The 72,089-nt window shown below is 41.4% G+C and overlaps 1 pseudogene; it reads right to left on the reverse strand.

Moving 5' to 3' along the window:
• Positions 1 to 17,096: 17,096 nt before the first annotated feature.
• LOC140476359 (potassium channel, subfamily K, member 16-like) lies at positions 17,097 to 41,756 on the reverse strand (annotated as a pseudogene).
• Between the last annotated feature and the right edge of the window lie 30,333 nt (positions 41,757 to 72,089).

Consider the following 72,089-nt stretch of genomic DNA (forward strand, 5'->3'; position numbering starts at 1 on the left):
ATCTCTTTGATTGTCAAGAGGGGCATTCAAGAGATGCCTGCTCTGAAGTTACACCTGGGAGGTCCAAGGTCTTAAAAAAGGACTCCACCTTTGCCAATCTGTCCTCACAGCCCTCCGACCGGTACAACCCAGAGTAGAACTTCCTAAATACTGCATAAATCTTTTTGGGATCACAGGTAATAGTACCAGCACACTCTCTAATGGATGTGCTAGATTGGGGGGGGCACTCTTCTTGCTGGTCAAGTATACCAAATACCTACCCAGTTTATCACCATACTTGAATAACCTCTATTTTGCAAAGGAAGTCTCTCTCTTTGCTGTCTTGGTGAGCGCAGAGTTCAGAGCAGCCCTGAGGGCTATAATCCACTGAACTTAATTACAGACGGTCTGTCAAAATATGCCACCTTGGCTGCTTTCAGCTGAGCCTCGAGCATATACTGCTGCTCTCCCTTCCGCACTGCCGAGTAAGAAATAATCAAACCCCTTGCATAGGCCTTGGCAGTCTCGTAGAGCACCGATGGATTACTGGCCGTACCTGAATTAATGTCCCAAAAAAATGTAGATTCCTGTGAAAAATACTCAATGAATTTGCTATCCTTCAGGAAGAAAGGATCAATGTGCCAGTGCCATGAGCCTGTCCCATCGCCACCGGTCTTAACTTCCGTGTACACTGCCGCATGATCAGAAATGGCTATGATCCCAATTCTGCAGGACAGCACCGAATTCAAAAAGGCCGATGGGGCAAAAGACAAGTCAATCATAGCATAGCACTTATGTGGGTTAGAGAAAAAGGTGAAGTCCCTACGATCAGGGTGAAGTCATCTCCACACATCCACCAACCCCAGCTCCCTGTTCAGGTCTACCAGCTGCCTGGATTGCAGGGAAATATCTGTGAAACCCCGAGGCATCCTATCCACCTCAGGGTCCATACATTCGTAAAACTCTCCCCCTATAATTGTATGATATGCCCCAAGGACCATCAGCCTGGAGAGCGCATCCATTAAACATTTGAGGGGGTGTGCAGGGGGGCCATATACATTCAAGATCCCATAGTCCTTTCCATGTATTAGATTACTTACTTACTTATTTACAGTGTGGAAACAGGCCCTTTGGCCCAACAAGTCCACACCGACCCGCTGAAGCGCAACCCACCCAGATCCATTCCCCTACATTTACCTCTTCACCTAACACTACGGGCAATTTAGTTTGGCCAATTCACCTAACCTGCACATCTTTGGACTGTGGGAGGAAATGGAGCACCCGGAGGAAACTCATGCAGACACGGGGAAAATGTGCAAACTCTATACAGTCATTCGCCTGAGGCAGGAATTGAACCCGGGTCTCTGGCACTGTGAGGCAGCAGTGCTAACGACTTTATTAAAACTTTAAGGATCAGAAATTGCCTGTGTTTATTCTCAATTTGGTCTGGCAACTGAAATGGAAGTTTCTTCTGAGCGAGTATAGCTACTCCTCTACTTTTCAAATTAAAGGATGAGAAAAACATTCGCTGAACCCTCCCTGCTGTGACTGTAAGTGCTCCCTATCGGTTAGATGTGTTTCTTGCAGCAAGGCTACATTGACCCTTTCCTTTCTAAGGCTTGAAAGTGTCTTTTTTCTCCTAATCAGTGAGTGACTCCCCTTAACATTCCAGGCGCACCATTTAAATGAACGATTAGCCATAGCTGTCTGAAACTGCCCGTGACCCCCCAGGAGGAAGAACACCACTCATAGCACCCCAAGTGAAAGCAACAAACTGTTCGTATAAACTTGAAAATGCAACTACAAAAACTACCAAATCAAAATTTATAAGAATTACTTCTACAACGAACCAATACATAACACAAATGAGAGGAGACTTTCCCCCTTGCCCATAGGAGATACTCATACTACCCACTAAACCCCTCCATGGCTCCTTCTAGCTGAAGCCGCTCCCCAAACCCAAACAAAACAAAGTTTAAAAAAAGTTACATGCGTCTTACAACAAGAAAATTAAAAGTGGGCATTCAACCCATCCCGTCCATACTTTGACCCCAGGCAATCCTGGTACAAAAAAGTGCCCCCCCTCCACCACCCCACCCCACCCCCCCCCCCCCCCCCCACCCTGACCCCCATCCCATACTAAGAGAGAGAAACAAAAAGGAAATTATAGAAAAACAAAGGATAATGGGAGGGGAGGAAGAAGACAGAAGAGAAAGAGAGAAAAAGGGACCCTCCCATATTAAAAAAAACCAAACCAGGTAACCAGGCAAACTACAGAGGAAACAAAGTGAACACTATTGTCCATATTAGCCAAGCCAGCCAGTCTATTTTAATTTTGATTTGGAGGTGCCAGTGTTGGACTGGGGTGTGCAAAGTTAAAAATCACACAACACTAGGTTATAGTCCAACAGGTTTAATTGGAAGTACTAGCTTTTGGAGCGCTACTCCTTCATCAGGTGATTTTGGAGAATAAGATTGTAAGACACAGAATTTATAGCAAAAGTTTCCAATGTGATGTAACTGAAATTATATATTGAAAAATACCCAGATTGTTTGTTAAGTCTCTCATCTTTTAGAAAGACCCTGTCGGCATCAATTCTTTCATATGTAAATCGCAAAACTATTTTTAAAAGTTACATTCTCAAGTGCACTTTAACAGTTGGTGTCATGTCGACCCAGATAAGATTTGGCGATGCCGGTGTTGGACTGGGGTGTACAAAGTTAAAAATCACACAACACCAGGTTATAGTCCAACAGGTTTAATTGGAAGCACACTAGCTTTCGGAGCGACGCTCCTTCATCAGGTGATTGTGGAGGGCTCGATTGTAACACAGAATTTATTGCAAAAATTTGCAGTGTGATGAAACTGAAATTATACATTGAAAAATTGATTGTCTGTTAAGCCTTTCATCTGTTAGAACACAGTGATAGTTTCACTTCTTTCATGTGTAAATCACAAAACCCTTTTTTTTTAAAGTTGCATTCTCAGGTTAGCTGTTAACAATGGTGATAGCTAGACAATATGTTGAAGGTGTTAGCTCCCTGTGTTCTCTGTCTATGCCACGATGTTTAGATTGATTCTAATCTAAAAAGTGAGATAACAGAGTTTTACATAAATTCATGCAGTTTTTGAGCTCAGAGTTCTACATGAATGTATGCAGTTTTGAGCAAAGTGCAATGTAACTCTGCAAGTACAAATTCACCCCACAAATACCTTATCTGACAACCCAGATAAGGTATTGAAGGTGTTAACTCCCTGTGAGGCTGTCTCTGCCACAATGGTCAGACTGATTCTAATCTAAAAAACGGATTTACAAAATCTTACATGGATTCATGCAGTTTTTGAGTAAAGTAAAATGTAATTCTGCAAGTACAAATTCACTACCCAAACTTATATGTGTATGTGTGCGTATGTGTGTCTGTGTGTATGTGTGCGTGTGTGTGTGTGTGTGTGTGTGTGTGTGTGTGTGTATATGTGTGTGTGTGTGTGTGAGTGTAGTGCAGTGGGGTCACCTGTAGTGTGACATGAACCCACGGTCCCAGTTGAGGCCATCCCCATGGGTAATGAACTTGGCTATCAGCCTCTGCTCGGCAACTTTTCGTCCTGAAGTCTGCCTTGGAGGACGGTCACCTGAAGGTCTGAGGTTGAATGCCCCAGACCGCTGAAGTGTTCTCTGACTGGGAGGGAATACTCCTGTCAGTTGATTGTTCTGCGGTGTCCATTCACCCATTTGGTCTCGCCAATGTACCATGCCTCAGGGCATCCTTGCCTGCAGCGTATGAGATAGACAATGTTGGTTGAGTCGCATGAGTACCTGCCACTTATGTGGTGGGAGGTGTCTCCACATGTAATGGTATCGGTGTTGACACTCTAACATGTCTTGCAGTGTCTACCATGACAAGCTTGTATGGTATTGTCCTGATCAGGACAATGATCTATTTGAGATTTGAGATTTGCTATGAACAATGATCTATTTGAGATTTGGTGGTTGTTTAAAGGCGAGCAGTGGAGGTGTGGGCAAGGTCTTGGTGAGGTGCTCATCCTCATTGAGAATGTGTTGCAGGCTGCAAAGAACATGGCATAGTTTTGCGGCTCCTGGGAAGTACTGGACAACGAAGAGTACCCTGTCGGTTGCAGCTCGTGTCTGTCTCCTGAGGAGGTCAGTACGGAGACTTAGCAAACAATCCAGGTGTTTGTTGCACTTGAGAATGTAACTTTTAAAAAAAGTTTTGCAATTTACCTATGAAAGAACTGATGCCAACATGCTCATTCTAAAAGATGAGAGATTTAACAAACAATCCAGGTCTTTTTCAATATATAATTTCAGTTATTGAAACGTTTGCTATAAATTCTGTGTCTTACAATCTTATTCTCCAAAGTCACCTGATGAAGGAGCAGTGCTCCGAAAGCTTGTGCTTCCAAATAAATCTGTTGGACTATCACCTAGTGTTGTGTGATTTTTAACTTCGTCTATTTTAAGGTGTCCAGGAAGTCCTTTGCCTTTTCCGGTGAGTCAAAATTAACACAGAGCCTCCGTGGCTAAAACGTAATATTGCTGGATATCTTAGAAGTACTGAATATTCAAATCCCTCAGCTTCCTTTTTCACCTCGTCAAAGGCCTTCCTTTGGTGGATCATGGCCGCAGAAAAGTCTTAGAAAAACACAATCTGTGATCGCTTGTATATCAGAGCCTGTGGATCCTTCCCCAGTGCACTAGATGCTTCCAGCATCATTTGTTTATCTCTATAATGCTAGAGTCGCACTACGAATGGGTGGGGGTGCTGGTCCGATCTGAACCTGCCCGCTGTGACCCGGTGGGCCCGCTTGACCCACACCCAGCCTGCCTCGACTTCCAGCTTCAAAACCTGCGGGAACCATTGCTCCAAGAAGCTGACGAGCTGGCCTTCTTCTTCCCGTTACAGCAGCCCTACCAGGCGGACGTTCTTCCAACTGCCTCGATTTTCAAGGTTGTTGACCTGCTCTACGAAGGCCCGTACCTGCTGTTCCAGAGCCTAGACTTAATCTACCAAGGATTCTGCTAGGGCCCGCTGCTCCAGCTCCACGACGTGCTGCCCGAGCCACTGGATTTCCTGGTCGTGCTTCTACAGCATGACCAAGATTGGTTCCAGTCAGGTCCGGGTCTCTTCCATCGCTGAATCAATCGTCTCTCGGAGTTTCACGAACTCCGAGACCAAGCTGTGCTCCACAGGTAAGTCCCCTGGGGCATTCATGAAGGCCAATGCCGCAGCCGTGGGCGTATTCGTTACTGCAGGGGCGGGCCCAGCTGGTTGCGATCCTTATGGTTCTTTTTCCTTAATCATTTTCCTTACTCACTTGAACTGACAATACAGCAATTCTGGGGATCAAAAACAACTGATATTTCCACAATGGATAAGAAAGGGAGGGTGAATGCACCACTTTGTCTGGGCTTTGGTGCAGAGCTCCAAAGGGCAGACCTACTGGATCGACGCCATCTTGGATCTCCCCATTCTTTTTTTAGCAAATTGTAAGTTTTGGGGCATTAATAGAGGAAGTGCAATATATAGATCTTTTGAATTTTAAGGCTTTGAATCTGAAAGATAATAGATTGAATATTAGATACATTTAACCCAGTTTTCAAAACTGTATGTTGACCACTTGAGGGCGCACTTGGATTTCAATATTTCTCTCTATCTTCACAAACCTCTTTATAGAGTCATTGAGTTATACAGCAGAGAAACAGCCTCTTGGTTCAACTTGTCTGCACTGACCAGATATCCTGAACTTATCTAGTCCCCATTCACCAGCATTTGATCGATATCCTCTAAACTTTTCCTATTCATCGACCATCAGTGACCTTTCAAATATTGTAATTGTCCTCACCTTCACCACTTCCTCTGGCAGCTCGTTCCACACACGCAATACCCTCTGCATGAAGATGTTACTCCTTTTAAATCTTTCCCTTGTCACTTAAGTTAATGCCCTCTAGTTTTGGACTCACCTACCCTGGGTGAAAAAAAAACTTTGCTATTGACCCTATCCATGCCCCTTATGATTTTATAAAACTCTATAAGGCCACTCCTCAGCCTCCAATGCTCTAGGGGAAAAAAAAGCCCCAACCTATTCAGCCTCTCCCTAAAGCTCCAAATCTCCTACTCTGGCAATATCCTTTTAAATCTTTTCTGAACCCTTTCAAGTTTAACAACATCTTTCCTTTAGCAGGAATTTCCAAATCTACAAGCATTTCATTTGTTCTTTCACTATTTGCCTGTAACAATAAAATTTAAGGTCACTGGCATGACTAATAATTATGTTCACTTATTAAACTTCAAATAAATATACAACTATATGCTCATTATACTTGAAGTACTTATGGACACTGACTATCCAGGTTCAGATGTAAACAATGGTGATTTGGGCAAAACTGTCAGACTTGTGGAATAGCAATCCAACCCCTGACCACCTTCCCAATTTCCCAAGGCCTTATGCCAACCAAGCACCTCATAAAACATGACCTGTCCTTAAATTTTGACTAATTGGGACTTCCAGGTGGCAGCTCAAACATTTATGGTGAAGTAAACAGATGCATCTTTTGAATTTGTGTCCCCTCTCCCATCAGAAAGTTTTAATCCATTTAGACCTTTCTGTTCGCTAATATCTGATGGGTTTCGTGATTTTTCTATGTATATTACTACATTTATTAGTCTGCATAATATATACCTCTGCGAATGGCGTTAAGGTTTACTATCAATAATTTATCATTTGTAATTTATTTACAAGACTATAAAATCACCGACTTACTAATGTGGTCTGGGCTCTGTGCTTTCTGATAACATTGTACATATAAGTCACAAACTACGCTGACTCCTAGCCACAGAGAACGACTGAAGGTGAGGCCAGTATCTTTACGCCAGAACATCACATGTTATGAGATCACGTTGTTGTCTTAAAGGTATAGCCCTATTTGATCTAGAATCCATGTCATAACATACAATCAATCTCCCTTTCTCTTTAAATAAGAAATTCCTTTTCTGATAACATGCATGCATATAGATATAGAAGGTGGAACGTTATAGGGGTCTGAAAGATGTGTGCTATGGCAGGAGATGTAGCAGGATCATGCAAGAAGTTCAGTGAGGCTTATCTTGATATCAATTTGCTACATCTTTTAACTAGGTTCTAGGCACCAAGGTGAGATTCTTGCTTGGGATCAGTAAGTTATTTATTAAGGGGGATTATTACTGGTTATTGACTTTACCAACCACATGTCTCACCTCAGTCATATGCAGCTACCCATTCTACCATCCACTGAGAGCAAACTAAACCCAGTGAATCGCTGCCTGCAAATAGCTTCCATGTTGCTTAGGATGCAACAGATTCTCAAAGTATGATCCATGGGCACCGGCTGCATGGCACAACACTTTCACTAACATTGACATCTTTTAATTGCCAACCCCTCAAGAACCTTGTTGTATCTCTCTGCAGCATGATGCTTGGGAAGCATAGACTTACATTGCAGCTCGAACCAGCAACTAGCATTAAAAAGCTGCTGGAAAGGATACACATGGGGACAGGCACTCAGCTCACGGACTGGACCAGGGATCTCAGGGCTGCTTGCTTACTGCCTTAGTGCTTGCTCATTTGGCACCTACCTGCATTTTCACAGCAGCCGTGCCTTGGCTTGCCGTCACACAACCAGGGAGCTTGCTTTTTTGGTTAACAGTCCTCAGTCAAGGGAGTGGACATACAAACATAGAAAATAAGAACAGGAGTGAGCCATTCAGCCCTTTGAGTCTGCTTCAGCAATCAATATGATCAGGGTTGATCATTCTGCTCAGTACCCTGTTCCGGCTTTTGACCCGATCCTTTGATCCCTTTAGCTCTAAGAGTTATATCTAACTCTTCCCTGAAACCTTTCAACATTTTGGCTTCAACTGCTTTCTGTGGCAGAGAATTCCATAGGATCACCACTGTCTGAGTGAAGACATTTCTCTTCATCTTCAACCTAAATAGCCTACACCATTTCATTAGACTGTGACCCCTAGTTCTGGACTCCTCAGTCATCAGGAACATCCTTCCTGTATTTACCCTGTCTGGTCCCATTAGAATTTTATAGATTTCTATTGAACCTCCATCTCATTATTCGAAACCTGAGTGAATATCATCCTAACCGATCAGTCACTCTTCATATGTCTGTTCTGCCATTCCAAGAATCTGTCTTGTAAAGCTTTGTTGCACTCCTTTCATAGCCAGAACATCCTTCCTCAGATTAGGAGACCAAAACAGCACACAATACTTCTGGAGTGGTCTCAGTAAGGATCCATACAATTGCAGCAAGACATCCTTACTCCTGTACCCAAATCCTTTTGCTCTGAAGGCCAACATACCTTTTGCTTTCATGCTACATCTGCATGTTTACTTTTACAGACTGGTTCACAAGGACATCTAGGACTCATTGCACCTCTCCCTTTCTGAACCTACGTATCTACCTATATTATGTATTCAGATAATAATCTGCCTGAATGCTTTTGCTGTCAACATGGATGACCTCACATTTGTCACATTGTACTGCATCTGTCATGGTTTTACACACTTACTCAGCTTGTCCAAATCACACAGAAACAGCTCTGCATCCTCCTCACTGTTCACCCTTCCACTCAGCTCTGCGGTGTCTGCAAACATAGCAATATTACATTTAATTCCCTTATCTAAAACATTAACATAGATTGTGAATAGCTGGGGTCTGAACACTGATCCCTGTCGTACCTCATTGCTCACTGGCTGCCAGTCAGAAAATGGCCCGTTTATTCCTACATTTTCTTTTCTTGTCGACCAGCCAGTTCTCTATCCACATCATCACATTTCCCCAATCTCATGCACATTAATTTTACATACAAATCTTATATGGGACATCAATGAATGCCTTCTGAAAGTCCAAATAAATCACATCCACTCTCTCCCCCTTATCATTCAGAGTCATAGAGCCATAGAGATGTACAGCATGGAAACAGACCCTTCGGTCCAACCTGTCCATGCATACCAGATATCCCAACCCAATCTAGTCCCACCTGCCAGCACCTGGCCCATATCCCTCCAAACCCTTCCTATTCATATACCCATCCAAATGCCTCTTAAATGTTGCAATTGTACCAGCCTCCACCACTTCCTCTGGCAGCTCATTCCATACATGTACCACCCTCTGCATGAAAAAGTTGCCACTTAGGTCTCTTTTATATCTTTCCCCTCTCACCCTAAACCTATGCCCTCTAGTTCTGGACTCCCCGACCCCAGGGAAAAGACTTTGCCTATTTATTCTATCCATGCCCCTCAAAATTTTGTAAACCTTTATAAGGTCACCCCTCAGCCTCCGACGCTCCAGGAAAAATAGCCTCAGCCTGTTATCCTTGAAAAATTCCAAACAATTTGTTGAGCGTCATTTCCATTCTGCATGCTGACTTTGTCCAATCCTGTCACCGTTTTGCAAGTGCTTTGCTATTAACTCTTTTTTAATGGACTCTAGTATTTTCCCTATTACAGATATCAGGCAAACTGGTCTATAATTTCCTGTTTTCATTCTACCTCATTTATTAAATAGAGGGGTTACATTAGTTACTATCAAATCCACGGAGACTATTCCAGAGTCTATAGAATCATGAAAGATGACCATCAATGCATGCTGTACTTCCTCAAGTACTTTGGGATGTAGATTACAGGCTCTGGGATTTGTTGGCCTTTAATCCCATCAATTTTCCCAACACCCTTTCCCGACTGATACTGATTTCTCGCACTTCCTCTGTCTCATGGGACCATGTGTTCTCCAACATTTTTTTGGACATTATTTGTGTTCTTCTTTGTCAAGATGGAACCAAAATATATCTTTAGTTAGTCTACCATTTCTTTGTTCCACACTTTAACTTCCATTTCTGATTATGAAGGACCTAAATTTGTCTTCATTAACCATTTCTTTTCCTTTTCACGTACCTATAGAAGCTTTCAGAATCAGTTGGATCTAACACTATCCCTAATTTCCCTTACTATCTCTGGCCGGGCCACCTTTCCTGTTTGTTTTTGTGTCAGACAAGAAATGAACAATTGCTGCAATTCCTCAATATGCTCTTTAAACATTTGCTATTACCTATTCATTATCATACCTTTAAGGAATATTCCCCAATCTATCATAGCCAACTTGTACCTCTTACCATTATCATCTCTTCTATACAAATTCCGAATCTTCTCATACGTACTGTAGGAATTCCTCCTCTATCAGATTGTTACGGATTTGATTTGTCCAATTGATATGCAGATTAAAGTTCCCTATAATTACAGCTGTACTTTTATTCCATCTATCCCTAATTTCTTGTTTAATGTACTCCCCAATGTTACCATGAAAGCTGGGGGAGTCTATATACAATCCCCACAATTGGTTTCTGCCCCTTAGTGTTTCTAATCTTCATTGTAGGTATTAACCTAAAATTTACTATAGCCAAAAGTGTCATGGTGTCAGGGGAGAAAGGTATGGTCAGGAACACCCTGACTTCAAGGGGGAAGACAATGAATAATCACACCTTCCAATCCTGTCACTGTTCTGCAGGTGCTTTGCTATTAACTCTTTTTTTTAATGACTCTACTATTTTCCCTATTACAGACACTCGGTCAACTGGTCTATAATTTCCGGTTTTCTTATATGTCAGGGTCTAGACTGGGAGGTGTGTGGGCAAAGTTGGGCAGGTGGGTTAGGTGAGGACCTAAGGAGGTGGAAAGCTTAGATTTTTCACAAGAACGGTGATCAGGAAGGGCATTTGGATGTTCAGAGTCTGACTGACATGTTACAGCTAAGGCTAATAACCACTGCTCAACATACATTCACCGTCATCTTCCAATATGTTGGAAATCAAAACAATGCAATTTGAAGGATAATGGCTGTGACAATGGGGCAAGTGTCTCAACATGTGCGAGAGGGAGCTGCAAGACCCACTGATGTAACACCCTTTATTTTTCTTCATTTTTGTAACAGGATAAAGGTGTCGCTGGCTAGGCAGCATTTATTGCGCATCCCAGAGGGCAGTTGAGAGTCAACAACTTGTAGGCCAGACTCAGTAAGGATGGCAGAATTCCTTCCCTAAAGGACATTAGTGAACCAGATGAGTTTTCTTGATGATTGGCAATGGATTTATAGTGGAGAAAGTGAGGACTGCAGATGCTGGAGATCAGAGCTGAAAATGTGTTGCTGGAAAAGCGCAGCAGGTCAGGCAGCATCAAAGGAACAGGAGAATCGATGTTTCGGGCATGAGCCCTTCTTCAGGAATGAGGAAAGTGTGTCCAGCAGGCTAAGATAAAAGGTAGGGAGGAGGGACTTGGGGGAGGGGCATTAGAAATGCGATAGGTGGAAGGAGGTCAAGGTGAGGGTGATAGCCAGAGTGGGGGTGGGGGCAGAGAGGTCAGGAAGAAGATTGCAGGTTAGGAAGGCGGTGCTGAGTTCGAGGGATTTGACTGAGACAAGGTAGGGGGAGGGGAAATGAGGAAACTGGAGAAATCTGAGTTCATCCCTTGTGGTTGGAGGGTTCCTAGGTGGAAGATGAGGCATTCTTCCTCCAACCGTCGTGTTGCCATGGTCTGGCGATGGAGGAGTCCAAGGACTTGCATGTCCTTGGTGGAGTGGGAGGGGGAGTTGAAGTGTTGAGCCACAGGGTGGTTGGGTTGGTTGGTCCGGATGTCCCCTTCCCCTGCAACCGCAAGAAATGCAAAATTTGCGCCCACACCTCCCCCCTTACTTCCCTCCAAGGCCCAAAGGGATCCTTCCATATTCGCCACAAATTCACCTGCACCTCCACACACATCATTTATTGCATCCACTGCACCCGATGTGGCCTCCTCTATATTGGGGAGACAGGCCGCTTACTTGCGGAACGTTTCAGAGAACACCTCTGGGACACCCGGACCAACCAACCCAACCACCCCGTGGCTCAACACTTCAACTCCCACTATACAGGTCAAAGACCCTTTGACTCTAAATGTGCTGAACACCTCCCTGCCACACATATGACTGACTATTTCATTCAATACCTCCAGGAATAATTGGTAATGGAGTTGTGAGAGACCCCTTGGGGATGAGTGACTATAAGATGAAGAGTGAGATGGTTGATTTTGTGCCAAAGGTCCTGAATCTTAATAGGGGAATCTCTGATGATATGAGGTGAGATTGGCTATGATGGATTAGGAAATGTTACTGAATGTAATGACTGTAGACAGGCAATAGGAAACATTCAAAGGATGAATGGTGTACAAAAATTGGCACAAAAGTACAAAAAGAACAGTGGCCAAACAGTGCTTTACAAGAAAAGTTAGAAATCTTATTAGTTGCAAAAAAAGAGGGTTATGAATTGACAAGTTGAAAACAATACACCTGAGGATTGGGAACATTTTAGATGTCAGCAAAGGAGGACCAAGGGATTGATTATGAAGAAATAAATAGAGTATGAGAATAAGTTTGCTAGGAAATTAAGAAATTATTGTAAAAGTTTCTATAGATTTACAAAGATAAAAAGATTGGTGAAAACTAATATAGGCCCCTTACAGTTAGAAACAGAGAATTTATAATTGTATAATAACAAAGAAATCACTGAGAAACTAAATTTATAGTTGTCCTCTGTCTTCAGAAGGGACGACATAAATAACACACCAGAAATATGGGGAATAGAGGTTTTAGTGAGAGGGAGGAGCTGAAGCAAATCAGTATCAGTAGTGAAATGGTGTTGGAGAAATTGATGAGATTGAAGGCTAACAGATTCCAAGGGCCGAATATTCTGCATCCCAGAGTACTTTAGGAACAGGCCCAAGAAATAATGGATGCATCAAAATTCTTTAGACTTTGGAACAGTTCCTATAGATTGGTGGGTAGCTCATGTAATTCTGATATTCTAAAAGGAAGGTAGAGAAAAAATAGGGAATTATAGACCAGTAAATCTGACATTGGCATTGGAGAATATGCTAGACTCCATTATCAAGGATTATGTAGCAGAAAACTTAACATTGTGCATTTACAAAAGGATAATCATGCTTGGTAAATCGGCTGGAATTCTTTGCAGATGTCACCAGTAGAGTTGATATGGGGAGCTGGTGGACGTGGTTAATTTGGAATTTCAGAAGACTTTGAACAAAGTACCACATAAGAGATTAATGTATAAAATTAAAGCGCATGGGATTAGGGGTAGTGTATTGAGATGGATAGATAATTGGTTAGCAGACAGGAATCAAAGGGTAAGAATAAATGGGTCATTTTCTGGACCCCAGCTATTCACAGTATATGTTAATGATTTAAATAATGGAACTGAATATAACATCTTCAAATTCACAGATGACACAAATTTGGGTGGAAAGATGAGTTGCGAGGACGATGGAGAGATGTTGCAGTTTGATTTGCAGGCTGAATGAGTAAACAAATACATAGTAGATGCTACACATTGTGGATAAATATAAGGTTACCTACTTTAGTAGAAAAATAGGAAGGCAGAACAGCAATAAATTGAGATGGGGTACGTTCAATAAGAACATTTGCACCAGTTGCAAAAGAAGGCAAAGTGAATGTTGGTCTTCATAGCAAAAGGATTTGAGTATAGGAACAATGATGTCTTGTCCTGAGTGTGCAGGACATTGTTGAGGCCACACCTGGAATACTGTGCACAGTTTTGATCTCCTTATCTGAGGAAGGAAATTTTTGCAATAGATTTACTAGATTGATTCCTGGGGATGACATATGAGAAGTGGTTGAGTCGGTTGGGATTGTATCATTGCAGTTTAAAAAATGAGGGGTTATCTCTTAGAAACCTGTACAATTCTAACATGACCAGGACCAGGAAGGATATTCCTGATGGCGGTGAGGAGTGGGGTAGGTGGGGGGGGCATCCAAAACAAGGGGTCACTAATAAGGATAAGGAGTAAACCTTTTAAGATTGAGATTATAACAAGTGGTAAATTGTTTCCCTCCTTCATAAGGTCAGAAGTGAGGATATTCTTTGATTTACACAGTTTTCATGACTCCTCAAATACTGAAACATCTGTGCAAGACCTCAATAAAACCCATGTTTGGACTGACAAAGGGCTGGCAACAGTCATACTACACAATTGCCAGGCAACGAGAATCTCCAATCAGAGAGAAACTAAACATCACCTCCTGGCATTCAATGGCATTGTCATCACTGAATCCCTCACTATCAACATCCTGGGGCTTACCATTCACCAGAAATGAATTGAACTAGATATAAAAATACTGTGGCAACAACAGCAGGTCAGAAGCTAGGAATGTTGCAGTGAGTAATTGCCTAACTCCCACCCTCTACAAGACACAAGTCAGGAGTATGTTAGAATGCTCCACCCTTACCTGGATAACTACAGCTCCACCAACATATAAGAAGCTTGACACCATCAATGACGGTGGCACAGTGGTTAGCACTGCTGCCTCACAGCGCCTGAGACCCGGGTTCAATTCCCGCCTCAGGCGACTGACTGTGTGGAGTTTGCACGTTCTCCCCGTGTCTGCGTGGGTTTCCTCCGGGTGCTCCGGTTTCCTCCCACAGTCCAAAGATGTGCAGGCCAGGTGAATTGGCCATGCTAAATTGCCCATAGTGTTAGGTAAGGGGTAAATGTAGATGTAGGGGTATGGGTGGGTTACGCTTCGGCGGGGCGGTGTGGACTTGTTGGGCCGAAGGGCCTGTTTCCACACTGTAAGTAATCTAATCTAATCTAATCTAAAAATCAATGACAAAACATGATTAACACAACATCCAATCCCTCCACCATCGATGCTTAGTAGCAGCAGTGTGTACCATCTACAAAGTGCACCATTAATATTCACCAAGAATCCTTAGTCAGTACCTTCCAAACTGAGGTCCACTACAATCTAGAAGGACAAAGCTGGTAGATACATGTGAGCGTCACCACCTGTAAGTTCCCTCCAAACCACTCACAGTTCCAGTGTCAGCGGCATGGCTCCAGAACATGGCTGGCTCAGGTACCTGATGGCAGAGGTGATGGTGTTCCACCTGCGGCATGTGCAATGACTCAGGGCACCTGATTGTTCACAGACTGAGGGATGGACTTTGTGGCTTTGTTTTTTTGGCAGTGAGGACTCATGGTGGAGGTGGGGGAGTAATCTGGACATTTCATTTACATTCAACTGTTTTATTTCTGCTTCTGTTATTAATCCTGTCTTTTGTACACTAAGATGGCGGCGGAGAATGGCAACTTTGTACACTTTTCACAGTATCCTTGTACTCGAGTACATGTGACAATAAAATCTAAATATATCACTGTTCCTTTACTGTCATTAATTCACATCATGGAACTGCCTAACTGCATTGTGGGTCTACCTACACCAAATTGACTGCAGCAATAGTAGAAGGGAGTTCACCAGCACCTTCTCAAGAGCAACTAGGGATGGGCAATAAATGCTGACCCAGTTGCGATGCACATATCCCATGAATGAATAAAACATCTTCTTTAAAAAATAAAATCAGCTGGTTATGAATCTTTGGAACTCTCTGACTGAGGAAACAGGTGCTCAGTTGCTGAATATATTCAAGGCTGAGATTCTGGGCCAGAAAGTGGAGTTCTCAGAGGTTTCAGCCATGACTACCTCTCTAGTTTCTTACCTTCTTATGATAATCCTTATGTTGCTGACTTAAGTGGGGTTTATATCTTGGCTGCTGCCAAAATTATGGGTATTCACTGGCATAATGGTTTATACTTTGTCACAAACCAATTGTACATTAATGGAATGGTAGGTCATCTTTGTGATTCCGATATTGCTCAACAATGACATATACAGCCCACAGAGCCAGATGTGAAAAGTCAATGCCTCATTGTACTATTAGGATTCCCACAAAGCTGACAAATTCACAAGTCTGCTCATCCTGATCCACTCTGCTTTGTTGTATTTGTCTCACTATATATTTGAGGCCTCCATTAACTTCCTGATACACTGATCAATATTGCTTGGAATGATCCAGCCACATTGAATGTGGACATAACCCGCATGCTTAACATCTAATAAAAGCACTGTCCTTGCCTTGATGTGAGGCTGCAGTTTCTGTTGAAGGAGTTGGTATACTTCTGTGATCACCCTGATGTTGAATCATAGTCACCTCAAGCCTCACTCCAGAATGTGTGGAGGGGAAAGAGTACTCTGAAAATCTGTGGAGATAGGGCTGTCGTTGGAAAGTATTCCTTTTCTCTCCCTCATGGTCTCAGTTCCATTTATCAGTCATGTTGCAGATCCTGCAAAGACAGCCCTATACTCCACAGACTTGATGTGCAGACATGATCAAATCCTGTGCTTCCCCCCCCACTACTCCCCCGCCACCCATGAACGATTGCAGTGACTCACTGAAAACGTTCAAAAACATACCATTAAATTTCCAAAAATCTTGTCATAGAAGATGTCAAAAGCATGTTATCATAGTATGTTATCATAGCAGCAGTGGTTGGCAGGAGGAGATAGATTCATTGGTACATCCAAGGTTGGATTTCGTTTTGTTGTACATAATTAACTTGACAACACTGACTGTCTGGGCTTACATGCCCACTTGGGAAATAGTTCGCAACTTACATAAAAGTGTTTTCCAGCACGATGAGGAAAGGAACTGCTTTCCAGGATGGGACATCAGAGCACCTTGAAAGCAGAGTGTAGAAAACATGTAGATAAGGTGATAGGAAAAGTGTATGAGGCTTTTATGAATGAAATTTGAGAGAACGTTTTGAGGAAAAAGGGATTAAAAGTATCTGAAGGCCTACTTTTAGGCCTGAATAGGGTATAGGACATAGAGCACTTGTCTCAGTCCGGGAGTGAGGCATAACCAGCTTTAAATTGGCTTCGGACCTCATTAATATTGTTTGTGAAAGCAGTTGCTGCTCATCTCTACAGGTTGTCTACCCATTTTAAGAAGATAATTTCTGATCTGTAAGGGTGTGGTTGGGGGGAAGCAACTTTGGAACAATTGTGGAATCAGGGAACACTCTCATCAATTGGAGGATAATTCTGCATTGCATAATATAAACGAAACTGATAATTAATAACAGTAAAAAATTAATCGAGTTGTCTTTTTTATCTTTGTAAAAGTTTATTTATATAAAAAGCCAATGTAATAATTCACTGTAAATGAAAATTATAACAGCATATTGTAATGGTGTATGAATCTCTACAATAATACATGAACAATATATTGACTCAATGACCATCTTATTGTAACATGAAATGAATCACATGTAAACAAACAAATAATTATTGCATTATCGTCCATTTCATGGCTTTCAATTAGCAAACAGTTGGTTCTGCTATAACACATGCTTCTTCAATGCGTTTTTGGAAATTAGACTGTTATTTGTAGAACATGAACTTTCCTTACCGTTATTGGCTTTAACGTGATTCCAGCCCCATAAGTTTGGATGGCACGGCAACGATGCGATTTTCTTATAATGCGAGATTGTACGGGAATGGAACGAAGGTGTTACATCAGAACCGACTGTAATTCAAAAAGTTCGTTCTGAAGGTATGGCACAGTTGCCTCATAATTGCAATGTGAACTCTGTAAATCTGCACATGTGGCTTTATGCTTAATGAATGGAAATTCACCTGCGATATACTTTAAAGAGACTTAAATATGATTTTACATTTCTTTAAGATCTGTTTCCAGCCAGTGCTGTCAGAAACCTCAGCATATCAAATGTATTTGTAAACCTCCCTATACCTTCCAAAAAAAAAGGAAAAACCTGAAGATACTATTTAACACTATGCTTTTATGTGGATAGATTTGAAGTCACTAAGGTTACTTTGCTGGTTAGTAAATTTTTATGAAATAAATTTCTGTGCAGCCATAAAGAGCAAGTGTGTTCCCCGATTTCACAACAGTTCTGAACATTATCTTCTCTATCCCTGAACCCACAAACTGAAATTTACGTTCTTAAAATGGTGGGCAGCATGTCCAAATAACACGTCCAAATATTAATGAGGCTTGAACATAGTTTAAAGCTCATTTTTCACTCCCTGATTTGAAAATAGTACCATTTCAGGCTCAGAAGGAGGCAGAAAGAAATGTCCAACCCACTGAATTTATGATGAGTCCCTCTAGGCCTCATAGAATTAGTCATAATCTTGTTCCTGATATGTTGTTGGGGCAGAAGATATATTGATGTCTGAGGAAATGATAACTGGACAAGGTTCTATATTAGGAAGGCAATTCATTTACCACCAGTCAGTGAACGCAAATTTTTATCCCAGTGTTGCTTTAAATGTTGCTCAGCAATGTTGATCAGTGACTTTGGATATCTTCTACTCAGGAATACATGGCCTTCTAGATTTTGGAATAATTGGATGAATATTGATTTGTGATATTTCTTGGTCTGTATTCTTCACATTCAAAGATTCTGGCTCAGGCCATTGTTTGACAAAAATCTGAAGCTGTTGTTTTCAATTCAACTTGTAATGATTCTTCCTGTTCGTAAGATTTCTGGACCTCTTTCTGCACACCTGTCTCTGAATCCGACAGTATGGAAACATCCTCTGAACTAGAATTTGCATTTGCATTATATCTAAAGATCATTTTTGCCTTTGCTTCTTTTTTTTTATTCCTAACTTGTGCAATTTTCTTCTCAGTGTCCTCCATGAAGGTGGTCAGTAAGTTAAACAGAAGTGCCAACCATGCCATGCCGAAGAGGATCCAGATTGCCATCACGGCCCGGTAAAATTTTCTGTACTTTATATGAGGGTTGACACCTGTTGGCATAGATATACTGGTTTACCTCAGAAATTCAAAGAAAAACTAAGTTCTGTAAATCAGAGAAAAGAAAGAAACAGAAAATATAACAAAATGCTGCAGATGTGTTGGAGAAGATGTTTGTATCAGCCAGTAGTGCCTTGGTCACCTGTTATAATCCCCGTCAAATGTTCAGCTCTATTCACTTCAAAACACCAGAGGGATGTATAACAGCTGGCTGATGCAATGCAGCCATTTAGCCCTGCTGCACAGCACAAATTCCTAAAGAGAAATGACAGGTCAATATCTCTGTTTGAAGAGCATTAGTCCAAACCTGAGCTTTAATGAAATACCATCACAGGAAACTTCATTCTGTCTTTAGCCTATTGGAAATCTGACAGACCTTCTGTATTTTTCCAACATTTTAAGATGATACTTGAATCAATTAAATGTGGCAAAAAATACTCTACGTGTGCAAAATGATTGTATCTTCAAACATTGAAATTTAGGGCTGAAATACATTCCCAGCAAAAGCATTTTTGCAAGGTCAATCAATTTCGTTACAAACACAGTAGAAGGTGATAACTTTCAAGACAGGCTCAGAAAAATTCTAATCTATGAGGAGAAGTATCCAGCCTCAGAATTTGTATTTCACATTCACCAATTAGATACTGAACAGTTTCCCTATACAATGCCAGGGATTAGGTTAATGTCAAAAAGCTTATATTGCTGCAGACTACAGATAACCTAAAAAATTTGCTTTAAACGAGAGAACAATGAAAGCAATTTTGTGATATTAGCTGGGAAAGCTGTAATAGCAGGTTAGATTTTGAAGAATACTTGTTGTTAACAAAGGAACTTTACATTTTTCTTATGATATGAAACATAAATGATATAACACTTTTAGCATATAGAACATAGAACAATCCAGCACAGGAACAGGCCCTTCAGCCCACGATGTCTAAGCCTACCACAATGCCATTTGAAACTAATCCCATCGGCTTGTACCTTATCATTATTCCTCTATACTCTGCCTGCTCATGTGTCTGTCTAAATGCTTCTTAAACTTTGCTGTTTAATCTGCTTCTACCACCTCCATCGGCAGTGCATTCCAAGCACCTTACCACCCTCTGTGTAAAAGACTTACCTTGCACATCTCTTTTAAACTGCTCCCCCTCTCACCTTAAACCTATGTCCCCTAGTATTTAACAGTTCCACCCCTGGAAAAAGATTCTGACTATCCACCCTACTCGTGCCTTTCATAATTTTATATCTATCAGGTTGCCCCTCAGCCTCCGATGCTTTAGTGAAAACAAAGTTTGTCCAAACTCTCCTTATAGCTAATACAGTCCAATCCAGGCAACATCCTGGCAAATGTCTTCTGCTCCCTCTCCAAAGCTTTCACATCCAGAAGTGCACACAATACTTCAAATGTGGCCTAACTAAAGTTTTATACAACTGCAACATGACTTGCCAACTTTTACACTCAATGCCAATGAAAGCAAGCATGCTGTATGCCTTCTTTACTGCCTTACCCACTTCGGGATTGCCACTTTCAGGGAGCTGTGAGACTTGGACCCCAGGATCCTTCTGTATATCAATGCTCCTGAGGATCCTACCATTTCCTGAATACTTTCCTCCTATTTTGTAGAGTAATATTTTAGCGCCATGCAAGTGACTGTCATCATATTGTGTGTTTACAAATGTTGCCCAAGCTTTCATTTTAAAATTGCTTTAAGGCTGTTTTCTTTTTGTGAACTAATTTTGAGTCCAATAATGGACTAATTTTGTATTTAGTTCAGATGAACAATTGTTGAGTGAGCAGTGTCTAATTAAAAGCTGTTACCAAAAATTTATATAGGGTTCTACTGCCTTGGCTAATAAGCCAACTTTTCTCAAAACATAAGCATAGCAGATTTAGCTACACAGTTGTTCTTCAACCCAGTAAGGTCCTTATTGATTTATTCCTAACAACTGACTGATCACATTGTCTTTTAAAATGTCAAAAAAGTACTTAGTCTTTGTTGTCTAGACAAATATAAAAATAAACAGAAGTACAATTACCTTCAGCATGAAATGGAACAACTGTTGCCAATGACCTCAAATAAGGCTCTTGTATCTGGTCTTTCTGCATTACTGGTGTGATCAATGAAACAATTTCCTCTGCATGCAATAGGATATTTTACAATCGTTTAACTTATCAAAAAGCTAACAGCAGTAGCATGCAACAAAACCATTTCTTTTGTCTGACATCATTGCTCTAAGATAAATCTGCAGCAACTTGGGCTCTCAGGTTGATGTGAAAATTAATCTAAATTTGGTATATATTTAAGAATGGGTATCATAGTTACCATTTATTTCAAAACAGCTGATTCTGTTTGCTCTTGACAATTGGCAATGGGAATAACATTCTAGCATTCTAGTTCTTTGATACAACATACTTCAAATTCACACATGTGAAATCCAGTAACATTGGTGTAGGGTAAAATAAGAATTTCTGAGCATATGATACATAGAAACGAGGAAGGTTGTTTTAATTGTATAGTTTTTGGATTACATGCATTTATTGTGGCATTTTATATTTCATAGAATTGTAGAATGACTACAATACAGAATGAGGTCATTCAACCCAATGTTTCTATGCTGTCAGAGAAAAAGTTCACCTCTAGGTTTTCTCCAGAGCCCATAAGCCCTTTCTGTTCAGATAATTATCCAATTTCCTTTTGCAAGCCTACCTCCATCATTTTCTCAGAGGATGCACTCAAAATTCTAGGCACAGTAAAGAGGTTTTTCTTCATGTTGCCTTTGGTTCTTTTGTCTGTTACTTTAAACATCTGGTTCAACCAATAGGAACAGTTCCCCTTTATTACCTGTACAGGGCCCTCATGATCTGAATACTCTTATTTAAGCTTCTGTCAGCCTTTTCTTCTCGCAGGAGAATGACTTAGCTTCTCCTGTGACCTCGACTACCTTTTGTGCCAGGAATACCATCAGTTGTAGCAGCTCGAACTCTGGGTTTCAGAACTTTTGCAGCAGCAGGTGGTGTCGCTGCAGTTTATGCATGAGGCTGAAAGCTTACATAGACAGCATGTTTATAGGTGCGGTCACTGCACAGCTGAAGAATATGATCACAAGTCAGTCAAAAGAATAGACACACATAGTGTAGTGTTCCATCTTTATCTCACTCTCCAACTAATATTCAGTTCTGGATGTTGATGAAGCTGATGGTCCATCTTGGGAGTACAGCCAAAGCCAAGTTCATGCTAACACAGGAGGCTCAGATGTATGGAGTAAAGGAAAGACAGGAGAAGCCACGGTGATAGATGATTCAACAGTTAGGGGCATAGATAGGGTTCCTCTAGCCACAGATGTGAATCCAGGATGATGGATCCCTCATCCTAGGATCAAGGATCACACTGAGCAGCTGCAGGTTTGAAAGCACTGTCTGAGAGTGTGGTGGAGGCAGGTATATTCAATGCATTTAAAAAGAAAATTGACAGTTATCTGAAAGGGAACAATGTGCAGGGTCACAAAAGAGAAGGCAAGAGAAGTGGACTCCTCATTTGAAGAGTCAGTGCAGACATGATAGGCTGACTAGTCTCATCCTTCACTGTAAGAATTCTGTGATTGTATCCTCCCCAGAGGTGCTTCCAAGTGGTGAGAAAGCTGCAAATTGTAAAATGATGGGCTGAACACTCAAGCAAAAGCAGTGGTCCTGACATCAACGTCTGGGAAACCCCAATACATACCATTCTTCACTCCAATAATCAGCCATTCAGCATCACCCTGTTTCTTATCACTCAGTGAACTTGGTATCCATACTATACTGTTTATTTCATGGGTATCAACTTTGCTAACAAGTCTGTAATGTGGCACTTTTGGAAGACTTGTCAACCACCTTGCCATTATTAAACTTCTCTGTTATGCCATTAAAAAAAAAGCTTAATCAATTTAGTTAAATACAACTTAGATTTTACAAATCCGAACGTCCTCAACTAAAGCACATTTGTCTAATAGATGACTGATTTTGCTTTGGATCATCAGTCAGGATTTTCTATTTTTGAATTAAAGTACAGAGATGGGCCCTTACGTTGTCTTATCCCCGCGTGGCCTGCGGTGAATTTTCTGAAGCAATTGTCGCTTTTCAGCTCATTTCACAAGTAAAGAGGTTATATGTCAACTAAAATGATGAATCATGGGCAGTTGGTAGTTGGAGGTTCTCAATCCCTCTGCCACCTCCTTGGATCAATAGTTCCAGTGCCATATTTAAAGGCCACCTCAGCACCTCTTCACTCACTGCAAATCAAGAGCTCAACAACAACCTCTAGTTGTGGTTTGCAAATCACCCAGCTGGAGATGTTTGCAAGGAACCTGAAGCTGACTCCCCATTTTACAGAGTCCTATATGCTTGAAGCATATTGAAGGATTCACATGGACCTTATGCTGTCAATTATGCAGCACCTATGAAGAGGCAGACATGGCAGAGCCAGTCAGAAACATTGTTATTTGCTGTTCTCAGATATGTAGACACTCTCACACATTCTTCTACAGAATGGATTGTACATCTTCAGCAAATAATTTTCATTTTTGCCTTCCACAGGTACTATGGTAACCAGACAGCAAAACTAAACACACCACAGAACTGGTTTAGCATCATGCAGGATCCTAACATTCTGCAGGACTGGATGAGAAAGAGAGGGCAGTATGAGACTAATGACATTAGGTAAGATGTGTCAAATCTTTGAGCTATCCTCAGGTCAAGTGCTCCCTGATCCAGCCTTCTTTTTAACGGAAGTGCAACTAAGAATATAGGATCAATCAGTGAGCTGTAGTATCTACTGTGTTACAGCTAAATATTTACATAGATAGCTCAGAGCTTAAAGATCTCTCAGCTCATCTCTCTGCCTCAAAGTTATCACATTATAAGCTGACAGAAGAAACACTTTATTTTAAAACTATTGAAAAATGAGATGCTTCTAAGTTAAAGAGATGCTTTGGATAGAGATTGCAGCAGCCTCTCAACCAGTCGGTCATTAACAAGTGGAATAGCAAAAAAAAAGCAGGTCCATGGAGCTTAGACCTCTGCAGATTGGTGGTTAGGAGGTTCCTTTGATGGACCCCAAAGTCCAGTTGGTCTGACATCAGTAGGGGTTTTCCTGGGCTATTTCAGAATCAGCTTCCTCCTCAGAGATGATCTCCTGCTCCTCTATTTCTTCCTAATCCAAGACCTCACCCTTTTGTACAATCAGGTTGGAGAGAGAGCAGCAAAGCACTGTAGCACACTCTGTCTGGGGTGTACTGCCTTGCACCACCTGGCCAGTCCAGGTATGTGAATCCCATCTTCAGGAGACCATTGGTCTGCTCTACATTGGCCCTGTTGAAGTCTGTTTAGTGTTAAGAATCTTCTTACTATCAGTCTGTGTATTCCATAGAATTCCAATAGTATGGAAACAGGCCATTTGTCCCAACAAGTCCACACTAACCCTCCAAAGAGTATCCCACCAGATCCATAACCTTTCCCTGTAACCCTACATTTCCTATGGCTAACACACCTAACCTACACATCCCTGGACACTATGGGCAACTTAGCGTGGCCAATCTGTCTTAGCTGCACGTCACTGGATTGTGGGAGGAAACCGGAGCACTCAACGGAAACTCATGCAGACATGGGGAGAATGTGAGAACTCCACACAGACATTTGCCTGAGGATGGTATTGAACCTGGGTCCCTGATGCTGTGAGGCAGCAGTGTTAACCACCGAGCCACCGTGCTGGCCTAGCAGAGCACTGTACTGTCCTTTGTAGATACAATCCATTGCACCCAGCACCTACAGAAATCCTTCATTAGCCAAAAATCTCATTGCCCTGGCTGTCTGACTGGCAGTATCCACTGGGAAATTAATAAATGGGCAAGCTTTAGCAAACAAAGCATTGGTCATCACCCAGATGGATTTATGAGTAGATGCCTGAGGATTCTGAAATTGCAGACTCCCTGAAATGATCCATTCAAATTGAAATTGAGGGCCATTGTCACCTTCAAGACACTGGGATGGGCTTGCCTCCTAGTCCATGAGGACACAGGTGCGCATGCAGAAGTTGGCAGATGCAGGACACCACTCCTGGGTCGTCCTGAGTCACTGCTGACACTGCCAGTATGTCACTTGCAGATAGCTGTATGTTGATCTGGAGACTCAGTTGCAAGCTAATGCTCACCCTCCATGTTGACCAGCTTGTGGAGGCTGTTGTACCTCAGCAAGCTGGTCTGCAGCTGCTGCTGGATTGGACTTCAGCAGCTGTTGTGTTGCTGTTTGAGCAGTCGACATTTGTGGTTTCTTCTGAGAAGCAAGACAATCTAGAAGAATGGCAGGATTAATCTGTGCCATCTCGATGTTGCTTTTGCCCATGCTGTAGACAGAGGAGGAGGGCAGTAAGCAGAACAGATTGTGAGCGTACCCAGAGCTAAAGTTGTGAAGGAGGGATAGAGATGCAAAATTTTCACCCATTTCAGACATGCAACGTTAATTCTGTTTCTCCCTCCATCGATGCTGCCAGGCATACTGGGTTTCTCCAACACTTCCTGTTTTTATTTCATATTTCCAGCATCTGCACTATTTTGCTTTTACTTGAACCTTAACCTTTCCTTGATCAAAATTAGTTTTACACTGATGTTCCTTGATCTCCCCTATAAGATAGTTGCAGTGCCTCAGCTTCCAACTCCCTAATTACAACATCCAATTGCCCCCACCCACGACCATTCCCTCTGCTTCAGCGCAATCCCTGAATAAGACATGAGTTGCCTTTCACATTGGATGTAGCACTACATAGACCTTTCACCTCAGGACTGACATGCACCTCAGTCCTGGACCCGATTGCCACATAATCCCCAGGCTGACTGAATCACAACTACCCACCCACAGTGAACATACACTTACCAAACTTTCCTTCATTCCTTTCATCGCTTTTGTAGTTCACTGCTGTTCAGACAATGCCACTCTGTTTGCTACTTTCACAGGTCCATGCAGTTCAGCCATAAGCAGGCCTTTACAGTTTGTGTTGAGGTGTACTGTTCTGCCATAAACAGCCTCCAGGTGATGGTTCAGGAAGACAGCATGCCTGGTCCACTTGGACACATCAACTCTACTTTGAAAAATCATACACCTGTAATTGTGGGCATCGTTTGAAGCCATGTCATTACAAGGATAAAGCAATAAGTACTTATCCTGGGGTGGATAAAGAAATGCCTAATTTTTGGTATCGAGTTTCTGAAGCAAGAGCTTCTAGATTGTATGGAACTTCATTGAGAAAGTGAAGTTTAATCCAACGAGTTGTGACATTAATGAAATGAAACACATATAAATAAGGTGTTCACCATTTGCTAGTGACATACTTGCCTTAATACCTCAATGAGAGAACTTAATTGCTGAAGGTTTTCTTAACAGTAGGAATCTTATTTTCGACTTCTTACCCGATAATTTCATCCATTGGCCATTCTCTTCATCATGGCAGGAATGGAGTATCCTGTCCCATGATTTCTAAAAGCTGTTTGACCATGAGGTTAAACTGGCCAGTACTTGTTGAGTTTGTCCATACTACAATCTATTTTGAAAAAAATGATTCTGCCATTGTCGGCGCAATACATTACCTTTGCATCTCAGGAGAATTATGGTTAATGCTTTGCCAATTTTCATCCTTATTTGCCCAGGTACATCCCAGGCAGTCCTGGAGACTGAGCAACCTTAAATTATAACCTGCATTTCTAACATCTCCTCTTCATCAATTTTTTAGGCATTCATTGTATCAACTAAGTTTTCTTTCATGTGACACCATGTTCTTTCTTGGTAGAGACAAACACTCTGTACATGCACAAAAAAACACCCTTTTTACTATTTATATGCTTAAACAACGAACAAAGAAAAATGAATAGTATAGAACAGGAAAAGGCCCTTTGGCCCACCAAGCTTATCATTGCAAATGATATCTTTCTAAACTAAAGACCTTTTGCCTCTGTGATCCGTATCTCTCTATTCCCTACCTCTTCATGTATCTGTCAAGATGCCTCTTAAATGTTGCTATTTTATCTACTTCTACCTACTCTGACAAGATATTCAACATACACTCCACTCTCTGTAAAAAACATTGGCTCTCACATTTCCTTTAACCTTTCCTCCTTTTACCTTAAACCAATGTCCTCTAGTAATTGACATGTCTAACCTGGGAGAAGAAGACTCTGAATATCCATTCTATCCATGTCTCTTGTAATTTTCTAAATTTCTATCCGGCTGTCCTTCAGCCTCTGACATTTAAGTGGAAACAAACCAAATCTTTCCTCATAGCGAATACCCTCTAAACCAGGCAAAATCACAGTAAATCTGATGAAGAGTCATTTAGACTTGAAATATTAGCTTGCTCTCTCTCTCCATGGATGCTGTCTGACCCACTGTGATCTCCAGAGTTTGTTGTTTTCAGAACACCCCGGTAAATATTTTCTCTACCCTTTCCAATATGCAATATTCCAAATGGGCCTGACTGAAGTTCCATACTGTTGCATCATGATTTGCCAATTTTTATACTCTGTGCCCCGATTGATGAAGGCAGACATGCCTTATGACTTCTTGACCACTTTATACACTTGCACAGCCACTTTCTGGAATTGTGGACTAGTATGCCTTGATCTCTCTGTAAAGATAGTTTTTGTATTTTTTCACTTGATGCTTCGACTGTTACCAATGAGCCCAAAAGCAGCAAGTATTTAGTTTGAACTGCCTTAAGCAAAATACATCATTTTAAGGATTTGAGGATGTTTTAAAGTATGAGTCTGTACAGGCATTCAGAAGTAGATCATACCTCCACTAGAAAATGCACACATTTGTGCTTAAGTAATAATTAAGGCAAGTGCATCTCTATTTGGTGCTTGTGGAATATAATACATTTTCATTTACAGTCTTGATTGAATTATTCAAATAATGACAACATCTATTGCTGAATTCCATACCTGGCTGCAGATCCATTGTGTTATATTCACTCATGCAAACAGCATGTGAAGACTGATTCAATCGAAGATTGGAACTATTGGGTTACAGCTTCCCATTATTGTGTCAGAGATTCAGTGTGTCAATTATGTCAATAATTCCTGTATTTGTAGTCCACATTGCAGCAATGAAGTGTTATGAAACAGCTATTTTTTGCTGACAGTTTAATTATTGTATGTAATTAACATTAGATAAGAATATTAAATTAGAGATGCATTTAATTAAGACGTGTTGTAAAAAGATTGCTTTAGTCTTTGCAATTTGCTTTATTACAGTAAATATTACTAAAACACAACAGATAATTATAGCCTTAAAATGTTTCACATGAACAAAACTGTAATATCAGTTTTTCAGTTTTATTATCATTATTTTCATAATTAGGAAAATGTGTTATTTTTAAATAGGGCCTGGCATTATCTATACATGAGGAGGAGAAATGCAATATTTACATTCTAGTAGGCCTATTTGTAGGATTTTCAATATGTTTGTACTTCATTTAAAAAAAGTGATTAATTCTTATATTCTTATCAATTAATTAATAAACTGTATCAAAACTCACCCACAATATAATCACCAAAACCAATGGTGCTGAGAGTGATGAATGCATAATAAACTCCTTCCCTGTAGGACCATTTCTCAATAAAACAAAAAACTAGAGGTGGTAAGGCCAGGAATATTCCAGCACCAATCACAAGAAAAAACAGGAATGTTAAAAGCTCCACTCTTTTCTGAAATAAAGAAAGATTCATTTATATTTAAATAGCAAATAGGAGTATCAATTTCAATAAACTTTCACTTTAAGGAGACCTATACAATACTGAATAGAACTGTCAAATATAATTCTTAAATACAAGACTTGAAAGTTGCAGGAAATTGTTTCAAATTTAAAAGGTCTGTCTTGTGTCATTTGCCATTCTAAATAAATTCTTATATTAATTAATTTGTTATCCATGAGCATACTTGAGCAATTCATGCCAAAAGAATTGTTTTAATAACCAAACAAAGCAATTATATTTGTACTTACATATGAATAAATGCAATCCATAATCATTCAATTGAATTGAACTACACATACCTTGTTCCATTCTCACATGGCTCACCATACCCAGAGATATAATGGCTTATTTACCTATCCCCAAATACAACTATGGTGTCTCAGAAGAATCTATTTAGAAACATGGAAACATACAAAATAGGAACAGGAGTAGGCCTTTTGAGCCTGCTCTGCCATTCAGTATGGTCATTGCTGGTCATCGTGTCGTCAGTATCATCTGTACCTGTCCCTGCTTTTGCCCTATACCCTTTTGCCCTAAGAACTATATCTACCTCTTTCTTGAAAACCTTCAATATTTTGGCCACAAATGGCAGAGAATTCTCTCAATGTCCAAAAATGTATCCGTTTCCAAATGTATCCTGATGGCACCAGTACAATCTCACCATGAATTCTCTAGACCATTTCACTATCCTTCAATTGTCAACCTTCTTTTCCAATATCCAGTATGGATGGACAGACATTTCCTCCTACTAAATGTTGGGAAAATCAAACTATTGTTTTTAGTTCTATTATTCCTTACTCAATAATGCATCTCTCCCTGGCAATGCCTGAGGCTGAACCCTGACTGTTCATGACCTATCAGCTACTAAAACTCACATCCATGCCGTTGCTACCTCTGGAGTTCAGTATTCTATTGCAATCAGATAAGTCACCCATTTTCTATTGTCCATAACCATGAGGCCATACAGAACTTTGTGCTGTAACATGAATTAAATTCCATCAGGCCCATCCTGGTTCCTGGTTGAGCAATGCCTTACTTTTAAAATTTTCACCATTGTTAAAAAGCCCTCCATTGTGATACCACTCCCCATCCCTGTAATCTTGCAAAGCCTAACAGTCCTGCATGCCACTAATTATGATCTTTTGACCCTTTACCATTTTAATTGCTTCATCATTGACAATTGTACTTTAAATTTTGTCAGCTCATGGATCTTTTATTCCCTCTCGAAACCTCTCAACTCCCTTCCCTTCACTCCCTAAACTCTACCTCTTCGACCAAATTTTGATCATCTGCCCTAATGTCTCTTGATAGTACATTCTGCATTATAACGCTCCAGTGAAGCATTGGAACATTACATCAAAGTTCTTATAAAAAGGCAAGTTGTTGTTGATGTATGTAGCTGTTATTTATTTAATAGCAAGTGTACCAACAAGTGTAGTATAATGTGGCCTTTGATAATGCAACATCTATAAGTAAGTTGCATGGCAGTGAGACCTCTATTTAAGAATGTGCTTTACTATTTCATAAGTCACTTTTTCAAGCTTTTGAATCAAACAAGATTCTGGTTTGAAACCACCACAGTTGTAAACTTTATGTAACATGTGTTTTCTCATGATAGCATACTGTCAGATACTAATCTTTTATTTTAGAGATCAAAGGTAAGGAGGAAGTACACATCATTGCGCAGTGTCATAAGTGAAAAGTGAAGGAGTGGAACACTAAACATGAAATGTCTGAGTTGTGGGATTTAGGTCCAATTGTAGTATTCCCTTAAAGTCCTCCTGGTGCCTTCCTTCACAAAGGGATAATATCTTGTATATATCCTGCAATGCATTCAATATTCAGGACGCTTCAAACTATCCCTTTCCCTTTAAGCAAGAGGTAGTCTGCAGCTAATGTGGCTTTAAAAAGGAAAACCTTGAAAGGTAGATAATCTTTGGATAGTGTTGTCAGTTCCCATGTGATATATATTTAAGCTAATTAAATCCAGAATGTATTTGTATCAAGTGTAGCAACATCTTTATGAACCTCATAAGGAATTCAATATTACATGAATATGGAATAGTCTTCTGGTATGCACTTGATGAAGCAACATAAACAAGAATATTTGTGTATTGGTTAATCTTGACCAGAAGTGATCCCTTTTACAAACAATATTGGTCATTACTTTCCTAGTTAAATTTAGAATTGTCCAGGAGGATCTAAATGAATTTTATATAATTTGCATTCATAGATTTTAATTATTAGATAAACGTCAACTTCTTAGAAGTTTAGTGTATTTTTTTTGCATCTGTACCTGTTTCATTCCTCTCTTGAACAGACAATTGCGTATTTTTTCTGAATGGGAAGATAGACTTTTGCCAACAGCACCAAGAATAATCACATGCAAGGGAATTCCGAAGAGCGCGTAGAAAACACAGAAGATCTGACCTCCAGCTGTTGTGGGTGAGAGATTTCCATAGCCTTTGGGTAAGAAAAAATTAAAATATTCATAACAAAAACCATATATGATAATCCTTGTCTACATAATGAAGATAGATTGTCTGAAATATGAACTTATTATATCATCAGAAAGAGCACTTTGGAAACCAGATGTTATTGGCTACAGCAGGAAAAAATGTAGCAATTACAAAACATACAAGGTGACTGAAGTCACCCAGTCAATAATATTTTCAGGAAACACCACATGATCCAGCTTTTGGGTGTAGTAAAGCTCTGAATTTTGAACAGATGGTCAAGAATTTGAAATGATTTGCTTGAAGATCAATAGTCCTTTGGCCTTTTCCTCTTTCTCCCAAAATCCTCTCAGCCTAGAATGTGAGGTGAAGATTTCCTGAAATTCCACATCACCAATTGTGGAGGGATCTTAAAGAAGATTTTGGAATGTACCTCACTGTCTCCAGAAAAGAGAATTTAGCCATCTATAAACGATCCAATAAGGCACCACAGCACCAACAATCTATAAGTAACTTCCACTGTAGAAAACCATTTGGGACAATTTATGAACAATCCATTTTTCCTGAGTCTAACTTCTACTAAGCCAAACTACTTCTAAGATAACAATCTGCATTTTGTTTTTATGGGGGTGTGTGTTAATTTTCAAGGATCAATGATGTGGAGGTGCCAGTGTTGGACTGGCATGAGCAAAGTCAGAAGACACATGAAATGTCTTCACGTGATGAAGGAGCTGTGCTCTGAAAGCTTGTGATTTGAAATAAAAATTTTTGGACTATAACCTGGTGTTGTGCGATTTCTCAATTTTCAATAAAGGTAATGATATTTACACTGCCTAAACCTGTCGTTAACAATCTTTGCATCTTTGCTTGAATAAGTTGTGTTTGTGATAAAGTAGTTCTTGGTTTTTTTTGGAAGAAATTTGGTTTATTTGTTTCAGATACTGAGCTAATTAGAGTTTGATATCTATGTAATTGGCAATATCACCAGTCTTCTTAAGCTCATACTTTGTTATAACTCGAGGAAGAGTGGGTCTGGGAAGGGAATCAGTTCTCTCCCCGAATCTCAATTGTAACATCGACAAATGGCACCTTTTTGAGAATTACTTAATACCTGCTAAATGTGAGCATCTGCAAATTTGTTTATTAAAAAATCTTGCTCATAAATGTTCAAAGACCTTTGTACATTCCAACATATGTCAGCTAAACAGTGAAACCTTTTCAGTTGAGTGATCATAAATCTAGTTTACTGCTTTCATGTGAACTCTTTGTTGACTTTAGATTAACGAAGACTTTACCTTTCAGGATGGGCTAGAAATGAATAGTTGTCGCAATGAAACAAATATTCAATACTCGACAAGGAACAGGTAAAGAAGATTTTGTACATGCAAAACTTAAAAATAAAAATACCATACAACATGAGTAGTGAAAAGAATTATGAAAGTATTGAATTAATTCGGATCAACTCTAAAGTTCTGAAAAAAGGTCACTGGACTCAAAACGTTAACTCTGCTTTCTCTCCACAGATGCTGCAAGACCTGCTGAGTTTCTCCATCAATTTCTGTTTTTGTTTCAGATTTCCAGCATCCATAGCTCTTTGTTTTATTCCAGAAATTAAATGTAGCAGCCAATGGAATTTCCAATGGGCTGATAGCCTACCTATTCTGCTGCATACATGGGGTTAATAAGACCCGTGGGCATCTCTAATGCAGCAAACTCTGGGAGAATTGCCCAGGAAATTAAAGTCTCTAATGGGCAATTCCTCTATGCTTGAAACCATCCAAAAGGATCCAATTAAATCTGAAAACTTGGAGGATTCCACTGCCTTTGTTAATAAGTATTATCACTGATAGTATAAAACTGAACTGCCCCACAGTACTCACCAACCTCCACCCAACCAGATGGGCCCTAGACTCTTTACAGTCCCTATACTCTGACCTGATGGCCACCCTTTCTACTCTGTGACATGGCACCCCCTCCCTCAGTGCTGCCAGCTCCCTCTGTCCTCAAGTTTTGATATTAGCTCCAGTCCCCAGGACCTGACAAATCCCTCCCATAAGACCTAACTTTACTTTAGAAGTAGGGTTGAAGAGAGTGTGGATGAATTTTGATAGTCCCTGAAAATGGGCACAGAGATTGTGATGCTCTTTTAATCTCAGCCCTTTTGAATCAACACAGTTGGTATGCAGTGGCCATGACAATGTCTGTGTGGGACAAAAAAAAGAGAGCAACCAACATTACATTCTGGCTCACTGCCCAATCAGTCTTGCTGAAAATAATTTCCAGCAAAAAACAGTTAAGAACACATTAGGTTTGGTTGTTATGCCACTTGATTCATTGTCAAATTTCCCATCAAAGCTCACTGCCTGAGATTGGACATTATGAATGATTTATTAGGTAAGGTACTGAAAGGGCTTTTTGTACTTGTGAAACCATATTGCAACTTAAGTCAGTACTTGCAGCAAAACAGAGAGAAAATGGGAATTGAACTGAAGATTATTATTATTAAATCCATTTTAAAAATTATTTTAATCCATTTTCCAATTCTGACTCTTACTCTCTGTTATTATTATTAATAATAATAACAGAGAATAAGAGTCAGAATTTGAAAATGGATTTAAATCGTGGAAGTTTGCTTCCTGTGTTAGGTGATCCCCAGCTTCAGAATTAATTCAATAAAAGTGAGCCTTACCTATTGTGGACACCACTGTAGCTGCAAAAAAGAAAGAGCTGCTAATATCCCAATTACTGTGGGAAGATTTGGAATCATTTCCAATAGGATTCACTCCATGCTTTATAGCTTCAGTTATTGCCTGTAGAAGTAGGAAATGTAAATTAATATTTCACCTTAATGCGGAGACACTTGGTTCTCACATTATAGTTAAATTTTGAAACAAAGGTAGCATAACTATTTTACTAAATGCAATTTATTTCTGAAAGTGGCAGTTTGGCTCAATATTCATGTTTGATTATTTTCCAACATAATATATCAATTGTTTTTTAGCCCTTTTCCTTTGAAGGAATCATCACTGGGTGGATGAAATAAATCTGTCATGGACAAGGATTTTATAGGACACTTAGTATCTTATCTCACTATTCAGCTTGATAGGAAATTGTAGGCAAATTGCTCAAGAGCAACGAGAATAGAAAGTTGCTGTACTGTAAACTGATGGATAAACTTTCACATTTAGGTAAAAATTATTTCAAAATGGTGATAGTAAATGGCTAGGCTTTGGACTTAAAAAAAGGATAGCAGCTGACGCTCAGTGAAATAATCATGAAAAGTATAGCTGACTGAGGGATTTAGGAGTTCAAATACATAATCTCATAGAAGTATAAGCTAAAGTAGAAAAATAGTGTTAAAAACACTGAGAGAATTTTATGGTTATAAATAAAAACCAAAATATACAAGAGTGTTATGTGAATCTGGATGAAAAATAAGTTGAGCCACTGTTAGAATACTGTGTGTTGTTTCACTTCCTCCACCCAGTTATAACATAGATCCACCTTAATGCTAGTGGAAATAAGAAACTGCAATTTCATTTAAAACAACTGATTATTTCTAATTCAGCACAGATACCTAAATGAACATCTAATAGAATTGTGGATAAAAAGAGTAAGAAAATCCCATTATTGCAATTTAAATATACATTTAAGAGAATGAGGAGATAGGTTAGATAATTAATTTTAGAGGATTGTTGAAGCACAGAATGTTTGCCATAGGGAGTGTTCGAGAAATTTTCTAAGGTAAACACATCCATTTGAAGTTGTGTGGAGAGGAGCAGGGCAATGGGATTAGTTCTGAAGTAGAGTCATAGAGTTATGCAGCATGGAAACAGACCCTTTGGTGCAACTCATCTGCACCGACCAGATATCCTAAACTGATGTAGTCCCATTGTCAGCATTTGGCCCATATCTCTCTAAACCTTTCCTATTCAAGTACCCATCCAGATGACTTTTAAATGATGTAACTGCATCCACTTCTACCACTTCCTCTGGCAGCTCGTTTCCATACATGCACCACCCTCTATGTGTAGGACTTGCCCCTCAGGTCCCTATTAAATCTTTCCCCTCGCACCTTAAACCTATGCTAATTTTGAACTCTACTACCTTTGGGAAAAGGCCTTGGCTATTCACCTTATCCATGTCCCTCATGATTATATAAACCTTCATAAAGTCACCTTGCAGTCTCCAACGGTCCAGGGAAATTATCCCCGAACAATTCCCTAGTGATCAAAAGTCTATTAGTTTTAAAAGAGTAATGGAAAAGGATAGACTGGATCTAAAAGTTAAAGTTCTAAATTGGAGGAAGGCCAATTTTGACAATATTAGACAAAAACTTTCAAAAGTTGATTGGGGGCGAATGTTCACAAGGAAAGGAATGGGAGAAAGATGGGAAGCCTTCAAAGATGAGATACCAAGAGTCCAGAGACAGTATGTTTCTGTTAGGGTGAAAAACAAGAATGGTATGTATAGGGAATGCTGGATGACTGAAGAAATTGAGGTTCTGGTCAAGAAAATGAAGGAAGCACATATCAGGTATAGACAGCAGTGTTCAAGTAAATTCCTAGAAGGCAATAGAAGTATACTTAGGCAGGAAATCAGGAGGGATAAAAGGGACATGAGATAGCTTTGGCAAATAGTATTAAGGAGAATCTATAGGGATTCTACAAATACATTTATTACAGAATAACTAAGGACAGAATAGGGCCCTTTAAAGATCAGCAAGGTTGTGTGTGTGTGTGGAACTGCAGGAGATTGGGCAGATCATAAATGAGTATTTTGCGTGAGTGTTTACTGTGGAGAAGGAGAAGGAAGGTTGAGAACTTGGGGAAATGAATATTGACAAATGAAAAATGTCCATATTATGGAGGAGGTGGTGCTGGACATTATATAACGCATAAAGGTAGATAAATCCCTGGAACCTGATCAGGTGTACGCCAGAATTTGAAATGCAACTCTTCCTTGAAAGAAGAGTTGCAGGAAGACAGAATAGTGAAGAAGGCACTTGGTAGGTTTGCCTTTATTGGTCAGTACATGGAGTATAAAACATAGAACATTGCAATGCAGTTCAGGCCCTTCAGCCTTCAATGTTGTGCCGTCCTGTGAAACCAATCTGAAGCTCATCCAACCCATATTATTCTATTATCAACCATATGTTTATCCAATGACCATTTAAATGCCCTTAAAGTTGGCAAGTCTACTACTGTTGCAAGCAGTTCATTCTACGCCCGACTACTCTGAGTAAAGAACCTATCTCTGACATCTGTCCTATATCTATCACCCCTCAATTTAAAGCTATGTCTCCTCGTGCTAACTATCACCATTCAAGGAAAAACACTTTCACTGTCTACTCTGTCTAATCCTTTGATCATCTTGTGTGTCTCTATTAAGTCACCTTTGCAAGCACATGGGATCAATGTGGATTTCACCAGATTCCTCATTTCCTCCCCCTCCACCTTATCCCAGTCCCAAGCCTCTTACCTGGCACCGCTCTCTTAATCTGTTCATCTTCCTTCTCATCTATCTGCTCTACTCTCCTCTCCAACCTATTACCTTCCCCCAACCTTCATCTACCTATCACATTCCCAGCTCCATTCTGCCCCCAACCCCCAGCTCCACCCATTCTCACTTATCTCTGAGGCCCCCTGACCCACAAGCCTTATTCTTGATGAAGGGTTTATGCCCAAAACATTGATTGTCCTGATCCTTGGATACTGCCTGATCTGCTGTGCTTTTGCAGCACCACTCTCGACTCTGATCCCATGCATCTGCAGTCCTCACATTCTTGATTAAGTCATCTCTCAACCTTCTTCTCTCTAATGAAACCAGCCTCAAGTCCCTCAGCCTTTCCTCATAAGACCTCCCTCATACCAGGCAACATCAGGGTAAATGGGGCAGCATGATGGCTCAGTGGTTATCACTACCGCCTCACAGCACCAGGGATCCGAGTTCAATTCTGGCTGCTGGCGACTGTCTGAGTGGAGTTTGCACATTCTCCCCGTGTCTGTTTGGGCTTCCTCTGGATAGTCCAGTTTCGTCCCACAATCCAAAGATGTGCAGGTTAGGTGAATTGCCCATAGTGTTAGGTGAGGTAAAAACAATGACTGCAGATGCTGGAAAGCAAATACTGGATTAGTGGTGCTGGAAGAGCACAGCAGTTCGGCAGCATCCAACGAGCAGCGAAATCGACGTTTCGGGCAAAAGCCCTTCATCAGGAATAAAGGCAGTGAGCCTGAAGCATGGAGAGATAAGCTAGAGGAGGGTGGGGGTGGGGAGAGAGTAGCATAGAGTACAATGGGTGAGTGGGGGAGGAGATGAAGGTGATAGGTCAAGGAGGAGAGGGTGGAGTGGATAGGTGAAAAAGGAGATAGGCAGGTCGGACAAGTCCGGACAAGTCAAGGAGACAGTGCTGAGCTGAAAGTTTGAAACTAGGATGAGGTGGGGGAAGGGGAAATGAGGAAGCTGTTGAAGTCCACATTGATGCCCTGGGGTTGAAGTGTTCCGAGGCGGAAGATGAGGCGTTCTTCCTCCAGGCGTCTGGTGGTGAGGGAGCGGCGGTGAAGGAGGCCCAGGACCTCCATGTCCTCGGCAGAGTGGGAGGGGGAGTTGAAATGTTGGGCCACGGCGTGGTTTGGTTGATTGGTGCGGGTGTCTCGGAGATGTTCCCTAAAGCACTCTGGGATATATTTCCCTCCCCACCCCTTTCCGCCTTCCGCAAAGACCGTTCCCTCCGCGACTACCTGGTCAGGTCCACACCCCCCTACGACCCACCCTCCCATTCTGGCACTTTCCCCTGCCACCGCAGGAACTGTAAAACCTGTACCCACACCTCCTCCCTCACCTCTATCCAAGGCCCTAAAGGAGCCTTCCACATCCATCAAAGTTTTACCTGCGCATCCACTAATATCTTTTATTGTATCCGTTGCTCCCGATGTGGTCTCCTCTACATTGGGGAGACGGGCGCCTCCTAGCAGAGCGCTTTAGGGAACATCTCTGAGACACCCACACCAATCAACCAAACCACCCCGTGGCCCAACATTTCAACTCCTCCTCCCACTCTGCCAAGGACATGGAGGTCCTGGGCCTCCTTCACCGCCACTCCCTCACCACCAGACGCCTGGAGGAAGAACGCCTCATCTTCCGCCTCGGAACACTTCAACCCCAGGGCATCAATGTGGACTTCAACAGCTTCCTCATTTCCCCTTCCCCCACCTCATCCTAGTTTCAAACTTCCAGCTCAGCACTGTCTCCTTGACTTGTCCGGACTTGTCCGACCTGCCTATCTTCTTTTCCACCTATCCACTCCACCCTCTCCTCCTTGACCTATCACCTTCATCTCCTCCCCCACTCACCCATTGTACTCTATGCTACTCTCTCCCCACCCCCACCCTCCTCTAGCTTATCTCTCCATGCTTCAGGCTCACTGCCTTTATTCCTGATGAAGGGCTTTTGCCCGAAACGTCGATTTCGCTGCTCGTTGGATGCTGCCTGAACTGCTGTGCTCTTCCAGCACCACTAATCTATAGTGTTAGGTGCATTAGTTAGGGGAAGTGGGTCTGGCTGGGTTACTCTTCGGAGGGTCGCTGTGGTCTTGTTGACTGAAGGGCGTGTTTTCACACTGTAGGGAATCTAATCTAAATATCCTCTGCACCCTTTCCAATGCTTCCACATCCTTCCTATAATGCAGCAACCAGAACTGTATGCAATACTCCAAGTGTGACCACACCAGAGTTTTGTACAGCTGCAACATGACCCCGTGGCTCTGAAACTAATCCCTCTACCAATAAAAGCTAACACTCTGTATGCCATGGGGAAGAGCACAGCATTCTGCCCATAATTTCACTATATTGTCGTAATTCAACACTGACTCAGCAGGTTAAGTGGCATCTGTGATATGTTCAGGCATTGAGTCCTTAGTCCTGAGTTGTTTAACTTCTGTCTTTTTTCTGTCCATGCTGGTTAATCGAATGTGTGAACCCAGTTTTCTCAGTGTTGTTTTCATCCCAGCATTTATCCATCTCTGAATATAGCCAGTGAGTATAATAGCAGACTGTAACCTATTTCAGCTATTTTACATAATCAGAATGAAAACTAAATTACTGCCACTGTTTCATTATAGTTTACTACATTATCTACTCCACCTGAAATGCTGATACACCATGGCACAAATGGATTGATAAATGTGTGGGTCAATTTAGAGATGTTTTAACATAATTTTCTTTGAGATATTATAGAATAGAACCCCTACAGTGTAGAAGCATATTATTTGGCCCATCGAGTCCATACAACTCTCCGAATAGCTAGCCTGCACATCTCTGGATATTATGGGCAATTTAACATGGCCAAACCACCTATTTGCACATATATGAACTATGCGTGGAAACCCACACAGACACAGGGAGAATGTGCAAACTCCATACACAGTTGGCTGAGCATGGAATTGAATCCAGGTTCCTGGCGCTGTGAGGCAGCAGTGCTAACCACTAAGCTACTGTGCTGCCCCAACTATTATTTTGCATCTGTCCAATGTTATTTGTCCATGCAAGACACAGATACATCTTCTGTGCCTCAGATCAGTGAAACGTAATTGGTATGCAACCATTACACTCCTATCAGTTGCTTCTGGATATAACTATAATGCATTCAATGAATGATACAACCAGATTTGTGCAATTTCTACTCAATAAGCCTCACTAGGATTTAATTTCTTAGATGATCAGAACTTAGTGTATTAACTTTTAGTTAAAAAATGAAAATAAAAAGTAAAATCACCCTGGATGCAATGACCCTATAAAAACAAATGGCTAAATTCTCACTTATCTAGTGTTATTCAGACACTGAATAAGTACAACTGATATAACTCAACTGATACTTAGACCCTCTGATTATACAATCAGCAGGAGTGCACTGGCACAAGTAAACATTCATAAAAGAATCAAGAGCCCATCCAGCTCACAATCCTCAGATCCACACACAGTATCTACACAGACAAATCTTTCTCCAGTCGTTGACAGCTACTTTGTATCTTTGACAGCTTGAATTGTTAGTATTTACTGAGTAACTGACTGTCTATTTTTCAATTAAGCAGAGAATACATTTAATTATCAAACTTAAATGTGGTTCAAATGGGGTATTGGACCAATGCCACAGAACAATCACAATATGGACAATGAATAACAGAAACAGAAGTGTATTGAAGTAAAGTTTACATAATGCTTTAATATCCGACAACATCATTTCATACTGTTAACCGACATATTGCTTTGGGGGGTTGTGCATATGGACATTCCTCATTCTAATCATTGTTTCCTATCACAGTGAGCTGTTAACATTGGCAAAGGGTCAGGATCAAAAGAGTAGATCAAAGCAACTTACCACCCAGTACTGGTGCATTGGAGGGCAGGGTGGGAATAAATTATGGTCTGAACTAAACATGGGGAGAAGACTTGGGGGGTACGGGGTGAGGTGTTTTGAACGGTGCAGGTGCCTTGGACCTCCAGAACGCATTCTGACCTTACCTGGTGGTGATATAGATATTGTGACAATGTGGACACGGCTGCCACACTCTGCAAATATTCCAACTGCAGGAGCGGCGTTACCACAGGACCTCAGCTGAGCACAAGAACTTTCTGTCGAGATAGTTTGAATAAATGTTTGATTAGAGCAGCATTGGAAAGATGTGGTGGTGTCGGAGGGGCAGCAGAGGAGTTTTAGAAGAATAATCCTGGGATGAAGGGCTTGTCATGAGGAATGCCTGAGAACTTTGCAACTGTATTCATGGAGTTTAGAAACAGGAGGGAGAATCTAATTGAAACTTACAGAATACTGAAGGGCCAGGGTAGAGTGGATATGGAGAAGATGTTTCCACTAGTAGGAAAGACTAGCACCCAAGGGCACAATCTCAGAGTGAAGGGATAAGCCTTCAGAACTCATTGAAAGAGGAATTTATTCAGCCAGGGTGTGGTGAATCTGTGGAACAAATTGCCGCAGTTGTTTGTGGAGGCCAAGTCACTGAGTGTATGTCCGGCAGAGAAAGAAAGGTCCTTGATTAATAAGGGGATCAAGGGTTAGGGGAGAAAGTGGGAGAATGGGGTTGAGAAACTTGGCAGCGTGATGGGCAGAATGGCCCAATTGTGCTCCGATATCTTATGGTCTTATACTGACGGTAAAACACCTGCAAAGAATGATAAAGATCACACATTCCTGAAACAGAGTGACCAGGGTTTAATTTTAAGAATAAAGTGAATCAAGACGCACAGCATGTTGAATTGAAACAAGTTGAATAAATATCTTATTTACACTAAGTCAATCCAATTTTCCATTCGTGCGCTGCTACTCTTTTACTGAAGCGAAAACAGAAGTATGTATTTTATGCTTCCACAGTTTAAAATCTAACAGCTATGCTGCTCGTCTTCAGATGTGAAATGCAACGAAACTGTTGAACAACCCCATTTCGCTTTAGAGACAGCAGACAACATTTACCTCCATGAAAGTCTCCAGTACTTCTTGAGAAAGGCAGCTGCAGTTCTTCAGGAATTCCAGTTTCTCTTTCCAGATCTTGGTTTTGAGTTTGTTTTCTTCCTTCAACTCCAGCGCCCGGAAGACTACAGCTCCGACCAGGAGGTACACGAAATAGCCCAGGAAAAGCAGCGCACACCTCCTGGAACATCTGTTGCAGTCAGCCATGCCGCCGGTGATCTGGGAGACAGCCGCGCAGCAATAAACACTGGGCACTCCCTGTACAGTGGGCGATAAAGGGGCACTGCTCACTGCTTACACGGACTGCCGAGGAGCTTGGAGCATACACACACACTGGCTGGTATGACAAACACAAACATTTCCTCTTTCAATCCCAATCGATAGAGGAAGTGACTCCTGCAACATTGTAACTTCGTGACACACTGCATATAGTTTTTTTTTCAATAACTGGCTAAAGTCTCTTTGGAAAGCTGCTGAATCGGTGAAACGTGTGAAAGCTACTACTGAGCTTCACACTGTAAAAACTTCTAACTTCTGCAGACGATTATTGTATCTTGTTAAATTGTACCCTTCTGTCAAGATTATTTTCACGAGAGGCTGAGGGGTGGCCTGATAGAAGTATACAAAGTTATGACAGGCATGGATAGGGTGATTTGGAGATGCCGGTGTTGGACTGGGGTGTACTAAGTTAAAAATCACACAACACCAGGTTATAGTCCAACAGGTTTAATTGGAAGCACAGATGGATAGGGTGGATGGTCAGTCTTTTCCCCAGGATGGGAATATCAAATATTAGGGACTTAGGTTTAAGGTGAAAAGAGGAAAAGTTTGAGGGAGATGTGTAACACAAGATCTTTACACAGAGGGTGGTAGGTGCCTGGAACCTGCTGCTAGGAGTGATAGTAAAAGCTGATACAACGCCAATGTTTCAGAGGCATCTAAACAGGTTTATGAACAAGCTGGAAATAAAAGGATACAGACCATATACAGGCAGATGGAATGAGTTTAGCATCATGGTCAGCATGGACATTCTAGGCCAAAGAGCCTGTTTCTGTGCTGTACTGTTCTGTGTTCTATGCATGTTAGAACATGGACAGAATACTTATCTAAAGCAATGTCCCAGTAGTGGAAATAAACAAGCAGAAAGAGGAAGCGATGTTATAGCCATATATAACTTGGGTTAGGCCACAGCTGGATGTTGTGTTCACTTCTGATTGCTATACTATAAGAAGGATGATTGCGCTAGAGAGGGTGCAGAGGAGACTCACCAGGATGTTGCTTGGGCTGGAGTGATTCAATTATGAAGAGAGACTACGTAGTTAGGGATTGTTTTCTTTAAAGAGAAGATTGAGGGGTGACCAGACTGAGATATGTGCAAAGTTCTGGGATCTTAGATGGGATGAAATGTTTTTCTTAGTAAAGGGGTCAATAACAAGGGGACACAGTTTTAATTTAAGGGGTGGAGGTTTAGAGGGGATTTGAGGAACTTGTTTTCACCTGGAGGTTGGCAGGTGTCTTACTACTTGAAAAGGTGGTAAAGGTAGGAACCTTTAAAATATTTAAGAATTACTTAAATGAGCATTTGAAATGTAGTAGCACACAAGTGCTGGAAAATGGGATGAGAATAGATAGATGGTTCATGATCAGTGCAGAGATGGTGTGCTGAAGAGCCCCCTTCTGTGCTGTAAAATCCCTGTGACTCAGAGAAGCCACCATCCACACTGAATACCAGACACTGTGCATATCAGGTGGCCAATTCCAAAGTGCCTGTTTTGCATCTTCCCTGAAATGAATTTCTAGCTGGAAGGAGCCTTCTCCCTATTATAAGTGCAAATAAGTTAACTGTGATCTCTCTCGAGCAATCAGAGGCAGACTTTCAATTTCCCACTAATGACAGTGTAAACAATGCTTTGCACTGGCTTGTGTTCTCCTTGGTTTCTCAAGTCTGTCAGGCCAAAGAAAGGATATTCGAATGAGGTAAGGCCTGCTTGAGAAACAGATTTTAGGAACTGCTACAATAAAAGGAAATGGATTGAGCAAGATGTTTAAAATATAAGCAGTTACCCTGATTTAGACTATATTACTTTCTTCCTTATTCTGATTCAGACATTTAGAGGATAGAAAGAACCATTTGACCCATCATGTCCCAACACTAATCCCATTTTCCACTTCTTGGCCCATAGCTCTGGAAACTATGGCAACACAATTGCTTGTGTAAATGCTCTTTAAATGATACAGGAGTTTCTAACTCAACTATTCTTTCAGGTGGTGACTTCCAGATTCTCACCGTTCTTGGTGTTCAAAAAAAGTTCTTCTCAACTTTCTTAGCCTTCTATCTCTTACATTAAATCTGTACTCTCTGCTTATTGACCCCTCTACTAATGGATTGCATTCCTATAATATTATCTATGCCCATTTAATTTTGTACACTTTTATTAGACCTCCAAGGACTTTAACTTTGCAGGGGTGTGAGAACCAAGATAACAAATTAGAAAGGACTACCAGCGCGCACACAATAATTGGGGAGACAGCAACACTATTATAGAAAATATAAAATCAATAGGTGAAGTTGGAGAAAGTAATGAAGTGTCTATATCATTATTATTGTGCACATATGTGAATACACAAAGATTGAGATTGAAGAGTTACAGGTACAAATTGCAGTATGGAAGTATAACAGAGCAGTCATCTGTGGTGATAACAGAGACCTAGCTCAAGGAAGGGCATGACTGGGTGTTAAATAATCCTGGATACAAGGTGTTGAGATAAAGTAGGAAAGGATAAAGTATGGCAGAGTCATTTAAGGAAGCATTGCAGTGCTGGAGAAAGAATTTACCCAAGGGGCTCCAGGACAGACTCAATTTGGCTCAGTGAAACAACAAAAGTTATGCAATTACATTGCTCAGTGTAGTCTATAGACTGAACTAATGGGAAAGATGTGGAGGAACAAATCTTGAGGGAAATTACAGAAACATGCTAATATTATAGAGTGGTTAGAATTGGTCATTCATACTGCCTGAATTTAGATTAGGAAAGTAGTCATTAAGGACACAGAGACAAACATTCCTAGACTATGTTCAGGAAAACATCCAACAGCAATATGTATCCACTCCAACTAGAAAGGTTGCTCTGTTGGATCTGTTTCATGGAAGTTAAATGGACCAAGTAGATTAAACATCAGTAGGGGGAACATTTAAAGGTAGCAATCATTGTATCATAAGACTTAAAGGATATTGAAGGAAGTGAGAGTGGAAATTATAAGAGTATTACCCATAATCTTTCAGTTTTCCCCAGAATTAGGCAAGGTATCAGGGGACTGGAGAATTGCAGAACTTGTTCAAAATTATGCCTTTGTTCAAAAATGATTGTAAGGACAAACCTAACGATTATAGACCAGTCACTGCTGTTGAAGTTTCTGGAAACAATTATTTAGGATACAATTAGTAGTGTACATGGACTTCCAAAAAAGCATTTGTTTCAGTTTTATACAAGAGACATATGAGAAAGTTATAGGTCAATGGAATAAAAGGGACAGAAATAATGTGAATATATTTTCTGAGTAATAGGAATAAGAGAGTAATGGTCAGTATATACTTTTTGGGTTGGAGGAAGGTTTGTAATGGAGTTCCCCAGAGGTTGGTACTGGAACCCCTAACTTTCCTGATGTACAAATAATTTAGATCTTGGTGTGGTGAGTACCATTTCCATGTTCATGGTTAATACAAAACTTGGAAGCATTGTAAATAATGATGAGGACGAGTGTAGAACTTGAAAACTGTTGGAATATTGCATGCAATTCTGGTCTCCGTCCTATCGGAAAGATGTTGTGAAACTTGCGAGGGTTCAGAAAAGGTTTACAAGGATGTTGCCAGGGTTGGAGGATTTGAACTATACAGAGAGGTTGAATAGGCTGGAACTGTTTTCCCTGGAGTGTCAGAGGCTGAGGGGTGACCTTATAGAGGTTTATAAAATCATGAGGGGTATGACCTAAGGGGCAACCTTTTCATGCAGAGAGTGGTACATGTATGGAATGAGCTGCCAGAGGAATTGGTGGAGGCTGGTACAATTACAACATTTAAAAGGCATCTGGATGGGTATATGAATAGGAAGGGTTTGGAGGGATATGGGCCAGGTGCTGGCAAGTGGGACTAGATTGGGTTGGGATATCTGGTATGCATGGACGAGTTGGACCGAAGGGTCTGTTTCTGTTCTGTACATCTGTTTAACTCAATGACTCTAAGTGCATAGGCAAGTTGAGGAAGTGGGCGGGTAGGTGGCAGATGAGATTCAACATGGAGAAATATGAAGTGACACATTTTGGGAGGAGGGACGTGGGCAGATAATATAATTTAATATTTAATTGGGGTGCATGATCAGAAGGGCTGGTCTATACATGTGCACAGATCACTGAGTGTGGCATGATGGGTGGGAGGTCAGTTATTAAAGCATACGTTATTATAGGCTTTATTAACAGAGAACAGAGTACAAGACTGGGGAGATTATGTTGAATTTATACAAGACACTCGTTCAATCTCAACTGGAGTATGGTGTACAGTACTGCATTCCACATTATATGAAGGATGTGAATGCATTGGAGTATGCAGAATACATTTACTGGAATGCTTCTAAAGTTGAGAAACTAATCTCCGTTATGAGGGGTTTCCTTGGAGAGAAAGCAAAGAGGAGAAACTGTTCCTACTCATAAAACGATTGAGAATGAGAGGACACAGAATCTGTGTAAATATCGCAAGTAGGTTCTGAGAGGAAAAAAAACATTCTCACAGAACAGATGGGATTGGTCTGGAATACACCCTCTGGAAGTGTGGTGGAAGCAGATTTGATCAAGGCTTTCAAGATGGTATTGACTGATTATTTGAACAGAAACAATGTGCAAGGGTATGGGGAAAAGGCAGGAGAATGGCATTAGTCATAATCTCATTTGAAACAATGGGCTGAATGGCCTTCTTCTATTCCCTAGCAATTTGTTGATTCTGGTAGATATCAGAAATGTTTATATCAGTGAGGCAATGAAAATTAAGAAAAAAATCTTCCACCACCCCCAATTCCTTCTCCCCCCTCCAAACTTGTGACACTTCAATCTAACAATGCAAAACTAGGCCAACTCCTGGTAATTAGCAAACTGAACCCCCAACATATCATTTCTACTGACCTCCTCAGCAGCCCCTGACCCATGCATCTTCCCTGACCTCTTACGCACCCCTAACTCAAAATGATTCCACCCTAGAGCCAACACAGTACCTCACTTGCTGGCAATCCCCAGTACCTGATTCCTCACCTTTGCCAGCTCTGTAACTTCCTATGCAGATGGCCATTTCACCCCACTTGGTCACCACTGGCCCAACACACCCAATCCCACCCAAGCTATCTTAAGCATGCTAAAATTTATCAAGCGCCCTATCCAACTGGCCCATTATCAGTGTGCTACCCTAACCAACTGGGAATCTACTTATGTAGCACCTTAACCCCTTTACCAACACCATTCCAACCCCACAACTATCCTAATAGCAGCAGCCACATTGGTTGGTTGTAAAGCTGGATATTTAAACAGTATACTGACTGTTTAGGGGCATTGTTTGGCACCCACTGTTATGTGGGCCTTTATAGAATTTAGGTATTTTCTACATACCTGAAGGAAGTGGAATTGGAATTGCCATGTGGCAATCAGACTGTGATTGCCACTCCTTGGTATATCCAGGCTAATATTCAGAGAGCTGTCATGGACTCAGAAGAAAAATGAGAATGTGAACAAATTTCATTTTCCCTGGAGTATGAGGTGGTGGTTTAAACTTTATCTGAACTGTGCATGCATGTGGCCTTGAAGTTAGCTTGGTACCGATAAGGGGAATGAATGTGATTAGTAAGAGGAAGTTCGGCCTTACTGTGACTCCTGTTTATGTATTTTAGGAAGAAGATGGAAGCAGACTGTGTGTATTCAAGAACCACAAGCTTTTAAACAAAGAGAAGTTTAGCAGAAGATGTGAAGTCACCACATGTGAAAGAAGGCTATTTGGCATATTATAGTGGAGTTCAGAGGGAGACAGGAGAGCCTAGCAGAAATTAATATTTGTTCTTGGATAGGTACATGTCCTTTCGCCATGATAAAAACAGACTGGATGTGTTAGGGCCAGTGGTGGCCAAGAGGCATGTCATGGCTATCAGCAAGGAGAGTTACAGAGCTGGCAAGGGTGAGGTATCAGGTCCTGGGGTTGAAGCCAATGGCTGGTGGGAATGGGAGGGTGTCAGGTCCTGGGGATTATTATCGGCAGGTGAGATGGTGTGTTGGGCCTAGGGTGAAATCATATTGGGTTAGGGGTGTGTAAGGGTCCAGGAAAGGTGCAAAGGTTGGAGAAACTGTGTAGAAATGATATGTTGGGAGTTCAGCTAGCTAATTACCACGATTGGTCTGTAGTCATCTAACTTCTCCTGGCAACTATGAATGGAATTCTTTGATGTTAATCTATTCTTTCAGATACATTGAACTGTCCATCAGAATATTTTATTTCCTGGACAATTGCCACACTGTCTACTGTGTTCCATATGGTCCTGACACACAACTCCAAAAACTAACTTGCCATCAGAATAACCAGGCTAATTAGTATTTTAGGAATGTGGCTTTATGTTCAACAATAAGTGAAAAGGGGTACTTCTGCCAGTGTTAAAGGGAACGAGAGGTCAATTTTTGAGAGGTGGACCCTTTACCAATATATTGTGGTGATTGAATGGTCTCCAAAGTCTTTACCACTTGACTCTTGCAGGTCATCAGGTTTATATATTAATCTGTGTTTGTCAAATTATTCCCATTGTTTCTTTGGCTGTGAATATAAAAGGTCCAAAATGTTGGTCCATTGTCCCTTGGGCAGTTGACATATAATATTTAGAACAGGAAGTTGTCAAGTTATTTCTGATATGGAAAGATTGAAAAATAATTGCTCATGCAGATAATAAATTACTGTATGTATTGCAGTCATATGTAGGTTTAGTGCTGTGGATTGTATCCATCTTTATTTCATATTTTATTCCATAATAAAATTAATTGAAATTATTATGGTTAAAGAGTTTTGAAAGACTGAAATGGAATCTAAACAGGAATTATTGTTGCTGTATCCATTCAAATATATTTCAAAAATGAAATGCCATATATCTTAAAATTTCATAATATTGTTTTCATAGGATTTAAAGTGGTTGCACTAACCTATAATTTAAGTGAAGCTCCAGAGAAAACCTTAACATTATAACTTGTTTTTAAAACTGTTGAACACAGGTAAATGAACAATAGTACATTCTTAATGAAGGGCTTATGCCTGAAACGTCAACTCTCCTGCTCCTTGGATGCTGTCTGAGCTGCTGTGCTTTTCCAGCGCCACACGTTTTGACACTGATCTCCAGCATCTGCAGTCCTCACTTTTTCCTAATAGTTTGGATGCATTTCTTAAAGGAAGGAGATGTTTGATCGGTTGAATAAATGCTAGCAATTTCCTTTGCTGTGTTTTGTCTCATAGCCAGTATGCAATATTTAAGGGACATGCTCATATACGATACACAGTTCTGGTCACCACACTTCCAGAAAGATGTGGAGGCTTTGGAAAGGGTACAGAAAAGGTTTACCAAAATGTTGTCTGATTTGGAGGGTATTAGCTATGAGGAGAGATTGGACAAAATTGACTTGTTTTACTTGAACGTTGGTGGCTGAGGGGCAACCTAATATAAGTTTATAAAATTATGAGAGGCATGGATAGCTGGGGTCTTTTCCCCAGAGTAGAAATGTCAATTACTAGGGGAAAAGGGTTGAAGGTTAAAACAGATAAAACAGCAATGTTTAAGTGGCATCTTGGCAGATACGTGAATGGTCTGAGGATATGGATCATGTAGAGACAAGGGATTTTTAGTTTAGAAAGGAATTGAGTGTTGGTACAAGCTTGATGTGCATGCTCTTGTGCTGTACTTTTTATTGTTCTTTGATATCATCGTTGTATCATTGTATGTGACTTGACATTATAAAGGTCTCAGTCTCCATCTTACTGAGACCATTTCTAACATGAAACACTGAGTGAAACCTGCTACAGTTGGCAGCCTAATTGCTTAGTGTTTAGAATAGAGTGGTGCTGGAAAAGCACAGCAGGTCAGGCAGCACCCGAGGAGCAGGAAAATCGACATTTCGGGCAAAAGCCCTTCATCAGAAATGGAGGCAGGGAGCCTCCAGGGTGGAGACATAAGTGGGGGTGGGGAGGATGCTGGGGAGAAGGTAGCAAAGAGTACAATAGGTGAATGGGGGCAGGGATGGAGCTGATAGGTCAGAGAGGAGGGTGGAGCGGATAGGTGGGAAGGGAGATTGGCAGGTAGGACAGGTCATGAGGACAGTGCTGAGCTGGAAGGTTGGAACTGGGATAAGGTGGGGGGAGGGGAAATGAGGAAACTGGTGCAGACAAGATGACCTGGGAGTTGCAGAGAGAGAGAGAGAGAGAGACTTACTGAGATTCTTGTGGATAGAGGAGGAGAACTTCTTCAAGGTAGGCATCCTTGCAAGAGGATTCGCAGTAAGGTTAAAATCAACTAGGCAAAAGTGAGGACTGCAGATGCTGGAAACCAGACACAAGTGCTTGTGATTATAATATATTATTTATATGTTATATATAGAAGACCAGTTCAAGATATGAGTTAATTTCCAGATTAACAGCCTCCAATTTATGTCATGTAGACAGAACCCGAACACCCCATTGACAACTTTATCAGAAGGTCCTGCAGCAATTGCCATACGTGATGTCTCTGAAAAATAACTTGGAAAGAGGCTTGTAATTGGTATAATTACAAATTAGGGATTACATCAATTAAAGCTTTCAGCAAAATTCTCTAGGCAAGAGAAAAGGCCAGACCATTGATGTACTGCATTCTAAAAGCAGTATCCAATCAATGGTGTTCCATGCTACAACTTATGAAAGATCATCTTACAGTGGAACTCAGATCACTTATTGCATGAGGGGAGCAATCACACTGCAGTGCCAATACTCAAGTTAGATTCTCAAAATCTACCTGGTACATACCAATGGTCCAGCAGTAGAAGGACTATGAGTATGCACCATTCTTAATACAATCGCCATTCGTAACAGTCAAATCATTCTCACTGTGGCAAGAATGAAAAAGCTACAGCGGTTTTCCTACAAAGAAAGAGACATATGACCAGCGAGAAGGCAGAGAACTAGCACAGCCATTCACCAGACAGAAAGTGCAGGTCAGATATCCAGTCACAAATACCTGATACCCGCAAAGATATCAACCAGGTCAGATCTTACAAAGTAATTATAGATTATGGTGCTACATTTAGAAGGAACAGAAACCTGTTCAGACCAATGTACAAGTAAGCTATCAACCAAGAGTAACCAAGAATAACATGTACTGCTCCAGACAAGTGCATGATCACCAGATCAGATGAGTTGTCAAATTCCAAAAACATCTTAATGAAGTTTGATCTCCTAATCTTGTTAATGCTGTTTTAGCAATTCATGCAATTACTGAATTGATATCATGTTCCTATGTACCATTGCATGTGACCTGTTGTTACTATCTGAATTATTTTGCTTTAGCGCAGTCACACATTGTAGCACATATATGTGTGTGTATGTGTAAATATATAAATGTGAATACCAGGAACTGTAATAAAAATCGATTGAATCCTTCAGGACTACATCACCCACATCTTGTGGTTATGTTATGGGAGATAATGTAAGTATCACCTCATCAGACACAAATATGTAGCTGAAGGTAAAATGTCCATCACTGTATCTTGAACACATTGTGAAGGCAGAGCAGCTCTGGATTAACTGCTGAAATCAAAACAGAAAGTGTTAGAGAAACTCAAAATCTTGGAGCATGTTTGGAGAGAGAAACAGAATTAACGTGCCAAGTCTAATATGACTCTTATTCAGAATTGATGGTATAAGATCTCCATCTTGCTGAGTACACTTAAAGAATAGTATACTGAGAGAAATGGGCTACAGGTTCATCCCAATTATTGAGCCCCAGCCCAGACCTTACATCTTTCGACCATCAGTTCGAAAGAACAATCATATTGGACTTGAAATATGAACTGTATTTCTCGCCACAGACGCTGCCAGACTTGCTGAGTTTATTGCAGCATGTTTGTTAGATTAGATCAGATTCCCTACAGTATGGAAACAGGCTCTTTGGCCCAACAAGTCCACACCAACCCTTGAAGAGTAACCCACCCAGACCCATTCCCCTAACCCAAATTTACCCCTGACTAATGCGCCTAACACTAAGGGCAATTTAGCATGGTCAATTCACCAGAGCTGCACACTTTGGATAGTGAGAAGAAACTGGAGCAAACCCACGCAGACACGGGGAGAATGTGCAAACTCCACACAGACAGTTGCCCGAGGTGGGAATTGTACCTGGGTCCCTGGCACTGTGAGGCAGCAGTGTTAACCACTGAGCCACTATGCCGCCATGTTCTGTTATTTTTCTCATCTCAGCATCTGCAGTATTTTACTTTTATTGGATTAATTGTAATGATTGTTTATGAAGAAACTAATATAAAGCACATCATATTAGATTATTCTCCTATGTTATATTGTTCTCTGTTGTAACATCAGCAGAAACCTTAGTTATGCTAAGGTTTTGCTAACCAAATTGGATTTCTACCAAACTTTTGGCAGTGGAACAGGACAAATTGCATGAAAATATCTTGCCATAAGATGTATTAAAAAGACCTTTTTTAGAATTAATAGGTGAACAGTGAAACAGAAAATGTAGTAGCATGGATACAAAGGAATGCAATTTAATCTGGGAAGTTGTTAACATTGACTGCAGATGAAGGTTTAAACATTGACAGCACTTTGGAAAGCTTACTCCTAAATGCCACCCTCCCAATCTCCTTGGTAGATGTGGATTGACAATTATTCATTTATTTATTGCTCAGGTAGAGAGATATTGCTGCATTCTTTTGACTTCAATTTCGGGTTCATGAGCTTCTCAAAACTCAGCAGTGAAAGCAGAACATGTTCTCTGAAGCAATGGATATCGGGGCAATGAATTTCAAGTAAACATGTCAGTACGTGCTCAGTACTCATGTCTTACCTGCTAGTTTGAAAGTGTTTGTGCACAATGCTTTTGCTGAGAATTTATTTCCACACACTGGGAGGTTTGCTTTATTATACATGGATTCCCCCATGCACTGTCAGGCTTTTTGTCCACTCCCCTACTTTCCCAGGTCTTGTCAAAAAAGGGTTTACCTGCAGACGGCTTTCTTGAATCTTCTTGAGGCTTTCTGAGGAGACCAGCATAGCAGAGAACAGCTGACTATCCAGAGAGAGAGAGAGAGATTGTATCAGCCTCCATCACTTCTGCTGGCAGCTAATTCCATACAAGCACCACCTCTACTTGAAAAAGCTGCCCCTTAGGATCCTTTTAAATCTTTTGCCTCTCACCTTAAGTCTATGCCCTCGAGGTTGGACTTGCCAATCCCAGGGAAAAGGCCTTGTCTATTTATACTATCCATGCCCCTCATGATTTTATAAACCTCTATAAGGTCACCCCTCAGCCTCTGACGTCCCAGGGAAAACAGCCCTAGCCTGTTCAGCGTCTCCCTATAGCTCAAATCCTCCAAGTCTGGCAACATCCTTGTAAATATTTTCTGAACTATTTCAAGTTTCACAACATCCTTCTGATAGGAAGGAGACCAGAATTACAATGTCCTGTACAGCCGCAACATGACCTCCCAACTCTTGTACTCAATACTCTGACCAATAAAGACCATAAGACCATAAGACATAGGAGCGGAAGTAAGGCCATTCGGCCCATCGAGTCCACTCCGCCATTCAATCATGGCTGATGGGCATTTCAACTCCACTTACCCGCATTTTCCCCGTAGCCCTTAATTCCTTGTGACATCAAGAATTTATCAATCTCTGCCTTGAAGACATTTAGCATCCCAGCCTCCACTGCACTCTGCGGCAATGAATTCCACAGGCCCACCACTCTCTGGCTGAAGAAATGTCTCCGCATTTCTGTTCTGAATTTACCCCCTCTAATTCTAAGGCTGTGTCCCCGGGTCCTAGTATCCTTGCCTAATGGAAACAATTTCCTAGCGTCCACCCTCTCCAAGCCATGTATTATCTTCTGAGTTTCTATGAGATTAGATTACTAGATTACTTACAGTGTGGAAACAGGCCCTTCGGCCCAACAAGTCCACACCGCCCCGCCGAAGCGTAACCCACCCATACCCCTACATCTACATTTACCCCTTACCTAACACTATGGGCAATTTAGCATGGCCAATTCACCTGGCCTGCACATCTTTGGACTGTGGGAGGAAACCGGAGCACCCGGAGGAAACCCACGCAGACACAGGGAGAACGTGCAAACTCCACACAGTCACTCGCCTGAGGCGGGAATTGAACCCGGATCTCAGGCGCTGTGAGGCAGCAGTGCTAACCACTGTGCCACCGTGCCGCCCACGATCTCCCCTTAATCTTCTAAACTCCAATGAATACAATCCCAGGATCTTTAGCCGTTCCTCGTATGTTAGACCTACCATTCCAGGGATCATCCGTGAATCTCTGCTGGACATGCTCCAGTGCCAGTACGTCCTTCCTGAGGTGTGGGGACCAAAACTGGACACAATACTCCAAATGGGGCCTAACCAGAGATTTATAAAGTCTCAGTAGCACAGCGGTGCTTTTATATTCCAACCCTCTTGAGATAATTGACAACATTGCATTCGCTTTCTTAATTACAGACTCAACCTGCATGTTTACCTTTAGAGAATCCTCAACTAGCACTCCCAGATCCCTTTGTACTTTGCTTTACGAATTTTCTCACCGTTTAGAAAGTAGTCCATGCTTGTATTCTTTTTTCCAAAGTGCAAGACCTCGCATTTGCTCACGTTGAATTCCATCAGCCATTTCCTGGACCACTCTTCCAAACTGTCAAGATCCTTCTGCAGCCTCCCCACTTCCTCAGTACGACCTGCCTGTCCACCTAACTTTGTATCATCGGCAAACTTCGCTAGAATTTCCCCAGTCCCTTCATCTAGATCATTAATATATAATGTGAACAGCTGCGGCCCCAACACTGAACCCTGCGGGACACCGCTCGTTACTGGCTGCCATTCCGAAAAAGAACCTTTTATCCCAACTCTCTGCCTTCTGTCAGATAGCCAATCCTCAATCCATACCAGTAGCTCACCTCGGACACCATGGGCCCTCACCTTGCTCAGCAGCTTCCCGTGTGGCACCTTATCAAAGGCCTTTTGGAAGTCTAGGTAGACCACATCCACTGGGTTTACCCGGTCTAACCTACTTGTCATCTCTTCAAAGAACTCCAACAGGTTTGTCAGGCACGACCTCCCCTTACTAAATCCATGTTGACTTGTTCTAATCCGACCCTGCTCTTCCAAGAATTTAGAAACCTCATCCTTAATGATGGATTCTAGAATTTTACCAACATCCGAGGTTAGGCTAATTGGCCTATAATTTTCCATCTTTTGCCTTGATCCTTTCTTGAACAAGGGGTTAGAACAGCAATCTTCCAATTATCCGGGACTTTCCCTGACTCCAGTGACTTTTGAAAGATCTCAATCAACGCCTCCGCTATTTCCTCAGCCACCCCCCTCAGAACTCTAGGGTGTAGCCCATCGGGGCCAGGAGATTTATTAATTTTAAGACCTTTTAGCTTTTTTCGCACTTTCTTTTTTGTAATAGCAACCATACTCAACTCAGCCCCCTGACTCCCTTTAATTGTTGGGATATTATTCATGTCTTCCACTGTGAAGACTGATGCAAAGTACTTATTAAGTTCTCCTGCTATTTCCTTACCTCCCATCACTAGGCTTCCAGCATCAGTTTGAAGTGGCCCAATGTCTACTCTTGCCTGTCATTTGTTTCTTATGTATTGAAAGAAACTTTTACTATTATTTCTAATATTACTGGCTAGTCTACCTTCATATTTGATCCTCTCCTTCCTTATTTCTCTCTTTGTTATCCTCTGTTTGTTTTTGTAGCCTTCCAATCTTCTGATTTCCCAGTGCTCTTGGCCACTTTATAGGATCTCTCTTTTTCTTTGATAGATTTCCTGACTTCCTTTATCAGCCATGGCTGTCTAATCCCTCCCCGGATAATCTTTCTCTTCTTGGGGATGAACCTCTGTACAGTGTCCTCAACTTTACCCACAAACTCCTGCCATTTTTGCTCTACTGTCTTCCCTGCTAGATTCTGCTTCCAGTCTATTTTCGTCAGTTCCTCTCTCATGCCCTCATAATTACCTTTATTTAACTGTAACACCATTACATCCGATTTTGCCTTCTCTCTTTCAAACTGCAGACTGAACTCTACCATATTATGATCGCTGCTTCCTAAGTGTTCCCTTACTTTAAGATTTTTTATAAAGTCTGGTTCATTACATAGCACTAGGTCCAGAATAGCCTGCCCCCTTGTGGGCTCCATGACAAGCTGTTCCAAAAAGCCATCCTGGAAGCATTCCATGAATTCCCTTTCTTTGGATCCACTGGCAACATCATTTACCCAGTCCACCTGCATATTGAAGTCTCCCATGATCACCGTGACCTTGCCTTTCTAACATGCCTTCTCTATTTCCCGGTACATGTTGCGTCCCTGGTCCTGACCACTGTTAGGAGGTCTGTACATAACTCCCACTATGGTTTTTTTTGCCTTTGTGGTTCCTCATTTCCACCCACACAGACTCCACATCATCCGACGCTATGTCATTCAATGCCATAGATTTAATTTTGTTCTTAACTAACAAGGCAACCCCTCTGCCCACCTCCCAGTCTTTTTGATAAGTTGAAAACCCTTGGATGTTTAACTGCCAGTCCTGACCCCCCTGTGACCACGTCTCTGTGATGCCTACCACATCATAATCATTCACGATGATCTGTAACATTCGTAACAAAGCAGGTGAACTAATGGCACAGATCATCGTGCCATTAAAGGAAGGCATACTAAATGACTTTGTCGCTATCCTACCAGCCTGCAACTCTGCTTTTAAGGAACTATGAATCTGCCCTGGGTCTCTTTGTTCAGCAACACTACCCAGGACTTTACCATTCAGTGTATAAGTCCTGCTCTGATTTGCTTTTCCAAAATGCAGCACCTCACATTTTTCTAAATTAAACTCCATTTGCCATTCCTCAGCCCAGTGACCCGTCTGATCAAGATCCCATTGTACTCTGAGGTAACCTTCTTAGCTGTCCACTACACCTCCAATTTTAGTGTCATCTGCAATCTTACTAACTATACCTGCTATGTTCACATCCAGATCATTTAAAGAAATAATGGAAAGCATTGGATGCAGCACCAATCCTTGTGGCACTCCATGGTCACAGGTGCTCCACCACCACCCTCTGTTTTCTATCTTCAAGCTAGTTCTGTATCCAAATGGATAGTTCTCCCGATATTCCATGAGATCTAACCTTGCTAACCAGTGTCCCATGGGGAACCTTGTCGAATACCATACTGAAGTCCATATAGATCACATCCACTGCTCTGCCCTCATCGATCATCTTTGTTACTTCTTTAAAAAAACTCAATAAGTTCGTGAGCCATGATTTCCTATGCACAAAACCATGCTGACTATCGCTAATCAGTTCTTGCCTTTCCAAATACATGAACATCCTATCACTCAGGATTCCCTCCAACAACTTGCCTACCGCAGATGTCAGGCTCACCGGCCTACAGTTCCCTGGCTTTTCCTCACTTCCCTTCTTAAATAGTGGCACCACATTAGCCAACCTCCAGTCTTCTGGCACCTCACCTGTGACTATTGATGATACAAATATCTCAGCAAGAGGCCCAGCAATTACTTCCCTGCCTTCCCATTGGAGTTCTAGGGTACATCTGTGTGGTTTATGGGGATTTATTCACCTTTTTGCGTTTCCAACATCTCGCACCTCCTCGTCTGTAATATGAGCATTTTTCAAGATGTCACCATCTATTTCCCCACATTCTATATCTTCCATGCCCTTCTCCTCAGGAAACACTTTTGCAAAATACTCATTTAGTATCTCCCCTATCTCCTGCGGTTCCACACATAGGCTGCCTTGCTAGAAAAGGATAGACCAGATTGAAAAGTTTAAGTTCTAAATCCCTTTGGATTCTCCTTAACCCTGTTTGCCAAAGCTATCTCATGTCTGCTTTTTGCCCTCCTGATTTCCGTCTTAAGTATACTCCTACTGCCTTTACATTCGAAGGACTCACTTGATCTATCCTGTCTATACCTGACATATACTTCCTTCTTTATCTTAGCCAAACCCTCAATTTCTCTTGTCATCCAGCATTCCCTACACCTACAGTCTTTCCTTTCACCCTAACAGGAATATACTGTCTCTGGACTCATGTTATCTCTTTTCTGAAGGCTTCCCATTTTCTAGCTGTCCGTTTACCTGCGAACAGCTGCCTCCAATCAACCTTTGAAAGTTCTTGCCTCATACTGTCAAAATTAGCTTTCCTCTAATTTAGAACTTAAACTTTTCAATCCGGTCGATCCTTTTCCATCACTATTTTAAAACTAATAGAATTATGGTCGCTGGCCCCAAAGTGATCCCCCAGTGACACCTCAGTCACCTGTCCTGCCTTATTTCCCAAGAGTAGGTCAAGTTTTGCATTTTCTCCAGTAGGTACATCCACATACTGAATCAGAACATTTTCTTATACACACTTAACAAATTCCTCTCCATCTAAACCCTTAACATTATGACAGTTCTAGTCTATATTTGAAACGTTAAAAATCCCCTACCATAACTACCCTATTACTCCTACACATAACTGAAATCTCCTTACAAATTTGTTTCTCAGTTTCCCACTGACTATTAGGGGGTCTATAATAGAATCCCAATAAGGTCATTATCCCTTTCCTATTTTTCAGTTCCACCCAAATAACATCCCTGGATGTATTCCTAGGAGTATCCTCCCTAAGTACAGCAGTAATGCTATCCCTGATCAAAAACGCACTCCCACTCCTCCCATGCTCCCCTTACTATCCTTTATTTGTATCCTGGAACATTAAGCTGCCAGTCCTGTCCATCCCTGAGGCATGTTTCTGTAATTGCTATGGTATCCCAGTCCCATGTTCCTAACCATGCCCTGAGTTCATCAGCCTTCCCTGTCGGGCCTCTTGCATTGAAATAAATGCAGTTTAATTTATCAGTCCTACCTTGTTGTCTGCTTTGCTCCTGCCTGCCCTGACTGTTTGACTCACTCCTTTTCCCAACTGTACCAGTCTCATATTGATCTCTTTCCTCACTATTTTCCTGGATCCCACCACCCACCTTATTAGTTTAAATCCTCCCGAGCAGCTCTAGCAAATCTCCCTGCCAGTTTATTAGTCTCCTTCCAATTCAGGTGCAATTTGTCCTTCTTGTACAGGTCATTTCTATCCCAGAGAAGATTCCAATGATCCAAAAATGTGAACCCTTCTCCCATGCACCAGATCCTTAGTCGCACATTCATCTGCTCTCTCCTCCTATTTGTACCCTCACTAGCACGTAGAACCTAGAGTAATCCGGATATTCCTACACTTGAAGACCTCCTTTTTAAATTCCTGCCTAACTTTCTATATTCTCCCTTCAGAATCTCATCCTTTTCCCTTCATATGTCGCTTGTTCCAATGTGCACAATGATCTCCTGCTGGTCCCTCTCCCCTTTGAGAACATTCTGCACCCTCTCTGAGATATCCTTGATTCTGGCACCAGGGAGGCAACACACCATTCTGATTTTTCACTGCTTGCCACAGAAACGTCTGTCTGTGCCTCTGACTGGAGAGTCCCCAAACACAATCAATCGGTTGGAACCCAATGTACCCCACCTTACATTCGAGCCAGTCTCAATACCAGAAACCTGGCTGTTCATGCTACATTCCCCTGAGAGTCTATCTCCTCCACATTTTCCAAAACAGTATACTTGTTTGAGGTAGCCACAGAAGACTCCTGCACTACCTGCCTACCCCTCCTACCTTTCCTGGAGTTAACCCATCTACATGACTGTACCTGTGGCTTTTCTCCCTTCCTATAACTGCTATCCATCACACCCTCTAGCTCCTGGAAGTTCCTTATTGCCTCTAACTGCCACTCCAACCAATCCATGTGATCTGATAGGATTCACAACCAAAGATACCTCCTACAGACATAATCCGCTACATGGAAACTCTCCCTAAATGCCCTCATCTGACAGGAAGAGCATATCACTCTACTAAAGGCCATCTTTTCTTCTTTGCAATCTACAGACCCCAGAAAATAGCATCATATTTTTGCTCTAAGAAACAGTGCTCCAGGCTAACATAGTACTTAAAGTGTATATTTTTAAAGATTTAATCAAGAGACAGATCTCAATAAAACATATAATCAAGAAAGAAACCACTCTACATACTACTGTTGACTTACAGCAAGGTTACACATTAAAAACTATGTACTTATCTGTTCCTGAGCTGTGAGCTCTCCCACACAGCTTCCTCCAAGGTCAGTTATCAATTTTGCTGTTTCTTAACTTTACCGAGGTGCACTCGAATGTCCAGAGACACATGAATGCAAACAGCAAAGGCAGTAACTGTGCAGATTCACAACTGTGTCAGTTAGCAGTGTAGGTTTCTTTTTCTCTCTCCCTCACTGACCATATGGTCATTGCCTTTTGTCTGTCGTCCTCCTTTTAAAAGTGCCGTTGTTTTGATCATTTTTCCCCAAAGTTCCAAAACAATGAAACAGCATATAAAACATTAATTGCTGCTCCTGGAATTCAAGGAAATCACTTGCAATACCTAAAATATGTCAAAAAAGTAACAGGTCTTACAACCATAATTTTTTCCAGTCCTCCATCTTGGATTACCCATAGTGGCACTATGTTAGCCAACTTCCAATCTTCTGGCACTTCACCTGTGCTATTGATCATACAAATATCTCGACAAGGGGCCCAGCAATCTCTTCCTTAGCTTCCAACAGAGTTCAAGGATACACATTTGTTGGAGAAATTCCATGCTCTGATCTGTTGTTGCAGCCACAATATTTGTGTGATTGAACAAGTTAAGTTTCAAGTCAATGGAAAGCCATTGAAAAAAACTTTATGAGAATAGTTTTATAACAGCTGGTTTATAAATATGATGTTTTCCCAAAACAGAATATACAGTGGGCAGAAGGTTTAAGTGCAAAGTCCATTGAAAAGTTTGAGTCCTAACTGTAATCATCCTATAGTCTTAAAATAAATGGCTAGTGAGGTAGTTCATATGTTGAATTTACTTCCCTAATTGGAAATGTACCTAGATTTTGGGAAGATTATTTTCAATTGAAAATTAACAAATGTAACCCTTTTCAAAAGGGAGGAAGACAGAAAGCAGGAAATATAGGCAATCAGGCCAAGTCACCATGGTCTTTGGAAAGGGAAATCATGTTAAGCCAATTTATTGACATTCTTTCAATTGGCCCAGCAATTTTAAGATGGTACTAACCAAAATGGCACAAATTTATTTAGCATTTCCCCACTGAAGGAAATATTGCATGAATTCTAGTCTAACCTATCAAATCCTTTGTCAATTTAAATTCCTTGATTAGATCACCCTGAAGTTCAGGTACTGCCTGAAAATTTTGTTTCTCCACAGGTTCCGTTGTTGCCAGGAAGGGATGGGGCAGGGCATGCTGCATGCACAAGGGAGACCTGAAGTCAGCAAGGCTAATTGGACTCAGCATTGTGTTCAAACAGACACAATTTTGGCTGGGGCTTAACCAATGTACGAATCATGAATTTATGGAGCAAATATAGGGCTTGAAAAACAGATAATGTCTGTTTAACTGCCATGAACAAAATCTTTCTAATCTCCTGCTCCTTAAACTTTGCCTGCAGCTGTCAGTGAGAGTTACACAAAAAAGCTATGTCTTACTCAGCAGTTTCAATAACCATTTGTTGACATTTCCCTCAGGGTGGTTATAAATGGTTATCTGATTTCCAAAAGCAGCAATTATCTCAGATGAGTTTAGATCCGAGTGGTGCTGGAAAAGCACAGGAGGTCAGGCAGCATCCAAGGAGCAGGAAAATCAACATTTCGGGCAAAGGCCCTTCATCAGGAATAGAGCTCTATTCCTGATGAAGGGCTTTTGCCTGAAACATTGATTTTCCTGCTCCTCGGATGCTGCCTGACCTCCTGTGCTTTTCCAGCACCACTCTGATCTACACTTTGGTTTCCAGCATCTGCAGTCCTCACTTTTGCCTAATTATCTCAGATGACCTGAGTTCACAGGTTAATTGATAACTCAAAGAGCCTGTTAAGAGTTCAATTGCCTTCGATGTGCTATGAACAAAAATATGTTCACTTTTGTAAAAGATTAATGATAAAATTTGAGAGTTTTTAAAAATATACTGAGAGCTATATTAAATTTTTATAACTTAATTTTGTTTCATCTCAACCTGACCTCTGAGGTCTGACAGTGGTGTATACTGATGGGTTGACATGAAGATACAAGAGCCATGGGAATGGGGTGCAGGCAGGAGTTAGAATGAGTTATATGTGGCTATGGGAATAGAGGGTGGTCATCTATTGGCTCTGGGGTGATAAGTGACCATGGGAGGATGTTGGTGATGATGGGTAGATGGACTAGCATGAGTTAATATGATTTGGCCTGGGGATGTATTTAGAGTGAGGGAATGTGTGGGCTGAGGGCCTAAGATGACATATTACAACTCGGAAGAGATCCCAGAGAATCAAATTGGAACTATTAGCCAGCTCACCTTGCCAATCAGTCAAACCCATATCTGTCTATGCTATCCTTCAGTGGTTACAGGCTCAATTGTACCCTGGAACCCCTGTAGCTGTCCCTGCTGTTGAGACTACCCCTCTCAGAATCCCTTGCACAGAAGCAAATCAGGAGATTTTTCCTGACTTAGTCTATTAGTCTCAGGACCAAACATCTGGCTTTCAATCTATGCTCTTCCACAATTTCACTTACTGAAATTGCTGAACATGTGTTGCACACAGTCTATCTGTTAATTTGTTTGATTTGTTTTCTGGTGTTTGCAGCCAATTGCCTGAACACTGAAGCTTTCAGCTGCTGTGCCATCTGCTATTTGCTTCATTTCTTGCCACAGAGAATCATATTTTGAGTACAAGTGGATAAAGTTTATTTCAGCTTGAAGGTGTCATACAGTCAGAGAGTCATAGAAATCTACAGCACAGCCCTTTGGCCCATCACATTTGTGCCAGTCAAAAGCAACCACCTAACTATTCTAATCCCATTTTCCAATAGAGTCATAGAGGTGTTAACGTTCACTTTGAGCATGGACAGCAAACTGTTGGTTGATGATCAGTTTAAACTGATTATGCAATATTGCTTGAGATTAATTTCTGTTGCTCCAAACATTTTTGTCAGTTAGCTTACCTAATATTTCAACACATTTATACTGTATATGAATCATTCTTGAAGGGAAGGCAGTTATTTACATGACCTTGGTTCATGTTAAATTTGGAATGTTTCAATGTGTTTGATTAGATTAGATTAGATTACTTACAGTGTGGAAACAGGCCCTTTGGGCCAACAAGTCCACACCGCCCCGCCGAAGCATAACCCACCCATACCCCTACATCTACATCTACCCCTAACCTAACACTACGGGCAATTTAGCATGGCCAATTCACCTGACCTGCACATCTTTGGACTGTGGGAGGAAACCGGAGCACCCGGAGGAAACCCACGCAGACACGGGGAGAACGTGCAAACTCCACACAGTCAGTCGCCTGAGGCGGGAATTGAACCCGGGTCTCTGGTGCTGTGAGGCAGCAGTGCTAACCACTGTGCCACCGTGCCGCCCAATTTGCTTTTATTCATGACTAATACAACTAATTGTCACACCTTTCTGAGGTGGGGCTCTGGAAATCAGACTCCTTTATTCCCAGAGTCACCACAAATTTTTAAAATTTAGTGAAAGTAACAATTTTTTAAAAATTTACCTGCGTCTTTAGGCCTAGGTTAGCAGAAAGCATGGAGCAGATTTATGTGTACTTTAAAACAATAATCACTTATTATAAATAAATAGATTTTAAATACAGGTAAACAACAATGGACTATCAACATGTAATTCTACTGGTTAAAACTCTAACCCTTTGTAAAAGACCCCCTACACACACTTACAATCAAAATGTGTTATGGGTGAGGGAAAAACTGGGAAGGCAATGGTCGCTGTCCCCAGGGATCCTTTTGGCTAGCTAAGGCTTGTTGCCCCTTATTTCCTCTTCTCCAGATACCTTCACTTGCTTGTAGGAAATACAGAGAGACTAGTTCACAACTCATAAAGTTTCTGACTTATTGGTTAAGAGCAACAGTTTACAGCAGTTGGTGAGGGAACGTAAACTGCCTTTCTTCAGGCTTTAGGTTTTCTTTTACTATAGAGACACCCTCCCCTTCTGGAGACCTGAAGTCTCCTCCCTATCTCATTCATTCTACCAAACAGCTACCTGGAAGCCAATCAAATAGTTGTTGGCAGGCAGTAGGCGTTTGGTATTGTCAACAGGTCCCCATTCCATGGGCTGGTCAGCTATTTGTTGCCAGCCAATTTTTATTTTGTGCACACTCCATAGTGCCAGTTCACCTGCAACTAAAAGTCACTCTTTAGTTTAACCAGCAACAGTCTGAACAGCACTTACTGTAAATGCTGGTAACTTGCTTTTGAAAAGTGCATCAATCCCTTTCACACTCACTGATTTTTAAAACAATTCTTTCCCACTTCATTATCAGTCATTTCATAGTCAAAAACAAAGGAAAATAAAAACATGCAGTCTTTAAATAATGGCAGACATAGAAACAATGATTATCCGACCGAGGTGGGCAGGCACTATTTTGTTTGGATAATTGATTATTCAGTTAATTAATTCAATGCCTTTCCTCTTGGGCTCGGAGGTTTCTTTTAAGTCTGCTTCCCGTTCAGGAGATGAGGCAGCAGCACACCACTTTATCAATCTGGCTGTATCTGATCTTAGAATATAACAGTAAGATACCAGCATTTAAAAATCTGAGGTTTACTGATTGTCAGACAATCTGACACCTTGTATTATATTTTACAGTTGAGGGATATGAAATTAAGCACAGATAATAATTTGCTATTTGTATTATGATTGTTTGAGGGCAGGTCTGTAAATAACAAATTAGATCAAATTAGTTGTGAAATATAAACAGTAACCAATCCTGATTTTACATTCTTTTTTCTCCAATGGGACTGACTCCAGTCTGAAGAACAGTCCAAAAACAAAGTTCCTTGAACTTTGTGAAATTATTTGCTTGATTTTTGCTGTATATTTTAATTATGTTGTGATTCCTAAGATTTGGACATTATTGTTGAAGATGGCCGAGTGGTCTAAAGTGCCAGACTCAAGGAGTGTTAGTCCTTGCTCTGCGTCTGGCCTTGTGAATTCTGGTCCCTTTCTAGGGGCGTGGGTTCATATCCCACTCCTGACATTCTTCCCTTTAAATGGGCGGCACGGTGGCACAGTGCCTCACAGCGCCGGAGACCCGGGTTCATTTCCCGCCTCAGGTGACTGACTGTGTGGAGTTTGTACGTTCTCCCCGTGTCTGCGTGGGTTTTCTCCGGGTGCTCCGGTTTCCTCCCACAGTCCAAAGATGTGCAGGTCAGGTGAATTGGCCAGGCTAAATTGCCCATAGTGTTAGGTTAGGGGTATGGGTGGGTTGCGCTTCGGCGGGGCGGTGTGGACTTGTTGGGCCGAAGGGCCTGTTTCCACACTGTAAGTAATCTAATCTAATGCCTGATCTTCATCAATTTATAATTTTGTGGTATTATGTTTTGTTCAGTTGCAGATATAAACTCATAATTTCTTTAAGTTATTTAAAGTTTAATTACATTCACTTTTTTAACTGAATCGCTTATGATTTATACATTTTTTGTATATCAATTGAGTTGTTTCTATGTGAACTACTTAAGCAATTTTAAAGTTGCTTTTTTGGTTTTTAACATGGATCCTTATCATTTGATATTGTTTGTGTAAAAATTAGTTTTCCTCCTGCAATTTTGAAGATGCTATTTGGTCAAATGATGCAAATGCTGTTTGCTCAGTTGGGTTATTTTCTTTGTATTTTCTATATTCTGTCTTGTGAAGGCATCTGTTTCACCACCTGTATAATAATCGTGAGACTAACATCCTTAATTGTAATTCATCTCTCTAAAGACTTCCTTGGCATTTTCTGCTGAATTGGTGAATTGGTTCCACTATTTCCTGCTATACCCTTTTCTGTATTTTTGTATTTCTTCAGGAACACATTTAATCATTACAGTGGCATGTTTAATAAATATATAATCCTGTTTATACTTATATTTCCAGTTCATTTAATGGCCAAAAGTCTGCCGAGAGAAAGTTTATATTAGAATCCAATCAGTCCACTTCATTTCTTCATCTATGACTAGTATGAATTTTGTAGGAAATCTTTGCTCTTAAGTCTGAAGCTGTAGTAACATAACTGTGGCACAAGGTGGTGATGGTGTGCTTTACATTTATTCTGACGCTTAACAATGGAAAAGGTGTCCTTTCTTTTGTTTAGATCAGAGTGGTGTTGGAAAAGTACAGCAGGAATCCTGATGAAGGGCTTTTGCCTGAAATGTCGATTTTCCTGCTCCTCGGATGCTGCCTGACCTGCTGTGTTTTTCCAAAACCACTCTGATCTAAACTCTGGTTTCCAGCATTTCAGTCCTCACTTTTACCGAGGTGTCCTTTCTTGTCTGTTCAATTTACTGTAGGGTGGTTTGTGAATCACAGACCATGATTATGTAACACTAGCTCATTGGTTGTTAAAAAAAAATGGCATGGCAAAGTCACTGAGTCCATCAGAACAAAGAACAATACAGTGCAGGAACAGGCCCTTCAGCCCTCCAATTTGCCCTTCCTTGCTAAGACTAACTTCATTACAGGATCCATGTCCCTCTATTCCCTTCCTATTCATGTATTCGTCTAGGATGCTTCTTGAATTCTGCTATTGTGCCTGTTCCAACCACTTCCTCTTGCAACGGATTCCAGGCATTATCCGCCCATTGTATGAAAATTTGCCTCTCACATCACTTTTACACTTCCCCCGCCTCACACCTTCAACCTGTGTCCCCTAATAATTGACCCTTCCACCCTGGGAAAAAGCCTCACACATTCCACTCTATCCATGCCATTCACAATCTTATGAATGTCGTACCTCAACATCCTGCATTCCAATGAAAATTTACCCTGTCTATTCAATCTTCCTTCATAGCTACAATCCCCCATACCAGGCAACATTCTGGTAAACCTTCTCTGTACCGTCTCCAAAATATCCACATCCTTCTGGTAATGTGGGGACCAAAACTGTACACAATACTCCAAGTGTGGACAACCTAAATTCCATAAAGGGACAGCATAACTTGTCTATCTTTATACTCAGTGCTCCTGCTAATGAAGGCAAACATGTCATAGGCCTTTTTTACTACCTTATCTACTTGCATTGCCACCTTCAGTGATCTGTGGACCTGCACACCCAGGTCCCTTTGCATATCTATACTCCTAAGGGTTCTGCCATTCACTGTATAATTTCCACCTGCACTTGACTTTTCAAAATGCATCACCTCCCATTTGGCCAGATCAAACTCCATCTGCCATTTTTCTGCCCATGCCTCCAAGTGTTCTATATCCTGCTGTATTCTCTGACAATCCTCCTCACTATCCACAACTCCACCAAACTTTGTATCATCCACAAATTTATTAATTAGACCAGCTAATGAACAGGAGAGGTCTCAGCACTGATTCCTGTGAAACACCACTAGTCACAGCCCTCTGTTCTGAAAAGCATCCTTCCACCGCTACCTTCTATCTCCTATGACCAATCCAGTTCTGTAATAATGTATATAAATTAATTCTCAATGCATGATTAAACGAAAGACCTACATAATTGATTGTTAATTCAATTTTAATCCATTGGTTCATTCAAACATATTTTCAAACTATTTCCTTAAATAATAATATCTCTACATATAATCATAGTTCTGCACATCAACAGTAATAGTAAAATAAATATATATTATAGTTAATTATTTGTCAGTTTGGCTTATGTAGCCCAGAACATGGTTTCAGTGTTATGAAATTGCCATATCATTGTGGGGAGCACACTTCTAAGACTTTAAGGTAAAAGATATGATTTTTAAAAAATTAAGTATGTGCATGATTCCATTGCCACATAAGCTCAGACTGCTACCATTTTTAGAGAGGATATCAGTGTTTGAAAGAGTTTTCAGAGTGTGATAACAATCCTGGTCCGGACTGTATCCGGAGTCTTGGAGGAGTGGCAGTAAAAATGACAAAATTGTTGTTTTCCATCAGAATGACACTATCCTCCTATTATTGTCTGCCAGCAAGCCAGTGAAACAGGTCCTGCCCATGCTGAGATGGTGCAATCTGACACTGGCTCTTCTCAGTCAAGAGCGGCGTGAGATCACAGTTCAAGGTTGTCTGCAATCACCTCCACTGAAAATCACCAACTTTCCATCAGCCAAGCTGGAGCAGCGATGTGTGTGAGCACCTGGACAGACAAACATATATAGAGACAGGAGAAAGTGAGGATTGCAGATGTTGGAGATCAGAGTCGAGAATGTAGTGCTGGAAAAGCACAAGTCAGGCAGCATCCGAGGAGCAGGAGAATTTATGTTTTGGGCATAAGTCCTTCATCAGGAGTAAAGCTTGTGGGCCAAGGAGGCTGAGCGATAAATGGGAGGGGAGGTGGGGCTGGGGAGGAAGGTAGCTGAGAGTGCAATAGTTGGAAGTGGAGGTAATGTGATAGGTTGGAGGGTGGAGCGGATAAGTGGGAAGGAAGATAGACAGGTCAAGAGGGCGATGCCAAATTGGAAGGCTGGATCTGGGATAAGGTTGGGGGAGGAAAAATGAGGAAACTCATTGAAATCCACTTTGATCCCATGTGCTTTAAGGGTCCCAAGGTGGAAGATGAGGCGTTCTTCTTCCAGGTGGTGGGTGGTAAGGGTTTGGCAATGGAGGAGGCTCAGCACCTGCAAGTCCTTGGGGGAGCGAGAAGGGGAATTAAAGTGTTTGGCCGTGGGGTGGTGAGGTTGCTTCATGTGTGCGTCCCGGAGATGTTCTCTGAAGCATTCCACAAGTAGGTGTCCTGTCTCCCCTGTGTAGAGGAGACTGCATTGGAGGCAATGATACAGTAAATGATGTGTGTGGAAGTGCAGATAAATCTCTGACGGATGTGGAAGGCTCCTTTGGGGCCTTGGACGGAGGTGAGGACGGAGGTGCAGGTGCAGGTTTTGCAATTCTTGCAGCAGCCTGGGGAAGGTATCGAGAGTGGAGGGTGGGTTAGTGGGGGTGTAGACCTGACAAGAGAGCCATGAAGGGAATGGCCTTTATGGAATGCAGATAGGGGTAGCAAGGGAAATATATCCCTGATGGTGGGGTCTGTTTGTAGGTGGTGGAAATGGCAGAGGATAATGCAATGCACCTGGCGGTTGGTGGGGTGGAAGGTGAGGGCCGGAAGGGTTCTATCCTTACATACATAGAGACAGCATTAAAGAAATACAGTACATTAGGGTGGTCAGTTGATTTTTGCATTGAATCTTATGTGGGATAATTTGTAAATTTGATGGAGAATGTTAATATTGTTGCAGCTTTTACGTTAACATTTTGGTGAAGGCCACATTACAAAGTTTCGGCAGAAGGACTGCAAGGAATGATACTGTTGGTGACTAGGATATTGGGGCTGAATTCACTAGGATCATAATCATATGAGTTGGTCACAACTAGCCTAGCTGTAATGGTAGCTCGCCGTAATGGTAGCGTGGGGCTTGTCTCCTTCAATCCTTCTCCTCAACTGTCCACTTGCTCTCCAATGGCCAGAGCTGTACCTTGATGCGTGAAACATTTGAGATTCCTCCAGGAGTGTTTGGAGAACAAAAATGATAGTTTGCTCAGTCACATTTTGTGTGGCAGTGTGGCTTTACTACATGTGTGCCACCCTGTATGTGTGTGTGCACCAGAATCAGGAGTTATACAATCAGAGGATAGCACTTACTGCAAAGTAGCCACCCTCTAGCTTCACATGATGCCTTATACACAGATGGTATAGTGGACTGCAGCAGATAAAGGCATTGAAGAAATCCAAGCATTGACCTGGATGATGTGCTATTATGGTCACACACCAAAGGGATCCTGAGGGAGCAGAACTCCTTTCGGTTGCACTACACTTCAGACTTGGGCACATGATACCCACAGAGCAATGAGTGAGTACTGCACAGTAGGGAGGTGCCAATAATATCAAAGCCACATTCTTGCCATACCTGCTTCACTCTGGCAGGAGAAGATCAAGTGTACTTGACTCTTTCCACTCTAAGAGGGCCTCATTGCTCCCCCTTATACAGGAGTGAGCAGTGAATTGGTAGATAATGCAAACATCGCTTGCACTTCTTGTCATCATTTATATAAATGATTTGGATGTGAGCATAAGAGGGAGAGTTAGTAAGTTTGCTGATGACATCAACATTGGCGGTATAGTGGACAGTGAAGAAGGTTACCTCAGATTACAACAGGATCTTGATCAGATGGGCCAATGGACTGAGGAGTGGCAGATGGAGTTTAATTTAGAGAAATGTGAGGTGCTGCATTTTGGGAAAGCAAATCTTAGCAGGACTTATACACTTAATGGTAAGGTCCTCAGGAGTGTTGCTGAACAAAGAGACCTTGGAGTGCAGGTTCATAGCTCCTTGAAAGTGGAGTCACAGGTAGATAGGCTAGTGAAGAAGGTGTTTGGTATGCTTTCCTTTATTGGTCAGAGTACTGAGTACACGAGTTGGGAGGTCATGTTGCGGCTGTACAGGACATTGGTTAGGCCACTGTTGGAATATTGCGTGTAATTCTGGTCTCCTTCCTATCAGAAAGATGTTGTGAAAGGGTTCAGAAAAGATTTACAAGGATATTGCCAGGGTTGGAGGATTTGAGCTATAGGGAGAGGTTGAATAGGCTAGGGCTGTTTTCCCTGGAGCGTCAGAGGCTGAGGGGTGACATTATAGAGGTTTATAAAATCATGAGGGGCATGGATAGGGTAAATAGAAAAAGACTTTTCCCTGTGGTGGGAGAGTCCAGCACTAGAGGGCATAGGTTTAGGGTGACAGGGGAAAGATATAAAAAAAACCTAAGGGGCAACTTTTTCACACAGAGTGTGATATGTGTATGGAATGAGCTTCCAGAAAAAGTGGTGGAGGCTGGTACAATTGCAACATTTAAGAGGCATTTGGATGGGCATATGAATAGGAAGGGTTTGGAGGGATATGGGCTGGGTGCTGGCAGGTGGGACTAGATTGGGTTGGGATATCTGGTTGGCATGGATGGGTTGGACCGAAGGGTCTGTTTTCATGTTGTACATCTCTATGACTCTATGACTAGTCTCTAAGGAGTCTGACTTTATGATTACGATTACCTTCACACCAGCTGATAGGATGTTCTTGCCTGCCCAGACTACAGAGCACGACAGATATTAGTGAGCACCTTCTTGGTGAATTGCAGATACTTATTGCATTGTTCCTTACTGAAGTTGAGGCAGGAGAGTTGTTCCCTGAATGCCCTGGCAGTTATAGCCTCCTACTGGATTAGTGGTGCTGGAAGAGCATAGCAGTTCAGGCAGCATCCAACGAGCAGCGAAATTGACGTTTCGGGCAAAAGCCCTTCATCAGGAATAAAGGCAGTGAGCCTGAAGCGTGGAGAGATAAGCTAGAGGAGGGTGGGGGTGGGGAGAGAGTAGCAAAGAGTACAATGGGTGAGTGGGGGAGGAGATGAAGGTGATAGGTCAAGGAGGAGAGGGTGGAGTGGATAGGTGGAAAAGAAGATAGGCAGGTTGGACAAGTCCGGACAAGTCAAGGAGACAGTTACTGAGCTGGAAGTTTGAAACTAGGATGAGGTGGGTGAAGGTTATAGCCTCCTGCTGAGAAGCCCCTCTCCCCCTCTTCATTCTCTATCATCGTTCAACATGATCTGCTCTCTGTTATAAAAACAGAAAATGCCTGGAGAAACTCAGCTAGTCTGGCAGCATCAGCAGAGAGAGAAAGAGTTAATGTCGGGAGTCAAGACTGACTCTTCATCAGAATTGAAAAGAGTTGGAAAATTATTGGTTTTACGGTTGCAAGGGAGGGGGAGGAAGAGAAAGTAGAACTTATGGTGAGCGGGTTCAGAACATGAGAAAAAGGAAGTGATAACAGTAGTAAATGAGTTATCGAGATGTAAAATAGATGTAAATGTTAGTTGCTGAAAGTCTGCTCTGCTCTTTGTTCAATTTCACTATCATGCTGGATGCAAATCATTGAGCTGAATACTGGGACTGAATGGTCTAAACAGTAACTCACAAATCAACTCTAAGATTTCCACCTTGTGCAGTACCAGGAGACTTTTTCAATTTTACATAACAGTACAAGCCACCAAATTCATCTACAATTACAGCTTAGCCAGTAGTCATCAGTTATAAAATCATGAGGGGCATCGAGAAGATGAATAGCAAAGGTCTTCTCCCCAGAGTAGAGGAGTTCAAAATAATGATATAGGTTTAAGTTGAGAGGGGAAAGATTTAAAAGGGACCCTGGGGCAACATTTTCAAGTTGAAGGACT

The sequence above is a fragment of the Chiloscyllium punctatum genome, chromosome 4 (assembly GCF_047496795.1).
Source record: "Chiloscyllium punctatum isolate Juve2018m chromosome 4, sChiPun1.3, whole genome shotgun sequence".
Lineage (NCBI taxonomy): Eukaryota > Metazoa > Chordata > Chondrichthyes > Orectolobiformes > Hemiscylliidae > Chiloscyllium > Chiloscyllium punctatum.